The sequence below is a fragment of the Cherax quadricarinatus genome, unplaced genomic scaffold (genome assembly GCF_038502225.1).
Source record: "Cherax quadricarinatus isolate ZL_2023a unplaced genomic scaffold, ASM3850222v1 Contig643, whole genome shotgun sequence".
In the NCBI taxonomy this organism is placed as follows: Eukaryota; Metazoa; Arthropoda; class Malacostraca; order Decapoda; family Parastacidae; genus Cherax; species Cherax quadricarinatus.
In genome coordinates, this window is record NW_027195669.1 from 37,850 (window position 1) to 109,938 (window position 72,089).

The following is a 72,089-nucleotide window of genomic DNA, read 5'->3' on the forward strand; positions in this document are numbered from 1 at the left end:
ACCAATATTAGTAGACATTCTTCATTTGTTCGCCGCCCCTGTTTGCTCCGTCCCTTCTCTCTTCGCCTACATTTGCTCTTGTCTTCTCTTCCACCACCACCTTTCTATGTTCACTTTTCTCTACCCCCCTGGGAAGTTCCAGCTGTTCGAATCTGTTCTTTCTCCCTTACTTGAAAGCCCAACTGTCTATGGTAGCTTCCCACTCTCTTTTTCTTGACCACTTCCACTCTCATTCTCATCCCATTGCAGTGTACACAGATGGCTCTAAGTCTTCTGACGGCATAGGATTCGCAGCATTGTTTCCGGACAGTGTCGTAAAAGGGCATTTACTATCTTCGGCTAGTATTTTTACTGCTGAATTGTATGCCATTCTTGCAGCACCTATCCGTATTGCATCTATGCCTGTGTCATCATTTGTGGTTGTCTCAGACTCCTTTAGTGCTTTACAGGCTATACAGAAATTTGATACACCTCACCCCTTAGTCCTCCGTATCCAACTTTGGCTATGCTGCATCTTTACCAAGCATGTTGACGTACAGGGAAATGAACAGGCAGACACTGCTGCGCGGTCAGCAGTACATGACCTACCAGTTTCATATAGAGGTATTCCATTTACGGACTATTTTGCTGCAATAGCTACCCACCTTCACACCCGTTGGCAACAACGTTGGTCTACTCTGCTCGGTAAGAAACTTCAGTCTATTAAACCGAGTATAGGTTACTGGCCGTCTTCTTGTCACCAGTGTCGGGGTTGGGAGACTACTCTCTCCTGTCTTCGCATTGGCCATACTCTTCTTACTCATGGATATCTCATGGAGAGGCGCCCTGCTCCTCTCTGTGAGAATTGTCAGGTTCCGTTATCGGTCAGCCACACTCTGTTAGACTGCCCACTTTATCAATGAGCACGCAGAATTTACCTCCGTCATCATCTTCGCTCCGCTGCTCTCTCTTTACCTTCCCTTCTCGCTGATGGACCCACCTTCCATCCGGACTCTCTCATTGACTTTTTGACAGCAACTGACTTACTTCACAAACCTGATGATACCTTCAGCCCTTTCTACCTCAATCTCTTGCTACCCTCTACCCCCGCACTATCCCCTGCCCCGCTGTTTTCTGTAACCTACTGATCATCCCTCCCCCCTTCTGCTGCCCAATACTCTTGCTTCCTTCCCTACCCTGCAGTGCTGTATAGCCCTTGTGGCTTAGCGCTTCTTTTTTATTATAATAATAATAATAATTGAAACACTGCTTTTGTGTAGAGTTTTTTAAAGTTTGAAATAACCTGCTGATCCATGGGCTGGAAGAGAGGAGTTGTATTAGGAGGCAAAAATTTAACTTTTATGGAGCTAAACTCCCCCACAAAATGCTCTTGCAAATTGTGAGGATGAGCAGGAGCATTGTCCATTACCAGGAGGCACTTGAGTGACAATTTCTTTTCCAGGAGGTAATTTTTCACATTGCGGCCAAACACACTATGAAACCAGTCCAGAAAAATTTCCTTAGTGACCCATGTCTTACTGTTTGATCTCCTCATCACACGGAAATTACCCTTGATGATATTGTTTTTTCCTGAACACCATGGGAGTGTCAGAGTGATACATGAGTAAAGGTTTCACTTTACAATCACCACTAGTATTACTGCATAACATAAGTGTGAGCCTGACTTTCATAGGCTTGTGTCCTGGGAGTGCTTTTTCCTCCTGAGTAATGTAGGTCTTGTTTAGCATTTTCTTCCAAAGCAGGCCTGTTTCATCACAATTAAACACTTGTTCAGGTTTTAAGTTTTTGGTCTCTATGTACTCCTTAAAGTCCTGCACATATTTTTCATCCCCTTTTTTGTCTGAACTGGCAGCCTCACCATGCCTTATCACACTGTGTATGCCACTACAATTATTAAATCTCTCAAACTAACCTTTGCTTGCCTTAAATTCATTAATATCATCACTATTTGGAGGCATTTTCTTAATGAGATCATCATGCAACTGCCTTGCATTTTCACATATTATTGACTGAGAAACACTATCTCCTGATAATTGTTTTTCATTTATCCACACCAACAACAGTCTCTCCACCTCTTCAATTATTTGCGATATCCATTTTGAAAACATACTTGCAGCTTTCGCAACAAGAGCTTCCTTGACTGCGTTTCTGTTCACGAAGATAGTCGTGATGGTTGAACTCGGACATACGCATTCCACTTTCATATTTTTCAATGATCTCTTTCTTCGTTTCCATTGTAATTCTCACCCTTTTTACCACAGGCTTGGCACTAGAAGCTTTCTTGGGGCCCATGGTGGCTTATTTAGCAGTTACAAGCACTAAAAACACTGAATAATACAAAATAAATTGCAGGTACATGTGGGATTGACCGAAACGGCTTGTAAACACTGGCACACTGGCTGTACATGGAGTCTTGGAGTGGCTGGACCCGCTCAGGTCACGCTCTGGCCGCATGGACACATTCAGGATGAAAGCCGTTAGACAAGTTTTTTGGCATTGCTAGAGCCAATTTTTTTATGCCAAAGAGCGCCGTTGGTCAATTTTGGCTTTAGTCGATGCCACCGTTGGTTGAGGGTCCACTGTATTTTCATATGGATTTTATATTTATATTCTCGGCTTCTTGGCCTCATTTGATAGAATGGAAAATATTTTATAGAATTAGAGGTTTCTATAAGCTAGATTTCATTTCATTCGGGTTTGAGAGATTGAGATGGAGGATGATTGTCAGTCATTTGAGGATTAAAAGTAGCCTGAAATTGAGTTCGAAGTGGCGGAAATGTTAAATTTTTCCCAGTGCTCAAGAGTAAACAAATCACGTTGTGCGTAAAATACGCATGCAACTGGCTGGTTTAATATAAGGTCATGAATGGGTTGATATTAGTCAATAGTCAATTTTATTTCTTTGGAACTGAGTACATTGAGATTATGTACAATGGAACCTCAAATTTCGAACTTAATCCATTCCAGAGGCTAGTTCAAAATTTGAATAGTTTGAAAAGCGAAGCAATATTTCCCATAAGGAATAATGGAAATACAATTAATCCGTTCCAGAAACCCAAAAATATTCACACGAAAAAATCCATTTTAGAGAGATTAATTATAGTTTTACATATACACAACAAACATAGTGTACAATTATGTATGTATTAGTAAATTTAAATAAACATATAAAATAACATTTTTACTTACCTTTATTGAAGATTGGTGATGGCATCTGGAAGATAGGGAGGAGAGAGGGAGTTGGGGTTAGTGTTTGGAAGGACTTAAGGTATCAAAGCCCTCTCTGGGGTTACTTCCCTTCTGTCTTTTAATGCCACTAAGACCAGCTTGAGAGTCACTGGACCCCTGTCTCACAAAATAACTGTCCACAGTCCTCTGTTTGTGGCACCTCTTTAACTCTTTCAGGGTCCAAGGCCAAAATCTGAAGTGGTGCCCCAGTGTCCAAGAAATTTTGAAAAAAAAAAAAAAAAAAAATTTATCTTACAGAATTAAAGAGTATATTTTTGTGAAGGTGATAAGACAAAAAAAAAAATTCTGATCAGTACTTACCGAGATACAGTGCCGAGAAGTTTACCCAAAATGACCGAGTTGCGGCAATATCGACGATTTCCACATACGCGCATTACTTTATTTAACGATTTTTTTATAGTTTTTTTCTTTTCATACTAACATTTGGGGCCTGAGAGACCAATACTGTATATAATGTATATATGTTAACTCACTGTATTGAACACAATAACCACACTAATGTTATTATCATATTACTGTTTACCACTTTTGTTTATTACAATAAACATGCACAAATCTTGTATAATACTAATGTTCTATCATATATTTACATATTTACAATCACTGGACATGGTTTTAGAACTGCTGGAGCTTGTGGAACTCCTTGAAACAAGGTATCATGCACAGAGGTACCTTACATTTCTCGCACATAAACCGAGTGTCTTTGCGTCTTTGTTGCCGTCGTTTTGTTTGTGCACAGACAATGCATCTCTTCTGAGCAAATTTCTTCTTAGTTGCAGGAAGCTGTATTATGAAATGATCACCTTCCCTCCTCAAACGCTTGGGTATATTCTGAGGAATTCGTGGACCTTGTTGTATAGCAGGTTTGTTACCTGGTACTTCATTATGAGTTGTCTGACAACAGACAAACAAAATTCACTATACGGTGGTCTGTTGCCAGTCTTCATTTGGTACATATATGCATTGAACATTGAAATGTCCATGAGATGGAAGAAAAGTTTCATGTACCACTTGTAACTCTTACGAACACAATCAACAAAGCCAATCTGCATGTCACATTTGTGAACCAAGCGCATGTTTTGTGTATAATCAATCACTGTCACTGGTTTTCGAATATGTTCATTAGTCACTTGATCAACTTTGCCACTGTCTTGCATTTCATTACGGTGAATGGTTGTCAACAATGTGACATCTCATTTGTCATGCCACCGTAATGCCATTATGTCATTGGCAGTAAACACCTGCATGTCATCACCACAAGCACCTGCGTTGAACCTGGGCATATATTTGCGATTAGAATGCACTGTGCCACACATCTGTTTTGTTCACTCGCAGGAAATCACTGAGTAAAGGGCTTGTGTACCAGTTATTAGTATACACCTACCATCTGACTTACAACCTGCTCGACATATGTCCACTCGACTTATGACCGTGCATCTGGCAGCTGGGCTGGGCCGGCTGATGCACACCACTGTACAATATTTGACAATACTCACGGGGGCAAAGCGTCATGCAGGCAGCATCAGTTTGAGTAACCCTGCCCTATCAGCAGCATCATAGTGTATTAACTGTACTAACTGGACAGTAAATTTCACCATGGCCCCTGTACATTGCAGAGTCACTTGTTTGCACAGAACTGCTTAATGCCTCAAATGATGTAGTGGAAGTTTTAGCAGTAAAGGCCGAGAACCAAAACCTAGTCATTGTGGTAGTCTACAAGCCTCTGGATGCAACATCCCAGCAATTCCAGGAACAGCTGTTAAAAATTGACCACTGTCTGGAAAATCTTCCAGCTCCTGCACCCAACATCTTGCTCCTGGGGGATTTCAACTTAAGGCACCTAAAATGGAGGAATATAGCAAATAATATTGTTGCAGTAATAACACCAGGAGGCAGCTCTGATGAAAACTCACACTCACACGAGCTTTTAAATCTCTGCACAAAATTCAATTTAAACCAGCAAATAATAGAGCCTACTAGACTGGAGAATACACTAGACCTCATCTTCACTAACAATGATGATCTGATAAGAAATGTCACCATATCAAAAACAATATACTCAGATCACAACATAATTGAGGTTCAGACATGTATGCGCAGAGCCCCAGACCAACAAAATGAAATTAGTCACAAGGGAGCATCACCAAATTCAACTTCAATAACAAAAACATAAAGTGGGACCAAGTAAACCAAGTCCTAACCGATATAAGCTGGGAAGATATACTAAGCAACACAGACCCCAACTTATGCCTAGAACAGATTAACTTGGTGGCACTCGATGTATGCACAAGACTTATTCCTCTAAGAAAAAGGAGGAGTAGATGTAAAATAGAAAGAGACAGGTGCTCTCTTTACAGGCGACGGAAAAGAATAACAGAGCGGCTAAAAGAGGTCAATCTGTCTGAAATGCGTAGGGAGACACTGGTCAGAGAAATAGCAAACATCGAACTTAAGCTAAAGTAATCTTATAGGAGTCAGGAATCGCGGGAAGAACTAAAAGCCATAAATGAAATCGAAAGAAACCCAAAGTATTTCTTCAAATATGCCAAATCAAAGTCGAGAACAATGCCCAGTATTGTGCCCTTACTTAAACAAGATGGGTCCTACACAGATGACAGCAAGGAAATGAGTGAGCTACTCAAGTCCCAATATGACTCAGTTTTTAGCAAGCCACTAACCAGACTGAGAGTCGAAGATCAAAATGAATTTTTTATGAGAGAGCCACAGAATTTGGTTAACACAAGCCTATCTGATGTTATCCTGACGCCAAATGACTTCGAACAGGTGATAAATGACATGCCCATGCACTCTGCCCCAGGGCCAGACTCATGGAACTCCGTGTTCATCAAGAACTGCAAGAAGCCCCTATCACGAGCCTTTACCATCCTATGGAGAGGGAGCATGGACACGGGGGTCGTCCCACAGTTACTAAAAACAACAGACATAGCCCCACTCCACAAAGGGGGCAGTAAAGCAACAGCAAAGAACTACAGACCGATAGCACTAACATCCCATATCATAAAAATCTTTGAAAGGGTCCTAAGAAGCAAGATCACCACCCATCTAGAAACCCATCAGTTACACAACCCAGGGCAACATGGGTTTAGAACAGGTCGCTCCTGTCTGTCTCAACTATTGGATCACTACGACAAGGTCCTAGATGCAATAAAAGACAAAAAGAATGCAGATGTAATATATACAGACTTTGCAAAAGCCTTCGACAAGTGTGACCATGGCGTAATAGCGCACAAAATGCGTGCTAAAGGAATAACAGGAAAAGTCGGTCGATGGATCTATAATTTCCTCACTAACAGAACACAGAGAGTAGTAGTCAACAGAGTAAAGTCCAAGGCAGGCACGGTGAAAAGCTCTGTTCCACAAGGCACAGTACTCGCTCCCATCTTGTTCCTCATCCTCATATCTGACATAGACAAGGATGTCAGCCACAGCATCGTGTCTTCCTTTGCAGATGACACCCGAATCTGCATGATAGTGTCTTCCATTGCAGACACTGCAAGGCTCCAGGCGGACATCAACCAAATCTTTCAATGGGCTGCAGAAAACAATGTGAAGTTCAACGATGAGAAATTTCAATTACTCAGATATGGTAAACACAAGGAAATTAAATCTTCATCAGAGTACAAAACAAATTCTGGCCACAAAATAGAGCGAAACACCAACGTCAAAGACCTGGGAGTGATCATGTCGGAGGATCTCACCTTCAAGGACCATAACATTGTATCGATCGCATCTGCTAGAAAAATGACAGGATGGATAATGAGAACCTTCAAAACGAGGGATGCCAAGCCCATGATGACACTCTTCAGGTCACTTGTTCTATCTAGGCTGGAATATTGCTGCACACTAACAGCACCTTTCAAGGCAGGTGAAATTGCTGACCTAGAAAATGTACAGAGAACCTTCACGGCGCGCATAACGGAGATAAAACACCTCAATTACTGGGAGCGCTTGAGGTTCCTGAACCTGTATTCCCTGGAACGCAGGCGGGAGAGATACATGATTATATACACCTGGAAAATCCTAGAGGGACTAGTACCGAACTTGCACACGAAAATCACTCACTACGAAAGCAAAAGACTTGGCAGACGATGCAACATCCCCACAATGAAAAGCAGGGGTGTCACTAGCACGTTAAGAGACCATACAATAAGTGTCAGGCCCGAGACTGTTCAACTGCCTCCCTGCATACATAAGGGGGATTACCAACAGACCCCTGGCAGTCTTCAAGCTGGCACTGGACAAGCACCTAAAGTTGGTTCCTGATCAGCTGGGCTGTGGCTCGTACGTTGGTTTGCGTGCAGCCAGCAGTAACAGCCTGGTTGATCAGGCTCTGATCCACCAGGAGGCCTGGTCACAGACCGGGCCGCAGGGGCGTTGACCCCCGGAACTCTCTCCAGGTAAACTCCAGGTAAGATGAAGTCTGAATTTTGCACTGGAGATTGTGGCAAGAAAGGCTCTTACTCTCGAACTCTCTATTTTTCACTGTTGCACATAAACCTGTCTGTATCTGTCTGCCTGTATATCTGTCTGTATCTCTGTGTGTCTGTCTTTCTGTCTACATGTGTCTTTCTGTCTACCTGTGTCTGTCTTTATGTCTACCTGTGTCTACCTGTGTTTCTGTCTGTCTACCTGTGTGTCTGTCTTTCTGTCTACATGTGTGTCTGTCTTTGTCTGCTTGTCTGTCTCAGAGCCACTCATTTAGAGTGTACTTGGTCTTGAAGATGCCATATTAATAATGTTAATAACAATAATTATCACTGAAGCACATTAAATGTGTATAAAACGTTAATATAGACATTTTGCTTAATCCATCTATGATTTTTTTTCAAAATTATATAATAAACATGCTACATAACATGTAAATTAACAAATATGAGATATTTTTCTGGTCTGCTTGACAGTGAACAGGAATCGTTCGTGTCCGGGCTGGTAACAACAACAACAACAACGTTTGTTTACATAACTCGTGAACATTCTACATTCTCATTCTCTCTCTCATTTATTCACTCTACATTAAAACTACAGATATTTTAAGGTAAGTAATGAGTGGACACGATTATTATATTATAGCTTAATAATAATAATATTAATATTAGTACATATGTATTATTGTAATAATAATGATTATTAACCCCTTCAGAGTCCAAGGCCAAAATCTGAAGTGGTGCTCCAGTGTCCAAGAAATTTTGAAAAAAAAAAAATAAAAAATTTTCTTACAGAATTAAAGAGTATATTTTTGTGAAGATAATAAGACAAAAAAATTTTTTCTGATCAGTACTTACCGAGATACAGCGGCGGGAAGTTGACCCAAAATGACTGGGTGGCGGCAACATCAGTGACTTCCGCAAAATCCCATTTTTTTATTTTACGTTTTTTATACTTTTTTTCTTTTCTTTTCTATTTTTTTTCTTTTTCTAATAACATTTGTGGCCTGTGAGACCAGTATAATGTATATTGTATAAGTGTACACTTATTGTATTCAACACAATAACTGCACTAATTTGTTTATCATTATATTGCTTACAAAACTTGTTTACAAGTTTATTGTAAACAAAATGATGAAAATATTAGTGCGGTTATTGTGTTGAATACAACGGTACCATATAGTACCATATGTTACAATGGTGCTATAGGGTGCAATGGTACCATATGGTACAATGACACCATATTATACAATGGTACCATATGGTACAATGGCATATGATACAGTGGTACCATATGGTACAATGGCACCATTTGGTACAATGGTACCATTTGATACAATGGTACCATATGGTGCAATGGTACCTTATGGTACCATATGGTGTAATGGTACCATATGATGCAATGGTACCATATGGTACATTGTACCATACAGTACAATGATACCATATTGCAGTTGTACCATATGGTACAATTCAATATGATGTAATGGTACCATATGGTACATTGTACCATACAGTACAATGATACCATATTGCAATTGTACCATATGGTACAATGGCACCATATGATACAATGGTACCATATGGTACAATGGCACATGATACAATGGTACCATATGATACAATGGTACCATATGGTACAATGGCACCATTTGGTACAATGGTACCATATGATACAATTGTACCATGTGGTGCAATGGTACCTTATGGTACCATATGGTGTAATGGTACCATATGATGCAATGGTACCATATAAGAACCTAAGAAGAACATAAGAAAGGAGGAACACTGCAGCAGGCCTGTTGGCCCATACTAGGCAGGTCCTTCACAATTCATCCCACTAACAAAACATTTGCCCAACCCAATTTTCTATGCTACCCAAGAAATAAGCTCTGATGTGTAAGTCCCACTCAAATCCAACCCCTCACACTCATGTACTTATCCAACCTAAATTTGAAACTACCCAAAGTCCTAGCTTCAATCACCCAACTAGGTAGACTGTTCCACTCATCAACTACCCTATTTCCAAACCAATACTTTCCTATGTCCTTTCAAAATCTAAACTTATCTAATTTAAATCCATTACTGCGGGTTCTCTCTTGGAGAGATATCTTCAAGACCTTATTAATATCCCCTTTATTAATACCTATCTTCCACTTATACACTTCGATCAGGTCTCCCCTCATTCTTCGTCTAACACGCGAATGTAATTTAAGAGTCTTCAATCTTTCTTCATAAGGAAGATTTCTAATGCTATGTATTAATTTAGTCATCCTATGCTGAATGTTTTCTAACGAATTTGTGTCCATTCTGTAATATGGAGACCAGAATTGAGCTGCATAATCTAGGTGAGGCCTTACTAATGATGTATAAAGCTGCAGTATGACCTCTGGACTTCTGTTTCTTACACTTCTTGATATAAATCCCAGTAATCTATTTGCCTTATTATGTACGCTTAGGCATTGCTGTCTTGGTTTAAGGTTGCTGCTCACCATAACCCCCAAGTCCTTTTCGCAATCTGTGTGGCTAAGTTCTACATCATTTAACTTATAAGTGCTAGGGATATGGACACTCCCGAGCATCAGAACCTTGCATTTATCTACATTGAACTGCATCTGCCACTTTTCTGACCAAGAATACAGTTTGTTTAAATCCTCCTGAAGTTCCCTAACATCTACGTTTGAATCAATTATCCTACCTATCTTTGTGTCATCGGCGAATTTGCTCATATCACTAGTAACACCCTCATCAAGATCATTGATATATATTATAAACAACAACGGGCCCAAGACTGATCCCTGTGGAACGCCATTTGTTACAGATCCCCACTCGGATTTAACCCCATTTATGGACACTCTCTGCTTCCTGTCTGTGAGCCATGACTCGATCCATGAGAGCACTTTTCCCCCAATGCCATGAGCTGCCACTTTCTTTAACAGTCTTTGGTGCGGAACTCTATCAAAAGCCTTACTAAAATCAAAGTAAATAATATCAAATTCTTTATCGTGGTCAACAGCCTCAAAAGCTTTACTGAAGAAAGTTAATAAATTAGTTAGACAAGACCGGCCTCTTGTGAATCCATGCTGAGTATCATTAATCAAGCTATGCTTATCGAGATGGCTTCTTATAATCTCAGCTATAATTGACTCTAGTAATTTGCCTACAATTGAGGTCAGGCTTATTGGGCGGTAATTTGACGGTAATGACTTGTCCCCTGTTTTAAAAATAGGAATTACATTAACCATCTTCCACATATCAGACACTACACCTGTTTGAAGAGATAAATTAAAAATATTAGTTAAATGTTCACAGAGTTCCATTTTGCATTCCTTAAGAACCCTTGAAAAAACCTCATCAGGACCCGGTGACTTATTTTGCTTCAGTCAGTCTATCTGCTTCTCAACCATTTCACTAGTGACTGTGATGTTACATAATTTATCTTCTTCTGGCCCACTATAAAAATTAATTACTGGAATATTATTAGTGTCTTCCTGTGTAAAAACCGAGAGAAAATAATTGTTTAAAATCGAGCACATTTCATTCTCTTTGTCAGTAAGATGCCCATAGATATTTTTAAGGGGACCTATCTTATCTCTAACTTTTGTTCTATATACCTGGAAAAAACTTTTTGGGTTAGTTTTAGAATCCCTAGCAACTTTAATTTCATAGTCCCTTTTAGCTTTTCTTATCCCCTTTTTAATGTCCCTCTTAATGTCAATGTACTGATTCATAAGATGACCCTCACCTCTTTTGATACACCTATAAATTCCTTTCTTATGCCCTAGTAGATATTTCAGCCTATTATTCATCCATTTTGGGTCATTTCTATTTGATCTAATTTCTTTATACGGGATAAACGTTCTTTGAGCAGCAAGTATAGTGTTCAGAAAACTGTCATATTGATAGCTCTCTTCGTTACCCCAGTCAACAGATGATAAGTGTTCTCTAAGCCCATCGTAATCTGCTAAGCGAAAATCTGGGACTGTTACTGAGTTATCCCTACTATCATACTTCCATTCAATGCTAAATGTAATTGATTTGTGGTTGCTAGCACCCAGTTCCTCTGAAACTTCTAAATTATTAACAAGGGATTCATTGTTTGCCAAAACTAAGTCAAGCAGGTTATTACCCCTTGTAGGTTCTGTCACACTGCTTCAAAAAACAATCCTGAACTACTTCTAAGAAGTCATATGATTCTAAATTCCCAGTCAAGATATTCCAATCAATATGACTAAAGTTAAAGTCTCCTAGAATTACTACATTATCGTGCCTTGTGGCCCTAACAATTTCCTCCCATAGTAGTCTCCCCTGGTCCCTATCTAAGTTTGGGGGATGGTATATCACACCTAAAATTAATTTTTCATGCCCCTCTGAAAATTCTATCCAAACAGACTCTGTATGTGTTGCTTCAGACTTAATACCCTTTTTTATGCAACAGTTCAAGCGATCTCGGACATACAATGCCACCCCACCCCCCTTCCCGACACTTCTATCTACTTGAAACAATTTAAAACCCTGAATGTGACATTCCGCAGGCATGTCCCGACTTTTTGAATTAAACCACGTCTCATTTAAGGCAAATACATCAATGTTACCTGCACTAGCAACTAGTCTCAACTCGTCCATCTTATTCCTAGCACTGCGACTATTTGTGTAATATATATTTAAAGACCTTCCTCTGTCTTTACCCTTCCTGCTCCTTTCTGTTATTCCACTAAACCTATTACTGTCCTTGTCAATTAGTGCCACTGGGTTTCCAATATCCACTTCATTTTGCCTATTACTAGTTCTCCTAGTACTCATATTACTACACTGCGACTTCACTGTTTTCCTGCCAAAACCCATACCGCTAACTATTCCTAGTTTAAAGACCTAACAGCTACCTCCACTGCGTTGGCCAGTGCTCCCACCCCACACCTAGATAAGTGAACCCCATCCCTGGCATACATGTCATTTCTGCCATAGAAGAGGTCCCAGTTGTCAATGAATGTTGCCGCATTTTCCTTACAGTACAGTGGACCCCCGCATAACGATCACCTCCCAATGCGACCAATTATGTAAGTGTATTTATGTAAGTGCGTTTGTACGTGTATGTTTGGGGGTCTGAAATGGACTAATCTACTTCACAGTATTCCTTATGGGAACAAATTCGGTCAGTACTGGCACCTGAACATACTTCTGGAATGAAAAAATATCGTTAACCGGGGGTCCACTGTATTTGTCCAGCCAGCAATTGACACCAATTGCTCTGGACAACCATTCATTTCCAACTCCTCTCCTTGGCAAAATACCACATATGACAGGTTTCCCACCCTTCCTCCTAATTATCTCTATTGCTGACCCATACCTGCTAATCAGGTCCTCACTCCTACATCTGCCAACATCGTTGCCTCCAGCACTGAGACAGATAATAGGATTTCTCCCATTACCTCTCATGATGTCATCCAGACGACTAACAATATCCTTCATCCCAGCCCCAGGAAAACACACACTCTGCCTCCTACTCCTATCCTTCAAGCAGAATGCTCTATTCATGTACCTAATATGGCTATCTCCAACAACAACAATGTTTTTACCTTCCTTGGCGTCGTCCGTCGTGATGCTCCCAGTAGTCGACTCACATTCGCCAGGTAGCATTACACCACTTGTAGAATTCGTAAAGACGTTCTCGATGGTCTTCGTTGGGGTTTCTAGGGATGTCTCACTCACGTCTGCCAATGCTTCTTTGGTGCTCGGTGTGGCATTCCCAGTAGAACGCTCACATTCGTCAGGTAGCACCGAGAATGGGTTGGAAGTTTCCACGGTAGTCTTCTGGTTTCTCGTTGTTTCTGCCTCTCCAACCGTTTTCTTGATCCTCAGCTTGGTTCCATGTTGCCCGGCCACTGACCAAGCTCCCCTCTTAACCTGGGGACTTACAACAGGAGGATTACTACAAATCCTCTTGTTCTCCTCGGTTAATCGCCGTATCTCCAGCTTAGCAACTCTGAGCTCTTCTCTCAGCTGCTGGTAAAGTTGCTCAAGAGAGGGCATCCTGGTTCAGATTCACAGAGAGCACACAAACAGGTCTTCACTGTACTGTATGGTACATTGTACCATACAGTACAATGATACCATATGGTTCACTGTACCATATGGTACTGTTGTATTCAGCACAATAAACACACTAATATTTTCATTATTTTGTTTACAATAGTTGCTTACAACAAAAATATGCAAAAATGTTATATATTAGTAATGTTCTATTATACATTTACAAGTGTACAGGAACTTGACGCGTTCCTTGAGGTGGATGACAAAGCACTTTGTCTCGGAAACGGAAACTGCGGAGTCAGTAGCTAGCTTGCATTGCCACTCACTCAGTCTTGGCTGGTGTCTCATGCCACCAACACCTATTGACCATATGGTACACGGTATCATATGTTACAGGGTACCATATGGTACATTGTACTATATGGTATAGGGTACCATGCAGTACAGGATAACATATGATGCAGGGTACCATATGGTGCAGGGTACCATATAGTACAGGGTACCATATGGCACAGGGTACCATATGGCACAGGGTACCATATGGTACAGAGTACCATACAGTACAAGACACCATATGGTACAGATACAGGGATAACTATGAAAATAAGTCTTCCTGACTTTTTTGGGTTATCCTAGGATTTTATACGTATGCTGCTGTGTATGATAATCTATGTAATTGTATTTCTGTATACCTGAATAAACTTACTCAAGTGCATGTGGCATCATAAGTAAGTTTATTTAGTTATACACAAATAAAGTTAAATAGAATATCATACTTAGCAGTATATGTTTGGAGAACCTAGGATAACCCAAAAAAGTCAGACAGACTTATTTCCATTAGGGTCCCTGTACCCTGTACCATATGGTATAATGTACCATATGGTACAATGTACTATATTGTACATTGTAACATATGGTACCACTCTACCATACGATACTGTTGTACCATATGATACTATTGTATGACATGGCACCATTGTACCATATGGTACCATTGTACCATATGGCACAATGGTACCATATGGTTCAAAACCATAGAATTCGTCTTCATCTCCACTTCCATCAGTCTTAGAACTGTAAGTTGTGAAGAGGAGAGTCGGAATTCGCCCGGAGAGTGAGTGAGGAGTGAGAGCTTCCTTGCCGCCAGGCACTATGAACAAAGCTACTTTGCCGGCGTTCCCACAATGCCATGCGGGCGTCCAGATTTTTTCTATGGTGTGCACACTGACCACCCAGACCCATTCTCTCAGATGTAGGCCTATCAGCCTTCTCGCGCTAAATTTGACACCGCTAGAATTTTGGCGTAGATCTACGGTTTGGACCCTGAAAGGGTTAATATTATTATTAATTTAGGGCACTGGAGCACTGTCTGGATTTTTTGGGTTATCCTAGGTAATTTATACTATGTATGATAACTTTACTTACATGTACCAGTGAGTGAGAAAGAGAGAGAGAGAGAGAGAGAGAGAGATAGAGATAGAGATAGAGAGAGATATATAGATACAGAGATACAGATACAGAGAGAGAGATACAAAGAGACAGCCACATTCGGTCAGCCAGTCAGCCAACTACCCACCCACCCACCCACCCATCCAGCCACCCATCCAGCCACCCACCCACCCATCCAGCCACCCATCCAGCCACCCACTCACCCATCCAGCCACCCACCCACCCATCCACCCACCCATCCACCCACCCACCCACCCATCCATCCAGCCAGCCAGCCACCCAGCCAGCCAGCCGGATACATATTACACATGTTCCAGAGTTGTTTCTCTTTACTTAGGGTATAGGTTATACAACATTCTGGCAGGATGACACTACCAGTGGTATTCTCCCATTCCACTGTGTCGACAATACATAAAGATAATAGTAACATATGATACTGTATGCGATGTAAAATTTACAATGCATATCACTACCATGTGTACATTATATATAGTACATAAATAATTAAAATACAACAATATTAGTAAATTATGGTAAAAAAAGAATGAAATAATGATTGTACATTACATTACAGTATTATGTAGCTAGCTTATATAGGAAAGTTTTGACATTATGCCCTACCCAATATGTCGGCAATTTTCAAAGGTTCGACTTACGTCCATTTTGACTTACGACCGGTTGGTCGAAACCAAGCTTGGTCGTAAGTCGGATGGTAGGTGTATAATGTATGCCCCTTGGGGATTAGCGTGGACGGTTACAAAGCATGGCTTGCTTCTACAGTGTTTTAAAAGCTGAGGTTGGAGAGTTGAAGGAGGAGGTCTTGCTTCTCCAGGAGGAGATTAGGAGGCTGAAGGTCCACCTCAATGGGCCTGGGAGAGAGTGTGAGGTGGTTGGAGATGTGGGGAATGAGGCTTCTAGCAGTGAGGTGCAGTCTGTCTCTCACTGTGAGGAGGCTGTAGGTGGGGTGGTAGCAACGGCTACCAGCAGTGAGGTGCAGCCCAGCACCTGCTACAAGTGGCGAGTTGTTCACAGTAATGGGAGGCGCATCAGAGTAAGGAAAGTTAAGAGTGCAGATCTGAAGGTAGGAAATCGCTTCTCTGTTCTCCAGGATGAATGTACTTCAGTGGCCAGTGAAGGTAAGGGTACTACTGCCCCTGCTAATGAAGGTAAGCGCATTCTTGTGGTTGGTGACTCTCAGGTAAGATATGTTGATCGTGCTTTTTGTAATAGGAATAAGAAGATGAGAGATAGAGTGTGCTTCCCTGGAGCTGGTGTTGGGGACATTGTCAACAGACTGGATAATATCATGTCAGGTAATGGGAACAAGCCCATTATCTGTCTCAGTGCTGGTGGAAATGATATTGGGAAGGGTAGGAGAGAAGAGCTGCTAGATAAGTACAGGTCAGCTATAGATTTCATTAAGTCTAAGGGAGGGATCCCAATCATATGTAGCATCTTGCCTAGAAGGGGAGTAGGAAATGAATGGTTGTCTAGGGCAATTGGTGTAAATTGCTGGCTAGACAGATACTGCAAGGAACTTGCAATCCCATTCATTGACAACTGGAACAACTTTTATGGCAAACATGATATGTATGCAAGGGATGGGGTTCATCTCTCTGGGGCAGGGGTGGTAGCACTTGCAGACTCGATTGAGAAGGCCATTGGTGAAATGCCTATGATTTTAAACTGATGGAAGATAGAGGTATGGGTGTGTGTGGGAAACAAGCAGGTTGCAACACTAGGGTTGGAAACAGTAAATGTATAAAAGGCATTCAGCATGAAGTTATAAATAAAGACAATAGAACAGGTCAGCAAACAAAGGGGGACAGCAGAGGGCAGCAAGGGACTAGCTCCCTTAAGGTTTACTATACTAATAGCAGGAGTGTTAGAAATAAGATAGATGAGCTAAGATTAATTGCAAGTGCAGGAAACATAGATATTATTGCTATAACAGAGACCTGGCTCAATCTGAAAGATAGAGAGATGCCCTCTGAATGTCACATACAAGGCTATAAATTATTCCACACTGACAGGGTCAACAGGAAAGGTGGTGGAGTAGCGATGTATGTCAGAGACAATTTAAATTGTTGTGTTAGACAAGATATTAAATTAGAAGCGTCAGCCACTGAATCTGTTTGGTTACAGCTTCTCGAGGGCCGAGAAAAACTAATTTTGGGTGTGATTTACAGGGCCCCAAATCTTGATAGGGAGTGCAGTAAACTTCTATGGGACGAAATTCGTAAGGCATCTACATACGAAAATGTTGTGCTAATGGGAGATTTCAATTATAGACAGATTGACTGGAGCAATTTGACAGGAAATTTAGAGTCGGGTGACTTTCTTGATACGATCCAGGATTGTTTTTTAAAACAGTTTGTGACAGAGCCAACTAGGGGAAATAACCTCCTTGACTTGGTTCTTGCCAGTAGGGAAACACTAATTAATAATCTTGAGGTTAATGATGAGCTTGGGGAGAGTGATCACAAATCACTCAGTTTTAACATATCATGGAATTCCCCTAATAATGGCAATCAAGTCTCCGTCCCTGACTTTCGCTTGGCTGATTTCATAGGACTGAAAAATTACTTAGGTGGGCTGAACTGGAATGACCTGACTAGGGGTCAGGTAGGTGGTGATGGTTGCCGATATGATGCTTTCCAGGGCATAGTTCTAGCTGCTCAGTCAAATTATGTTCCAAATAGGGAAATCAGATCAAACAAAAATGATCCTAAATGGATGAACAATAGATTAAAATATCTGATTGGTCAAAAGAGAGGCATATATAGGCAAATCAAAAGAGGAGAGGGGCAATTAAGAAATCGATATATTCAGTTAAAGAGAGAAATAAAAAAGGGAATTAGAAAAGCAAATAGAGATTATGAGGTTAAAGTTGCAAGAGAATCGAAGACTAACCCAAAAGGATTCTTTCAGGTATACAGAAGTAAGATCAGGGACAAGATAGGCCCACTCAAAAGTTCCTCGGGTCAGCTCACTGACAGTGATAAGGAAATGTGTAGAATTTTTAACACATACTTCCTCTCAGTTTTTACACAGGAGGATACCAGCGATATTCCAGTAATGATAAATTATGTAGAACAGGACGATAATAAACTGTGCACTATTAGGGTCACAAGTGACATGGTCCTTAGGCAAATAGATAAATTAAAACCTAACAAATCCCCAGGCCCTGATGAACTGTATGCAAGGGTTCTAAAGGAATGTAAAGAGGAGCTTAGCACACCTTTGGCTAATCTTTTCAACATATCACTACAAACTGGCATGGTGCCAGATAAGTGGAAAATGGCAAATGTGATACCTATTTTCAAAACAGGTGACAGGTCCTTAGCTTCGAACTATAGACCAATAAGCCTAACCTCCATAGTGGGAAAATTTATGGAATCAATAATTGCCGAGGCAGTTCGTAGCCACCTTGAAAAGCATAAATTAATCAACGAATCTCAGCATGGTTTTACAAAGGGGCGTTCCTGCCTTACGAATTTATTAACTTTTTTCACTAAGGTATTTGAGGAGGTAGATCATGGTAATGAATATGATATTGTGTATATGGACTTCAGTAAGGCTTTTGACAGGGTCCCACATCAGAGACTATTGAGGAAAATTAAAGCACATGGAATAGGAGGAGAAATTTTTTCCTGGATAGAGGCATGGTTGACAAATAGGCAGCAGAGAGTTTGCATAAATGGGGAGAAATCAGAGTGGGGAAGCGTCACGAGCGGTGTTCCACAGGGGTCAGTGTTGGGCCCCCTGCTGTTCACAATCTACATAAACGACATAGATGAGGGCATAAAGAGCGACATCGGCAAGTTTGCCGATGACACCAAAATAGGCCGTCGAATTCATTCTGACGAGGACATTCGAGCACTCCAGGAAGATTTGAATAGACTGATGCAGTGGTCGGAGAAGTGGCAGATGCAGTTTAATATAGACAAATGCAAAGTTCTAAATGTTGGACAGGACAATAACCATGCCACATATAAACTAAATAATGTAGATCTTAATATTACGGATTGCGAAAAAGATTTAGGAGTTCTGGTTAGCAGTAATCTGAAACCAAGACAACAGTGCATAAGTGTTCGCAATAAAGCTAATAGAATCCTTGGCTTCATATCAAGAAGCATAAATAATAGGAGTCCTCAGGTTGTTCTTCAACTCTATACATCCTTGGTTAGGCCTCATTTAGATTATGCTGCACAGTTTTGGTCACCGTATTACAGAATGGATATAAATTCTCTGGAAAATGTACAAAGGAGGATGACAAAGATGATCCCATGTATCAGAAACCTTCCCTATGAGGATAGACTAAGGGCCCTGAAACTGCACTCTCTAGAAAGACGTAGAATTAGGGGGGATATGATTGAGGTTTATAAGTGGAAGACAGGAATAAATAAAGGGGATGTAAATAGTGTGCTGAAAATATCTAGCCTAGACAGGACTCGCAGCAATGGTTTTAAGTTGGAAAAATTCAGATTCAGGAGGGATATAGGAAAGTACTGGTTTGGTAATAGAGTTGTGGATGAGTGGAACAAACTCCCAAGTACCGTTATAGAGGCCAGAACGTTGTGTAGCTTCAAAAATAGGTTGGATAAATACATGAGTAGATGTGGGTGGGTGTGAGTTGGACCTGATAGCTTGTGCTAACAGGTCGGTTGCCGTGTTCCTCCCTTAAGTCAATGTGACCTGACCTGACTAGGTTGGGTGCATTGGCTTAAGCCGGTAGGGACTTGGACCTGCCTCGCATGGGCCAGTAGGCCTTCTGCAGTGTTCCTTCGTTCTTATGTTCTTCTTATGTTCTTATGTTCTTACCAAGATAAGGTGCCATTATGCTTCTCACTACGTCACCTGAGATACTCAATAACATCTTGGTATCTTTCAATGTTTTACATCCAGTGTATACAACAATATCCAATACCAGGCCACTGTCATAGTCACAGAGTACAAACAGTTTTATACCAAAGCGTTTCCTCTTGCTTGGTGTATACTGCTTGAATGACAGCCTACCTATGAACAAAATCAAAGACTCGTCAATTACAAGATTCTTGAATGGATAAAAGTACATGTTGAACTTTTGTTTGAGATACATAAAAACATTTCTAATCTTGTACAACCTGTCACTTCTGTCAGGCCTGGTTTTGTCAGAGAAGTGCAACATACATAACAGCAAGATAAAAAAACCATTCCACGGGCAGGATTTGAACCCGCGGTCAGAGAGTTTACTGTTCACTGGTTTGATTTCACTGAAGACCGGGGTAGAAATTAGCCGATCTGTTGACCAGTATGCTTTTATATTATGCTTATAGACATGAGGCATAAGCATTATTGTTACAAAAAGCAAATACATTTCTGCAACAGTCGTCTCTTTTCACCTGTGTAGGCTTGACTGTGGTGATATCATCGTATTTCCCATGGTGTACTCAAAATACTTGTTACTTTCCCTGACAATAGTTTCCATCAAGGGCTGGTCAAAGAATATTTCAAAAAATTCCAGTTCATTGGCCGTGGTTCCAAGGGGACAAGTAGGTAGAATTCCAATTTGAGAGTCATCAAAGTGGTGGGGCTTGGGAACAAAATTGGGATTTTGCTGCCAATTCCAGATATGGTTTGCTGGTGGATACTGGACATCATAGGCTGGTTGTGCAGGTAGTTGTGGTTGTGGTGGGCTGGTGGTTGATGCTCCGCTTTGTCCTTGAACTGAGGAGTCAGCAGCGTGGGTCCCAGCCTGGGCTGGTGAGTCACGCATGGCCGTGGCTCTACCATCACCACTACCACAATCTACTGATGCCTGTGGTCTATCCATGCCAAGTGTAGCCACATCTTCCTCACTTTCACTGTCTATTCCTGGTGTAGGGCCACAGGATGTACTCCGTCCCCTGGGCACTGCATAGGGTATACTACCCGAGTGCATTCGGCGGCGTACATACCGACGCTTCACTGGTGAATATGTTTCCTCACTATCACTACTCGAATGATCATCAAGAGCAATAAAATTACAATCCACGTCACTATCATCATCATTACTGAAGTTAGAGGCCTGGCCACGTGAAAATAATAGTTTTCTCTTGCACTGAGGTACATCTGACCGTGACTGAGGAGTGCCCACACCAGAGGTAGAAGGTTGAGGATCGTCAGGGTTTTCTGCACTATTATCGATATCCTGGTCATTCCTTTCAGTCACTAACTGATCAAAGCCAAAGAATTTGTCTTCATTTCCACTTCCATCAGAGTCAGAACTATCAGATAGGAAGAGGAGAGTCCCAATTTTCCTTGGAGTGAGAGCTGCCTTGCGATGAGGCATGGTGAACAAAGGTAACTGAGCCAGCGTTCCCACAATGCTATGTTTATGGCGCACACACACCACGCAGACCCGTTCTCTCACATGTAGGCCTATGAGCGTTTTCACGCTAAATTTGAGGCCGCTAGAATTTTGGCATAGATCTATGGTTTGGACCCTGAACGTGAAGCCATAGATCTACGGGACAGACCCTGAAAGGGTTAAGATTTCCCTAAAATGGGACATGGTTCTGCCACTGAACTTGTTGCAAAGATGGCTTGTTTCAGCTTGCTCAGGGTGGTACTTCTCCACAAACATTTGGACATCATTCCACTTGGCGCAGATCTCCTTAATCTTTGAATCGGCATGCAACTTCCTTGCCTTTTCACAAATAATCATCTCTGAAACACTATCACCTGCCATCTCGTTATCCTTGATCCACACTAGCAACAACTTCTCAGCCTGATCAATAGTCTGTGGTCTTTTTTTGGTTAGCATATTAACACCTTTCACAACATCAGCTTCCTTGATTTGTTTTATTTTTGCCAGGATAGAAGCGAGAGTCAACTTGTTTTTCTCATACATCCAGGCAAGCTCAACAAGTTTCACACCACTCTAATACTTTTGTATTATTTCCTTCTTCACATTTATGGTGTTTCTCACTTTCTTTACCACAGGGGTACCACTAGCAAGTTTCTTTGGGCCCATGGTAGCTTATTTCACAGTCCCACAAGCACTAAACACAATGAATTAATCGTAAAATATTTGAATGAGAGTGCAGGTTAGTGTTCACTCAAGCATCAACAAAGCCAAACTGGCTCACGGCGCATGCGCGGGGACACAGACAGAGTGGGCTGGCAGACAGGTCTGGTAGCTGGCAGTTCAAAAATAGGGGCGAGTTCAATAATAGGGACAAAGTTGGTTAAAAAAGCTATAAATTTTTGAAGTGTTCGATAAGTGATACATTCGAAATCTGAGGTTCCACTGTATTTACAGTAATGTGTTGCAGTACAAAAAGAGCCACTATCATGCCTAGGCATTATGGGCAGACTTAATTTAATGGCTTACAGACTACTTAACCCTTTCAGGGTCCGTCCCGTAGATCTACAGCTGGTCGGTGAGTGTCCAAACCGTAGATCTATGCCAAAATTCTAGCGCCATCAAATTTAGCGCAAAAGCGCTCATAGGCCTACATGTGAGAGAATGGGTCTGCGCCATGGGTGTGCGCCGTAAACAAAAAATCTAGACGCCTGCATAGCATTGTGGGAACGCCGGCTCAGTCACCCTTGCCTCATCGCAAGTCAGCTCTCACTCCCCGGAAAATTGGGACTCTCCTCTTCCTGTCTGATAGTTCTGACACTGATGGAAGTGGAAATGAAGACGAATTCTACGGCTTTGACAAGTTAGTGACCGAAAATAATGACCAGGATATCGATAATAGTACAGAAAACCCCGACGATCCTCGACCTTCTACCTCTGGTGTGGGCACTCGTGACTCACGGTCGGGTGTTCCTAAACGTAAGAGAAAACTAATATTTTCCCGTGGCCTGGCCTCTGACTTCAGTAATGACGATGATTCTGACGTGGATTGTGATTTTATTGTGCTCAACGATCATTCGAGTAGTGATAGTGAGGAAACATATTCACCAGTGAAGCGTCGGTATGTTCGCCACCGCATGCGCTCGGGTAGTGTACCCTATGCTGTGCCCAGGGGACGGAGTACATCCCGGAGTACATCCCGTGGCCCTACACCCATTTTAGGTAGTGATAGTGAGGATGATGTGGCTACACTTGGCATGGATGGGCCACAGGCATCAGTGGATGGTGTTAGTGGGGCTGGTGGTGGTAGTGGCACCGCCATGCGTGACTCACTGTGCCACGCGGGGACCCACGCTGCTGACTCGTCAGTTCAAGGACAAAGCGGAGCGTCACCCACCAGCCCACCACAACCACCCGTACAACCAGCCTATGATGTCCAGTATCCACCAGCAAACCGTATCTGGGATTGGCAGCAAAATCCCAATTTTGTTCCCAGCCCTCACCTCTTTGATGACTCTCAAAGTGGAATTCTACCTACCTGTCCCCTTGGAACCACGGCCAATGAACTGGAATTCTTTGAATTATTCTTTGACCAGCCATTGATGGAAATTATTGTCAGGGAAAGTAATAAGTATTTTCAGTACACCATGGCAAATACGATCTTATCACCACAGTCAAGACTACACAGGTGGAAAGAGACGACTGTTGCAGAAATGTATTTGCTTTTTGCAACAATAATGCTTATGCCTCACGTCTATAAGCATAATATAAAAGCATACTGGTCCACAGATCGGCTAATTTGTACCCCATCCTTCAGTGAAATAATACCAGTGAACAGGTTTATCTTACTGTTACGTATGTTGCACTTCTCTGACAAAACCAGGCCTGACAGAAGTGACAGGTTATACAAGATTAGAAATGTTTTCATGTATCTCAAACAAAAGTTCAGGATATACTTTTATCCATTCAAGAATCTTGTAATTGACGAGTCTTTGATTTTGTTCAAAGGTAGACTGTCATTCAAGCAGTATATACCGAGCAAGAGGAACCGCTTTGGTATAAAATTGTTTGTACTCTGTGATTGTGACAGTGGCCTGGTGTTGGATATTGTTGTATACACGGGTAGTAAAACATTGAAAGATACCAAGATGTTATTGGGTATATCAGGTGACGTAGTGAGAAACATGATGGCACCTTATCTTGGTAAGGGCCATACATTATATACCGATAACTGGTACACAAGCCCATTACTCAGTGATTTCATGCGAGTGAACAAGACAGATGTGTGTGGCACAGTGCGTTCTAATCGTAAACATATGCCCAGGCTCAAAGCAGGTGTTCGTGGTGATGACGTGCAGGTGTTTACTGCCAATGACATCATGGCATTACGGTGGCATGACAAACGAGATGTCACATTGTTGACAACCATTCACCGTAATGAAATGCAAGACAGTGGCAAAGTTGATCGAGTGACTAATGAACGTATTCGAAAACCAGTGACAGTGATTGATTATACACAAAACATGCGCTTGGTTGACAAGTGTGACATGCAGATTGGTTTTGTTGACTGTGTTCGTAAGAGTTACAAGTGGTACATGAAACTTTTCTTCCATCTCATGGACATTTCAATGCTGAATGCATATAATATGTACCAAATAAAGACTGGTAACAGACCACCGTATGGTGAATTTTGTTTGTCTGTTGTCAGACAACTCATAATGAAGTACCAGGTAACAACACCTGCAATACAACATGGTCCTCGAATTCATCACAATATACCCAAGCGTTTGAGGAGAGAAGGTGATCATTTCATAATACAGCTTCCTTCAACTCAAAAGAAATTTGCTCAGAAGAGATGCATTGTCTGTGCACAAACAAAACGATGGCAACAAAGACGCAAAGACACTCGGTTTATGTGTGAGGAATGTAAGGTGCCTCTGTGCATGGTGCCTTGTTTCAAGGAGTTCCACAAGCTCCAGCAGTTCTAAAACCATGTCCAGTGATTGTAAATATGTAAATACAGTGGACCCCCGCTTAACGATCACCTCCAAATGCGACCAATTATGTAAGTGTATTTATGTAAGTGCGTTTGTACGTGTATGTTTGGGGGTCTGAAATGGACTAATCTACTTCACAATATTCCTTATGGGAAAAAATTCGGTCAGTACTGGCACCTGAACATACTACTGGAATGAAAAAAGTTCGTTAACCGGGGGTCCACTGTATATGATAGAACATTAGTATTATACAATATTTGTGCATGTTTATTGTAATAAACAACAGTGGTAAACAATAATATGATAATAACTTTAGTGCGGTTATTGTGTTCAATACAGTGAGTATATATATATCAATTATATACAGTATTGGTCTCTCAGGCCCCAAATGTTAGTAGGAATAGAAAAAAATTGGAAAAGAAAAGAAAAAACAACTAAAACAACAAAATAATATAATACGCGTATGTGGAATTCGTCGATGTTGCCGCCACCACATCATTTTCTACAAACTTCTTGGCACTGTATCTCGGTAAGTACTGATCAGATTCTAATTTTTTTTGTTTTATTACCTTCACAAAAATATGCTCTTTAATTCTGTAAGAAAAAATAATATTTTTTTTTTCAAAATTTCTTGGACACTGGTGTGTGACTTCAGATTTTGGCCTTGGACCCTGAAAGGGTTAATATTCAAGAAATTTATCATAGTTAAGTTGAACAATAGTTTCAATAGTACAATTATTATAATTATACAATTGTATGAATAAGAGCAAATCTTCTGTTTTTTGTGTGAATAAAAATTTGAAATGAAAAGCAAGCATAATATAAGAAGTTCCTGGAGAGGTGACTAATGAACAGAGAAATTGTTATTTTAGTGTCAGGAATGTCTTCATTATTTATTCTGGACCCTATTTTGAAAATGGTCTTTCTTGAATTTCGTGTGAAACTGGAAAAATTAGTATTTTCTGATCACTTTACTGAGTAGTTGAAATAGGTAAATGGGCAAGTTCTTGCACTCAATTGATAGAATGAAAGCAGTTCTAATGTCATAGCTTTGAGTTTGGTCGACTGGAACACTGGAATTGGCCCAAATTAGGGCTGAAAAGAGGCGAAATCACTGATAAGTAAATATAGCATTACTAAATTTGTGAGAGCGTAATTCCAAAAGTTTTCCTTCAAATTTTGTGCTTTTGGTTTCATTACTTTTGGAAAAAGATTCTCTATCATTTCGTAAGAAAAAAAAAAATTGGGGGGGAAAAAATCTTCGACCCTGAGAGCAGGTTTGAGAGCAGGGGTCACAACCTTTCCTAACCCTACCTCTTGCACACTCCTACAACACACTAGTCTCTGACCTTTGTATATTCCTTCTTTAGCACAATTCACCCTGCAGTGTTCTATGACCTTTTCAGGTTTAGCACCTTGATTATATTACTGCTTCTCCTCACTCAACAACAGAGTTCCATTCCTAAGATCACATCGGTATACAAATTTATCGCTAAGTGAGGAGCATAATATAATGATAGTGGGTTTGTGTCAACCATGTTTGATATTGTTTTAATGTCACCTTTGCATCATTTATTACATTTTTGGTATATTTTTAAATGCTTATATAGTAGTGTACTGTATATTGTAATAAACAGAATAGAGAAAATCAGCTCTAATATACATTATTTAGGTATGCATACTGGTCAGAGAGCCCATCATAAGTCCAAGGTGTTTGTAAACGAGTACATCACAAAGAGAGGAGAGGCTGTATTAATATTATTATACTCCAAGAATATAATAAAAGTTAAAGATGTTTGTGTTGAAGTCAAATTGTTTACTCAATTATTAGTAAACATAATTATTATGCACAACTTGTGATTTATCTTGAAGATCTTTACAGATAAACATTTAAGTGACAATTTTATTTAGTGAAGCATGTGACAATAGAGAAAACAGTCTTTTTTAGTTGAGTATGTTGTGTTGGTAATTGTGGAATACAGTGGACCCCCGGTTAACGATATTTTTTCACTCCAGAAGTATGTTCAGGTGCCAGTACTGACCGAATTTGTTCCCATAAAAAATATTGTGAAGTAGATTAGTCCATTTCAGACCCCCAAACATACACGTACAAACGCACTTACATAAATACACTTACATAATTGGTCACATTCGGAGGTAATCGTTATGCGGGGGTCCACTGTATTGTACTGTACTGACTCGTGTTTCTATTGCAGAAGTATTTTGTGGAGGACTACCACGCTGTGTCTTGCCAGACACTATATCTTCAGTACTTCAAGAAGCACCAGTGTAAGTGTCTTGAACAGCAACTGATACTGCAGACGTATTTTGTGAAAGACTACCAGGTTATGTCTTGCCAGACACTATATCTTCAGTACTTCAAGAAAGACTACAGATGTTCTTCTTGTGAATTTTTAACTAGTTATTACTAATTAAACAATTTTGCTTTTGATATTGGGAATTCTAAAAATGCATGGCAGTTAATTCTTTGAGGGTTCATTTTGTAGTTCTATGACTTTTAAGCCGGGGTCCAAGCTGTAGTACTGCAACACGAGCTCAGCTTACTCAGATAAGCTGTGAGCAGTAAATTTGGGCCTAAATATGAGAGAATGAATCTCTGTGGTAAGTGTGCACCATATAAAACAAAGCCTGCAGCAGGCAGTGCATAATAAGAAAAAAAAAGTGCAACTGTGTTTTTGGATTAAAAGAGCAAATTTATGGTGTATTTTTATGTGTTTTGTATAGTAGCATTCACTGTTTCTTGGTCTCATTGGACAGAATAGAAGATGTATTACAGAAATGACTTTGATGGATTTTAGTACAGAAAATAACTTGAAATTGAGTTCAGAGTAGTAGAAATGTTCTATTTTTGCTGATATTAGAGGATAAACAATCACATTATGTGTCCAGTACACATCAGCTGGTGGGTTTAATGTGTGCTGCTGAATGCACTGATATTATTTATACAATTATTACAATATTGAATAACAGTAACTTTTCTATTTTTTAGTGTGCATAAAAATAATTTGTGAATAAAAAATCAAAATGAAATTCATCTGTAAAACCTACAAATGTAACTAATATGTACTAGAAATGTTAGTTTAATACCAGGCTGCATGTACTGATTATTCTGGACCCTATTTTGAAATTGGAATATTTTGAATTTTGTGTGAAATTGGCCATATTACCAATACCAGGTTGACTGCATTGATTATTCTGGACCCTATTTTGAAATTGGAATATTTTGAATTTTCTGTGAAATTGGCCATATTTCCAATTTCCAATCACTTTATTGGGAAGTTGAAATAGTTGAATTGGCCAATTTTATGTGCTTAATAGATAATATGGAACACATACTAGTGAAATAGCTAAGAATTTGGTATAATGGAACTATGTAATTGGCCAAAATCAGGACTCAAGGTGGGCAAAATTGCTAATGCATAAATATTTCTGACTCAGCGAAATTTGCAGGAGTATAACTTCATCAATTCTTTATAAAATTATGTACTTTTTATTTTATTACATTATTATTACGTTCTCTATGATTTCCTAAGACCCTGTGGGGAATTTTCAGATTGGAGGTCAATAAAAGAATACAGAAAAAATTGTTTAAACACAAGAGCAAATAATAATAATAATAATAATAACAATAATATTGTTGAGTGTATCTGCAGTGTTCTAGTACATACATTAATGTTTTAACACAAAACAAATTATGATAGTGTTTTAACAAACAATATGAACTTTATTAATGCTCATAAGTAGGAAAAGTTTTGCCTAAATAAATCTTAACATGGGAATATGTTCATAAGGAAAACCATGTGTTCAGTGTCCAAAATTGTTAAAAAAATCATGAAATAGACATGTGTGTACATAAGGAAGATTAACTATACCACTGTTGTATGACTAAAATATTTTAAATGAAATACCTTCATTTAAAAAATATGGAAAAACATAAAGAACATAAACCATATGAATGTTCTGAGTGTCTGAAATGTTTTAGTCAAAAAAGCAATCTTGTGTCACATGCGAGAGTACATACAGGAGATAAACCATATGAATGTTCTGAGTGTCTGAAATGTTTTAGTCAAAAAAGCCATCTTGTGTCACATGCGAGAGTACATACAGGAGATAAACCATATGAATGTTCTGAGTGTTTGAAATGTTTTAGTCAAAAAAGCCATCTTGTGAAACATATGAGAATGCATACAGGAGATAAATCATATCAATGTTCTGAGTGTCTGAAATGTTTTAGTGAAAAAAGCAGTCTTGTGAAACATATGAGAGTACATACAGGAGATAAACCATATCAATGTGCAGAGTGTTTGAAATGTTTTAGTAAAAAATGTAATCTTGAGGCACATGTGAGAGTACATACAGGAGATAAACCATATCAGTGTTCTGAGTGTCTAAAATGTTTTAGTGAAAAAAGCAGTCTTGTGAAACATGTGAGAGTGCATACAGGAGATAAACCATATCAATGTTCTGAGTGTCTGAAATGTTTTAGTCGAAAAAGCCATCTTGTGACACACATGAGAGTACATACAGGAGATAAACCATATCAATGCAATGAGTGTCTGAAATGTTTTAATGTAAAAGGCAGACTTCTGTCACATATGAGAGTACAAACAGGAGATAAACCATATCAGTGCACAGAGTGTTTGAAATGTTTTACTCAAAAAGGCATTCTTGTGACACACATGAGAGTACATACAGGTGATAAACCATATCACTGTTCTGACTGTCTGAAATATTTTAGTCAAAATAGCAGTCTTGTTACACACATGAGAGTACATACAGGAGATAAACCATACCAATGTTCTGAGTGTCCGAAGTGTTTTAGTGTAAAAAGCAGTCTTGTGACACATATGAGAGTACATACAGGAGATAAACCATACCAATGTTCTGAGTGTCTGAAGTGTTTTAGTGTAAAAAGCAATCTTGTGACACATATAAGAGTACATACAGGAGATAAACCATATCAATGTTCTGAGTGTCTGAAGTGTTTTAGTGTAAAAAACAATCTTCTGACACATATGAGAGTACATACAGGAGATAAACCATATCAGTGTTCTGAGTGTCTGAAATGTTTCAGTGTAAAAAGGAGTCTTGTGACACATATGAGAGTACATACAGGAGATAAACCATATCAATGTTCTGTCTAAAATGTTTTAATGTGAAAAGCCATCTTGTGACACAAATGAGAGCTTACCTATAGTTTACCTGGAGAGACTTCCGGGGTTCAACGCCCCCGCGGCCCAGTCTGTGACCAGGCCACCTGGTGGATCAGAGCCTGATCAACCAGGCTGTTACTGCTGGCTGCACGCAATCCAACATATGAGCCACAGCCCGGCTGGTCAGGTACTGACTTTAGGTGCTTGTCCAGTGCCTGCTTGAAGACAGCCAGGGGTCTATTAGTAATCCCCCTTATGTATGCTGGGAGACAGTTGAACAGTTTTGGGCCCCTGACACTTATTGTATTGTCTCTTTACATGCTAATGACACCCCTACTTTTCATTGGGGGGATGTTGCATCATCTGCTGAGTCTTTTGCTTTCGTTGTGAGTGATTTTCATGTGCAAGTTCGGTACTAGTCCCTCTAGGATTTTTCAGGTGTATATAATCATGTATCTCTCCCGCCTGCATTCCAGGGAGTACAGGTTCAGGAACTTCAAGCGCTCCCAGTAATTGAGGTGTTTTATCTCCATTATGTGTGCCGTGAAGGTTCTCTGTACATTTTCTAGGTCAGCAATTTCACCTGCCTTAAAAGGTGCTGTTAGTGTGCAGCAATATTCCAGCCTAGATAGAACAAGCAACCTGATAAGTGTCATCATGGGCTTGGCCTCCCTAGTTTTGAAGGTTCTCATTATCCATCCTGTCATTTTTCTAGCAGATGCGATTGATACAATGTTATGATCCTTGAAGGTGAGATCCTCCGACATGATCACTCCTAGGTCTTTGACGTTGATTTTTTGCTCTATTTTGTGGTCGGAATTTGTTTTGTACTCTGTTGAAGTTTTAATTTCCTCATGTTTACCATATCAGGGTAATTGAAATTTCTCATCGTTGAACTTCATATTGTTTTTTGCAGCCCATTGAAAGATTTGGTTGATGTCCGCCTGGAGCCTTGCAGTGTCTGCAATGGAAGACACTGTCATGCAGATTCGGGTGTCATCTGCAAAGGAATACATGGTGCTGTGGCTGACATCCTTGTCTATGTCAGATATGAGGATGAGAAACAAGATGGGAGTGAGTACTGTGCCTTGTGGAACAGAGCATTTCACCATAGCCACCTTAGACTTTACTCTGTTGACTACTACTCTTTGTGTTCTGTTTGTGAGGAAATTATAGATCCATCTACCAACTTTTCCTGTTATTCCTTTAGCACGCATTTTGTGCCCTATTACGCCATGGTCACACTTCTCGAAGGCTTTTGCAAAGCCTATATATATTATATCTGCATTCTTTTTGTCTTCTAGTGAATCTAGTACCTTGTCGTAGTGATCCAGTAGTTGGGACAGACAGGAGTGACCTGCTCCAAACCCATGTTGCCCTGGGTTGTGTAACTGATGGGTATCTAGATGGGAAGTGATCTTGCTTCTTAGGACCCTTTCAAAGATTTTTATGATATGGGATGTTAGTGCTATCGGTCTGTAGTTCTTTGCTATTGCTTTACTACCCCCTTTGTGGAGTGGGGCTATGTCTGTTGTTTTTAGTAACTGTGGGATGACCCCAGTGTCCATGCTCCCTCTCCGATGGTAAAAGCTCGTGATAGGGGCTTCTTGCAGTTCTTGATGAACATGGAGTTCCACAAGTCTGGCCCTGGGGCAGAGTGCATGGGCATGTCATTTATCACCTGTTCGAAGCCATTTGGCATCAGGATAACATCAGATAGGCTTGTGTTTACCAAATTCTGTGGCTCTCTCATAAAAAATTTATTTTGATCTTCGACTCTCAGTCTGGTTAGAGGCTTGCTAAAAACTGAGTCATATTGGGACTTAAGTAGTTCATTCATTTCCTTGCTGTCATCTGTGTAGGACCCATCTTGTTTAAGTAGGGGCCTAATACTGGATGTTCTCGACTTTGATATGGCATAAGAAAAGAAATACTTTGGGTTTCTTTCGATTTCATTTATGGCTTTTAGTTCTTCCCACGATTCCTGACTCCTATAAGATTCCTTTAGCGACTCCCTACGTATTTCAGACATATTGGCCTCGTTTAGCTGCTCTGTTATTCTTTTCCATCGCCTGTAAAGGGAGCACCTGTCTCTTTCTATTTTCCATCTACCCCTCCTTTTTCTTAAAGGAATAAGCCTTGAGCATACATCGAGTGCCACCTAGTTAATCTGCTCTAGGCATAAGTTGGGGTCTGTGTTGCTAAGTCTATCTTCCCAGCTTATATCATTTAGGACTTGGTTTACTTGGTCCCACTTTATGTTCTTGTTATTGAAGTAGAATTTTTTGAAGGCTCCATGTCAATGTTTTGAGTGTCTGAAATGTTTTAATCAAAAAAGCAATCTCGTGAAACATACACAAGTTCATTCAAGAGATAAAACACGTTAGTGTTTAATGTTTCAGAAATATTTGTTATAAACTCATCAGAATATATGAAAGGGATATACCATAACAGTGTTGTGAGTGAAATATGTTAATGAAATGTAAGTCATATAAATCATGAGTTCATATAGGAGATAAGTTGAATTAATGTTCAGAATATCTTATATATTTTATAAAAAGATAAATCTTGTGTTCTCATGAGAGTTAATATACAGTATAATCAATAAATACATATGAAAAATACTGTATGGTCAAGTCTGTAATCTGTGTACTTCAGTAACCAAGAATTCTGCACTGAAATATTCAGTGAATAACAGTAGTGAAATATTCAGTGAACAACAGTAGTGAAATATTCAGTGAACAACAGTGAAATATTCAGTGAACAACAGTAGTGAAATAAGTGAAGTAAGAGAACACTGGTGTCAATACTATAAATCTAAGATTGTTCATTCTTTTAACAGTATTTATTATAAATATTCCCACAACAATGGTAGAACTTAACAAACTTTAATTATATCTATATAGTCTTTTTGTTTCTGTTTCTATTGTTCAAATGTGAGGAATTGAGTTCTTTGAAGCCTGTGTTGTCTTGTTAAGGTTATCAATACCAGAGGTGCTATGGTTGACAAGAATGCACTGCTTCTCTCATCTTTGTATGAAATGTATGTGGTTAGCCAGACTTGAGTCCTGGAGGTTTATGGTACATTGACTGCACCCTGATGGAGGGGCTGAGATATTTTCAGTTTTGAACTATATTATTGGTGAGCCTCTGACAAAACAGCAATGAAGTGAGTGATGGTGAACATGTTTCTTCTTTTTGGGTTAGCTTGCCCTGGTAGGAGAAGCTAGTGTTAAAAAAATATGCAGTTGTAACACACAGCAATGCAGAGCAAAACTTTTATTGAGATAGAGTGTCACCTTTTACAAATAGCAACATTTTTCAGGTCACTCTTCATAATGCCATTTCCTTTGTTTATGTGTTGGGAAAATTATGGTGTTTTACAGTGTTGATGTAATTTTTTCCCCAAAATAAGTGTAGAAAATTAAGCTAGTGTCTTGGTGGCCAAAGATTAAGTTGTTCATAATTGTGAAGCTGCATGTAGAGAAGTGCTTCAATACTTGACAGTAAACTAATTTCATGTTATCATAATTATTATCATAATCTTTATTTAAGCATGATACAGTGTTTGTACAGAGATGGGTGACATTTAGGTGTTCATGCAGAAAGATCATTGTTCAGCAGAACATTTCTGACAAACTTAAGACTTTCTTAAGACTAATATGACAATAACTTATTTATATTTATATACATGATCTCTGGGTGATCATAAACAATAAATTTTGTTATTACAAGACACACAAGACTTTGCATATTAACACATTTTATTTATAAAACATTAAATTTAATTTTCATAATGAATTGTGTAAACTATTTTTCACTAATATGTATTAGAAATTATCAAAAATAAAAAAAAATTGTTGACTCTTAGCGCCAGTACACTAAGGTAAACCAGGCAACACATTGAGTCTGATGAATTATAGTTAGTATCAGTAGGTAAACTTGCCTGTTTACCATCATACAACATGGAAATAATACTTTTACCTCAAATGATCCTGATATTAAGAGAACATTATTAGTTATAAAAAGACAAAAATAAAATTGTTGTGTGTTTAAGGGGTTTCAAACAGTGATACATACTAGTACAGTAGACCCTCGGGTAATGACATTAATCCATTCCAGAGAGCTTTTCTTTAACCGATTTTTTTGTTAGCCGAATAAATCTTCCCATAAGAAATAGTGGATATCCAATTACTCTAATCTATTCCAGACACCCAAAAGTATTAAACAAAATAATTTTTTTACATGAAATATACATTTCCCTACACAGAAAACAATGAGACATGCAGAATAAACAATACTGAAATGACACTTACCTTTATTGAGGACTTATTGATGAATGATGAGATGGGAGGAAGGCAGAGGATGGAGAAGTTTATGATTGTTTTGAAGGGGAATCCCCTTCTTTGAAGACTTCAGGTACCAAGTCCTTTTCTGGTGTTACCTTCTTTGTTTTTTAATGGCACTAGGACCAGCTTGAGAGTCACTGGACCCCTGTCGCACCAAAAAAATCTGTCCAGAGAGCTCTGTTTCTAGTGTCTTTTTAAGATTTCCCTAAAATGTTGCCAATACAGCCTGCTACAGTTGTGTCAGGGTAATGTTCATCCATAAAGGTTCGCACTTCAACCCACTTTGCACAAATGTCCTTAATCTTTGACGAAGGCAACTTCCTCCATCTCTGAAGGAAATTCCTGAGCTGTGATCTGTTGCTGTTGCACCTCAAGCTCTTGCAGCTCTGTAGTGGTTAGCTCTTCATCGTCATCCTCCACCAACTCTTCTACATCCTTTCCACTAATCTCCAACCCCATGGACTTCCCCAATGCCACAATAGATTCTACAACTGGCATAGGCTCCTCAGGGTTAGCCCCAAACCCTTCAAAATTCCTCTCTTGTACACATTCTAGCCACAGTTTTCTCCAAGCAGAGTTCAAAGTCTGGGAAGTCACTCCCTCCCAAGCTTTCTTTGGGTCCATGGTCACTTATTTAGCAGTTACAAGCACTAAAAACAATGGAATAATACAAAATATATTGCATGTATGCGTGGAATTGTCCTCACTTGTAAACAATGGTACATTGGCTGTACATGGAGTCATGGAGTGGCCAGGCCACTCAGGCCATGCAGACACGTTCATGATGAATGTTCTTAGCCGAGCTAATATTTTGACACAAAAACGTGTTGTTACCCGATTTTTTCGTTAGCAGATGACGTCATTACCCGAGGGTCCACTGTATATGGTAATACAGTAGGGCCCCCACTTTACAGAATTTTGCCTTATGGCATTCCACTAATACAGTGGACTCCCGACTTACAATATTAATCCGTTCCTGAGAGCACATTGTAAGATGAAATTATCGTAAGGCAAATTAATTTTCCCCTTGAGAAATAATGGAAGTCAAATTAATCCATTCAAGACACCCAAAAGTATGAAAAAAAAAAAATTACCACATAAAATATACATTTTCCTACACACAAAAAGGATACATGCACAATATATACTGTGCATGTACTAGTGTACTAAACGAAGAATGACACTTACCTTTATTGAAGATGTAGTGATGAGTGATGAGACACTGTATCCTGGGAGTGCCTTTTCCTCCTGAGTAATGTAGGTCCTGTTTGCCATTTTCTTCCAGAACAGGCCTTATCACACTGTGTATGCCACTACTATTCTTAAGTCTCTCAAACTAACCTTTGCTGGCCTTAAATTCACCAATATGAGCACTAGTTCCTGGCATTTTTTCCTGTTCACCTGGGTGTTAGTCGATTGGTGTGGGTTGCATCCTGGAAGACAAAATTAAGGACCCCAATGGTAATAAGTTAGACAGTCCTCGATGACACACTGACTTTCTTGGGTTATCCTGGGTGGCTAACCCTCTGGGGTTAATTGTTTCTCAGTATCCTCGAAAAGCCACACCAATAGCAGTCTCTCCACATCTTCGAGTAGTACAGCTGACCGTGGTGCAGCAGCAGCTGACCATGGGGCAGTAGCAGCTGACCGTGGTGCAGCAGTAGCTGACCATGTTGCAGCAGCAGCTGATGGTGCTACAGCAGCAGCAAGAGCTGACCATTGTACAGCAGGAGCAGCACCTGACCGTGGTGCAGCAGCAGCTGACCGTGGTACGAATGACGTAAGTCGAGTTTTTCAACGTATGTCGGGGTCAAATTTTTATGATGACAAGCATCGTAAGTCAGTTTTAATGTAGTTTGAGGACATCATAAGTCGGGGGTCCACTGTACATTCATTTCAAATTATGATCAAAACTTGCAATACGGCTTCCCCCAATTAACTCTAATACAGTCATCCTGCACCACCTGGTTTGTTTACATTCTCTGTAAGCTCCATGTGACTCAAAGTGGGTAAAATCACCAATGCATAAATATCAACGACACGGCAAAGTTTGCAAGAGTGTAATTTCATAAATTTTTTAGCAAATTTCGTACTTTTTGTTTTATTACATTCAGAAAAAGATTCTCTACCATTTCATACCCCTCAGGGAAGGTTCCTTGATGTTGGTGAGGGGCTCTTGATTTAGGGAATTGGATCTGTGCTCCAGTTCCCCGAATTAAGCCTGAATGCCTTCCACATCCCCCCAGGCACTGTATAATCCTACGGGTTTAGCGCTTCCCCTTGATTATAATAATAATAATACCATTTCATAAGAAAAAAATAATTTTTTTTTTTTAAATTCTTAGACTCTATGAAGAAATTTTAGATTATGGGTCTGGAGCCTCAAAGGGTTAAAATGGTCAGAGAGTAGGCTGACTATATGATAATTATCATTCATAAGCTATGTTACTGAACATGGAATAAAAGATACAGAATGAGTTACAAATTATAAGATGTACTTCTGGAGAGAGTTTCAGGGGTCAATGCCCAGTCTGAGACCAGGGTCTGATCAACCAAGCTGTTACTACTGGCCACACAACCGATGTACAAACCACAGTTCGGCTGATCAGGAACTGACTTAAGGTGTTTGTCCAGCACCTTCTTAACCCTTTCACTGTCAGTCCCATAGTTTATACATTCACAATTGTTAAAATAATCAAGGTGCTATTCTCAGGTGCTAAAGTAGAATAAGTTCACAATTTTGCCATTATATTCCAAAGCTCATTTATTTGATTACCACTTTATTGTTCACCACAACTTACATTAGTCCCTTTTATATTATTATTTTATACTATAATTCTAACTTTAAAGAATTACCTTTATAGTACTACCTACTATCATATTCCCAAGCTCATTATTTTACATTTGTTAAATAATTCAGGTGCTATTTTTTTAGCTTAAGACTATTTACTTTGTTTTATACTTAATTCTAACTATAGATTCACTACAAATCTTATGATTACAAGCATTGATCCTGATACCAACCTCTTATTTAATGACTTAAATGAATCAAACAGTTACTGTAATTACTACACTGCAGAACAATCAAAGGCACTTCTCAGTGCCAACAACAACATAACTATCTTTAACTACAATATCAGATCTTTAAGCAAGCATTACGATGACCTCATAGCATTACTAAACTCCTTACATGCCAATATGTCCATCATTACACTAACTGAAACCTGGCTAAAGCCTGATAGTACAGATGTCTATGCCATTCCTGGTTACACAGCCATACACAACTGTAGGCCAGACCAACAAGGGGGTGGCACAGCCATATACTACTCAGACCAACTAGAATGTATCACTAATACTTGCACAAGAGATGAACATGGGGAATATATAATAGCCAAATTCAAATCCAAATACCTACAAAAACCTCTCACATTGATAAACATTTACAGAGTTCCACAGTCAAACATTAGCCAATTTAGTCAAAACCTAGGAAGTATGATAACTGATGCACGCATGAACAAAGATCACTTACTACTCTCAGGTGACTTCAATATAAATCTCCTGCAAGACCAGGACCCACACGTTACTGAATTCACAAACACAATGAGTAACTGTATGTTGCTACCAACAGTAACAAAACCTACAAGAGTTACAGAGACTAGTGTTTCCCTACTTGACCACATCTGGACCAACACCATATCCCCTTTAAAATCAGGCATAATTACAGATAATACCACAGACCACTACCCTACTTTTCTCATAACAACTCTTGGTAAATTACCCCAAGACACTACTAAAGTCACCTTCAGACTTCACAATGAGGCAGCCATTAATAACTTCACAACAGCAGTAGCAAACATTGACTGGCACACTGAGCTAGAAATCTATACAGATATTGACGAATGTATTAATAATTTTCTAAAAAAGACCCAATACCTCTATAACAAGCACTGCCCTAAAAAAACTAAACAGATGACAGCTAAGAGACTGAACAGTCCCTGGTTAACACCCAGCATTCTCAAATCCATAAATACAAAACACCAATATGAAAAACAGTACAGAATGGGTCACATAACCAGAGACCAAACAAAACGTTACTCATCAATCCTAACCAGCCTGATAAGAAGGGCAAAAAAATTGTATTATGAGAACAGATTATCCAACTTACGAGGTGATATAAAAAAGACCTGGAAAACCCTATCAGAAATTCTAGGAACAAAAAAGATATCACGAAATAGCGAAATAAAATTAGCAAAATCAGATGAACCCCAACTCCCACCAACAGAAACAGCAAACAGACTCAATGACTTCTTCTCCACTATAGGACAAAACCTTGCCAATAAAATCCCAAGCTCAGATACCCCACCAAATGACTACCTCACTGGCAACTACCCGAACACACTGTTCCTAGCTCCGACTAACCCATACGAAGTCTCCCTTATTATCAACACGCTAAAAAACAAGGCAGGAGATTTAAATACCTTACCACCCTTTATATACAAAAAAGTGTCACAAGTGCTATCACCAATCATTGCAACACTCTTTAACAAATCCATTGAATCCTCCACCTTCCCTACAGTACTCAAAATAGCAAGGGTCACCCCAATCCACAAAGGAGGAGACCAAACAGAGTTGAATAACTATAGGCCAATATCCAACTTACACCCTCTCTCAAAAATCTTCGAAAAATTAATTCATAAACGAATCTACTCCTACCTTATCTCCCAAAACATACTCAACCCCTGCCAATTTGGATTCAGGCCAAATAAAAATACTAATGATGCTATTATACACATGCTAGAACATATATACACTGCAATAGACAAAAAAGAAGTCCCACTGGGGATCTTCATTGACTTACGTAAAGCTTTTGATACAGTTAACCATGACTTGCTCCACGTAAAATTGTCACACTATGGTATAAGAGGGCACTCCCTCAACTACCTCAAGTCATACCTCAGCAACAGAAGCCAATATGTGTATGCAAATGGGGCAAACTCTTCTGCACAACCAATTACAGTTGGTGTCCCACAGGGAAGTGTCCTTGGCCCTCTTCTCTTTCTCCTATACATAAATGACCTACCAAATGCTTCGCAATTACTCAAACCCACACTATTTGCAGATGACACTACATACTGTACGTCTTCTCCCACCCGAGCCCAGTCACGCTAGCCAATACTGTAAATACCGAATTACAGAAAATATCTACCTGGATGAGGACTAACAAACTTACACTAAACATTGACAAAACCTACTTCATGCAGTTTGGTAACAGAGCTACAGATGTCCCTCTTAACATAATGATAAACGGATCACCTATCACAAAGCTAACAGAGGGAAAATTCTTAGGAATCCACCTTGATAATAGACTCAAATTTCATACACATATACAACAAATTTCTAAGAAAATTTCCAAGACTGTAGGCATACTATCGAAGATACGGTACTATGCTCCACAGTCAGCCCTCCTGGCCCTATATCACTCTCTTATTTACCCCTATCTCACCTATGGAATTTGTGCATGGGGCTCAACAACAAGTAACCATCTCAGACCACTAATTACCCAACAAAAGGCTGCAGTTGGAATGATAACAAATTCTCACTATAGGCAGCACACTCCACCAATATTCAATACACTAAACCTATTCACCATACAAAACATTCATACTTATTACTGCACCTATTACATACATAGAACACTTAACTCTGATATTAACCCTCCCCTCAAACATCTCCTTGCCAACCTCAACAGAACACATGACCATAACACAAGGCACAGATCACTCTTTGATGTTCCTCGTGTCCATCTCACACTATGCAAAAACTCAATGCACATAAAAGGCCCTAAAATCTGGAACTCATTACCTGTAAATATAAAAGAAACACTACCTGTTTATAAATTCAAGTCTCTTCTCAAAGATCACTTACTCACCCAAAACCAAATAAATACTGAATAACTGAACCTTATAAATTGTATATCTTAAATGTTTCTCACAATTATATCACATAAATGTTAAACCTAAAACCCAATCTAACTTTATTATTTTTTAAATACACTACCTAACAGAATACTCCATTCCACTGAATGTACAACAATGCATACAACCATATGACCTGTCTTTGTAATACTCACTTGTGCTTTATAGTAATCTGTTTACATTAAAGTTTTATCACTGATGTCATCATTGCTTAGTTCATCTTAAGTTAATTTTAAGCCAGCCCGTAATGCTATGCATAGTATAAGTGGCTTTGGCATGCTGCTCTTATCTGTATTTTTTGTACCTCTGTATGTGTGCACAAATTTTTAAATAAATAAATAAATAAATAATATTACAACTTGCAAGCCAGTGTCAGTCCCATAATATTATGACTTGCAAGCCAGTGTCAGTCCCATAATATTACAACTTGCAAGACAGTGTCAGTCCCATAATATTATGACTTGCAAGCCAGTGTCAGTCCCATAATATTACAACTTGCAAGCCAGTGTCAGTCCCATAATATTACAACTTGCAAGCCAGTGTCAGTCCCATAATATTATGACTTGCAAGCCAGTGTCAGTCCCATAATATTACGACTTGCAAGATAGTGTCAGTTACATAATATTACGACTTGCAAGCCAGTGTCAGTTCCATAATATTATGACTTGCAAGCCAGTGTCAGTCCTATAATATTACGACTTGCAAGACAGTGTCAGTCCCATAATATTACAACTTGCAAGCCAGTGTCAGTCCCATAATATTACAACTTGCAAGACACTGTCAGTCCCATAATATTATGACTTGCAAGCCAGTGTCAGTCCCATAATATTACAACTTGCAAGACAGTGTCAGTCACATAATATTACAACTTGCAAGACAGTGTCAGTCCCATAATATTATGACTTGCAAGACAGTGTTAGTCACATAATATTATGACTTGCAAGCCAGTGTCAGTCCCATAATATTACAACTTGCAAGCCAGTGTCAGTACCATAATATTGCAACTTGCAAGCCAGTGTCAGTCCGATAATATTACGACTTGCAAGCCAGTGTCAGTACCATAATATTATGACTTGCAAGCCAGTGTCAGTACCATAATATTACGACTTGCAAGCCAGTGTCAGTCCCATAATATTACGACTTGCAAGACAGTGTCAGTCACATAATATTACGACTTGCAAGCCAGTGTCAGTCCTATAATATTACGACTTGCAAGACAGTGTCAGTCACATAATATTATGACTTGCAAGCCAGTGTCAGTCCCATAATATTAGGACTTGCAAGCCAGTGTCAGTCCCATAATATTAGGACTTGCAAGCCAGTGTCAGTCCCATAATATTAGGACTTGCAAGCCAGTGTCAGTCCCATAATATTACTCCAAATTTCTAGAGGCTTCCAATCTTGTGTGAGAAAGCTGGTAGGCCTACATGTGAAAGAATGGGTCTGAGTGGTCAGTATGTGCAGAATAAAATAAAGTTCTGCAGCACGCAGTGCATAATAAGAAAAACAAACTCCGACCAGGTTTTTTTTATTTAAAACACTGAGTTTGCAGTGTTTTTTCATAAGGTATTTATGGCTATATTGTCGTTTTCTTGGTCTCATTTGATAGAATGGAAGATATACTACAGAATGGAATAAAAGTACCTTGAAATTGAGCTCAAAGTTGAGGAAATGTTTGATTTTTGCTAATGTTCAGGGGTAAACAAATCACATCACCCATCCAATACACATCAACTGGTGGGTCTAATATGCTTTCACAATTGTGGTGATATTATTTATACCACTTCTACAAAAATGCAGTAGTCTGCCTAACAGTAAATCTAGATTTTTGTGTTTACCTGGAGAGGATTTTGGGGGTCAATGCTCCCATTGCTCGGTCTGAGACCAGGCCTCATGGTGGATCAGAGTTTGATAAACCAGGCTGATACTGCTAGCTGCATGCAAACTGACATACGAACCACAGCCTGGTTGGTCAGGTACTGACTTTAGGTGCCTGTCCAGTGCCTTCTTGAGGACAGCCAGGGGCCTATTGGTAATCCCCCTTGTGCTTGCCGGGAGGCAGTTGAACAGTCTTGGACCCCAGACACTTACTGCCTTGTCTCCTAGTGAACTCGTGGCACCCCTACTTTTCACTGGAAAAATGTTGCATATCCTGCTGAGTGTTTTGCATTCATAGGGAATAATTTTCTTGTCTAGGTTTGGTACTAATCCCTCTAGGATTTTCCAGGAGAATATTATCATGTATCTTTCTTGCCTGCATTCCAGTGAATATTGATCAGGGGACTTAACCATTCCTAGTAATTTAAGTGCTTTATCATACTTATGTGTGCAGTGAAAGTTCTCTGTCCATTCTCCAGGTCAGCAATTTCATCTGCCCTGAAGGGGGCAGTTAGTGTAAAACAGTATTCAGTCCTAGAGAGAACAAGCAATTTGAAAAGAATCATTATGGGCTTCGTGTCCCTAGTGTTGAAGGTTCCCATTTCCCATCCTATCATTTTCCTAGCAGATGCAGTAGATACATTGTTGTGGTGCTTGAATGCGAGATCCTCTGACATTATCACTCCCGGGTCTTCACATTATTTTTTCACTCTGTTGCGATAAACCACCTCAATTACTGGGAATGCTTGAAGTTCCTAAACCTGTACTCCCTAGAATGCAGGAGGGAGAGATACATGATTATATACACCTGGAAAATCTTAGAGGGACTAGTACCAAACTTCCTTACAAAAATCACTCCCTACAAAAGCAAAAGACTCGGCAGATGGTGCAACATTCCCCAATGAAATGCAGGGGGCCCAAGACTTTTCAACTGCATCCCAGCATGCATCAGGGGGATTACCAATAGACCCCTGGCTGTCTTCAAGCAGGCACTTGACAGGCACCTAAAGTCAGTGCCTGACCAGCCGGGCTGTGGTTCGTACATTGGATTACGTGCGGCCAGCAGTAACAATCTCGTTGATCAGGCCCTGATCCACCATGAGGCCTGGTCAAAGACCAGGCTGTGGGGGCATTGACCCCTGGAATTGTCTCCAGGTATACACCAGGTATTGAATGGTTAGAATTTGTTGTATACACAGGTACATTTTTATTTTCCTCAAGTTTTCCATATCTGAGTAGTTGAAATTTCTCCTCTTTGAACTTCATGTTGCTATGAGTAGTCCACTTGAAGATTTGGATTATGTCCGCCTGGAGTCTTGAGGTGTCTTCGATGGAGGTCACTGCCATGGAAATCCAGGTGTCATCCAAAAAGGAAGGCACTTTCGTCTCTGTCTATGTCACATATGAGGATGAGGAAAAGAATGGGAGTGAGTACTGTGCCTTGTGGAACAGAGCTTTTCACCATAGCTGCCTGTTTACTATTACTCTTTGTGTTCTGTTTGTCAGGAAGTTATAGATCCATCTACCATCTTTTCCTGTTATTCCTTTATCATGCATTTTGTGTGCTATTACACCATGGTCACACTTGTCAAAGGCCTTTGCAAAGTGTGTGTATACATCTGCATTTTGTTTGTCATCTAGAGCATCCAGGACCTATTCATAGTGGTCCAGTTGTTGGGACAGACACGAACAACCTGCTCTAAACCCATGTTGCCCTGGGTTGTGTAACTGTTGGGTTTCTAGATGGGTGGTGATCTTGCTTCTTAGAAGCCTTTCTAAGATTTTATGATGTGGGACAATAGCACTATCTGTCTATAGCTCTTTGATATTGCCTTAGATTAGATTAAATTAGATTTTTTATTTTGACAAATTACATGGTAGTACAGAGGAATATAATAGTTGGGTGTACATGCCAAAAGTCACTCTGTATGCTGAGCATTTCAGGCAAATTTAATGATTAACATAAGAATAGTAATGCTACTTGGTTTAGATAAGTCTAGTATAGACTTATTACACTATTGATTTAGTTAATAAAGATTACAGTAATACAGTGTAACAATTTCAAACAATTTATATGATGTATTGCAGTTTAGTACTATTTATAGCATTGGAATTTGGTATTACAATGGAACAATTTACATTGTGATGTACTGTATTAAAATCTAATACTATTTAACCCTTTCAGGGTTTCGGCCATACTAGTACGGCTTACGATCCAGGGTTTTTGATGTACTAGTATGCCTAAACTCTAGCGCCCTCAAATCTAGTGAGAGAAAGCTGCAGCACTCAGTGCGTAATGAGAAAAAAAACTTTGACCGTGTTTTTGATTAAAACAGCGACTTTGCACTGTATTTTCTTATTTTTGTATGGTATTTATTGTTGTATTCTAGTTTTCCTGGTCTTATTTTATAGAATGGAAGACATATTACAGAAATTGAGATGATTTTTGACTGGTTTTACAATGAAAAGTACCTTGAAATTGAGTTCAAAGTAGCAGAAATGTTCGATTTTTACCAAAGTTCAAAAGTAAACAAATCATGCTAAGCGTCCAGTACACATCAACTGGTGAGTCTAATATTCTTTTACAAGTGCGCTGATGTTATTTATACCATTTCTACACTAATGCAGTAGTCTGCATAACAGTAAATCTTCTATTTTTTGTAAGAATAAAAATTCAAAGTGGAAAGCCAAAGAAATACAAGAGGGGCCTGGGGATGTGACTAACGAACAGAGAACTTGTTATTTTAGTGCCAGGAATGTCTTGCTTATTCTGGACCCTATTTGGAAATTGGCATCTTTTGAAATTTTTGTGAAATTGGCAAAATTACTAAATTCTGACCACTGTATTGGATAGTTGAAATTGGTAAATGGGTGGTTTCTTGTACTCATTCGATAGAAAAAATGGAGTTCTAGCAAAATAGTAATGATTTTTGTCGACTAGTACACTGGAATTGGCCAAAAATAGGGTTCAAAGTGGGCAAAATCGCCGATGCGTAAACATCGTCGAGACCGATAACTTCGTGAGAGCATAATTCCGTAAGTTTTCCATCAAATTTCATACTTTTGGTGTCATTATGATCGGGAAAGGATTCTCTTTCTTTTCATAAGAAAAAATAATTTTTTTTTTGAAATTTGGGGGACCTTGAGAACAAGTCTCTGAGAGGGCCTGTGGACCCTGAAAGGGTTAAAATGGAAAGAACAGACATTGTGATTTTGAAGTAGCAAGTTGTTGAGCATTCATCAGCACAGTATGAGCAGCTTTTGAGAAACTGGTAGTGGTTAGGTACAGTTTGGTTAATTTTGGGTGATGAGGTGATTTCTTATTAGAGTCTTAAACTGATTTGCAGACAGGGGTCCTTTAGTTTGTTCTGGCAATGAATTCCAGATCTTTGGGCCTTTTACGTGCATAGCATGTTTGCATAGGGAGAGATGAACATGGGGAATATAAGAGTGATATGTGTCTTGTATTATGGTTGTGTGTTCTGTTATAGTTGTCAAGGAGGAGTTTGAGTGGAGGGTTTACATTAGAGAATAGTTTTCTGCGTATGTAGTAGGCACAATGGTAAGAACATAAGAAAGAAGGACCACTGCAACAGGCCTACTGACCAATGCAAAGTAGGTCCATGTTCCCCCAGTTAGCCCAATGACCCACCAAGTCAGGTCACTTCCACTTATGGAAGGAGCAAGGCATCAGGCCTAGTAGCACAGGCGAGTCAGGTCCAACTCACACTCACTCATGTATTTATCTAACCTATTTTTAAAACTACAAAACATTTTAGGCATTGGGGAATTATAGACTAGCTAGCTTAGAGAGTTGTCCAGCATTATAAGAGGACCACTACCATGAAGATCTGTGTAATCTGCAGAAAGGCCATCTGTGTGGTCAGTGGTCCCATAGTATATGCAGGGATTTTAAACTAGTGACCACACTTGACATAAACTCAGGAAGATGTTTTTGGGTTTGCCCAAACGAGATACACTTGTATGAGGAAATGACTGCGTAGTTTGCCATGGAATCTGGATCGCCTGGGGATGTCCTGATCCCTCTCCGGTGTCCCGGAGGGTGGCTTTGGGTGTCTTTCGGGCGATGGGTGTATCTCTGGAAGCCACCTTTCGGATTCTGAGGGTGGTGGCCAAAGGAGATATGCTTTGTGGCAGATATCCGGCCACCCTCTCTTTTGTCCACTGAGGTAGCTCGGCAGATGTGAGGTTGCTATCCCGGATTGCTGGTTTACTGGCATGAAGGGTAGGGTATTGCATGGGTTCCATGCTGCATCTGCACTACTTGTGGTGCTGAGGTCCTCTTGGGCACGGAGGGAGATTTCTGGCCCTTCCATTCCTCCTAGGAACTATCCCTCCCTGGTCCCCCCATTTTTTTATTCTTTTTTTTTTTTTTTTTATTTTCTTTTTCTTTTTTTCTTAAAAACAAAAAGAAAGAAGTAACCTAACCATGGAGTACCCGATCCATGACCCCGCTATCCCCGGGCCCCTTATTGTTACCGCACCCTGTTCTGACCTCGCCTCGTCTTTTGGCCACTCTTCAGACACTCCTAAGGCCTCTGTACCTCTTACTGGTGCTGTTTCATCACCCGCTTCAGGTGCCGGGGTTTCGACTGACTCCTTCAATTTGTCTGACCTCCGCTTTCCTTTGACTATGCTTCCGGCCTCTCCCTCTACGGTGCAGCGATTTTTGAATTGCCAGCCCATCCCATTTTGGACCGACTCTGATCCCACTTCTAAACGCCAAGGACAATCTCTTGATGATGTTACTTCATTACCTTCCCATTCTACTCGGAAAAGACCGACACGTCATGCACTCCCTCTCCACACTCAGTTTCGGACCACAAAATGGACTAAATTCTTTACTTTAAGACCAACTTCTTCCACTACCTATCTTTCCGACCATAGTATTGGCAAAGCGCTCCTACGCCACACTGGTAGAGATATTTCCTTTCATGCTCTTAAGAGTGGTACGTGCATCATCACAGTTCAGAATTCTACCCAAGCTCATGATCTTTCTCTTCTTTCACATATCGATGCTATTCCTATCACTATCGAAAAACATCATTCCCTCAATTCTTGTAGTGGTACTATTATTCTGCCCCATACCATAGTCCAACAGAATTTCCAGACATGTGGCAATGACATTCTCGAACAGCTGGAACTCCAAGATCTCCCAATTCTCAAGGTAGACACTTATGTTCTTCCTGCCTGCTGGCAAAGATGGTTTGTTTAACTTTTGACAGCCGTGAGTGAACTCCCATCCTCTGTTTATGTAGCAGGACATCGGTTACAAGTTCGGAAGGTGATCCCTACACCACAACAGTGTAGGAATTTCTGGCGATTTGGCCACCCAGCAAAATATTGCAGATCTATAGCTGAATGGCCAGTCTGTGGTGCCAATGACCATTTTAATACGTTTTGCAGTCGACCTCCCTCTTGCCTTAATTGTCATTAGGCTCACTCTTCGTACTCCGTTGCCAGGTCTACTTAAATGAGTGGGAAATTAGTTACCTCAAAGAGGCAGAAGGTCTCCCTTATGCTATGGCACCTCTTCAAGGGGGGCTCCTTGGCGTGGTGAAGAGGCTCTTGGTCTGAGGAATTAGACCTATCGGTCTTCTTCCTCAGACCGAACCTAATTACCCCCCAATCTCCCCTCCCCTATCCCATCCTCCCCATCCTCCCCTTTTTCCATTCCTCCTCCTCCTCCTCACCCCTCCCTTTTGCCCTTCCTCTTTTTGTCCTTTGGGATTTCTCCCACAGGCGCGCTAGTTCCTAGGTAGGGGAAAGGATACCGGGGTCCATCCCATTCCGTTGAGGTTCTTAGCGGTGGCGTAGTTTGCCGTGGAATCTGGATCGCCTGGGGATGTCCCGATCCCTCTCCGGTATCCCGGAGTAGCTTTGGGTGTCTTTCGGGCGACGAGTGTATCTCTGGAAGCCACCTTTCGGATTCCGGGGGTGGTGGCCGAAGGAGATATGCTTTGTGGCGGATATCCGGCCGCCCTCTCTTTTGTCCACCGAGGTAGCTCGGCAGATGTGAGGTTGCTATCCTGGATTGTTAGTTTACTAGCATGATGGGTAGGGTATGGCACGGGTTCCATGCTGCATCTGCGCTACTTGCGGTGCTGAGGTCCTCTTGGGCGCGGAGGGAGATTTCTGGCCCTTTCATTCCTCCTAGGAACTATCCCTCCCCGGTCCCCCCTTTTTTTATTCTTTTTTTTATTTTTATTTTCTTTTCTTCTTTCTTTTTTTTCTTAAAAACAAAAAGAAAGAAGTAACCTAACCATGGCAGCCCTAGTCCATGAACCTGGTACCCCCGGGCCCCTTCTTGATACCGCACCCCGTTCTGACCCCGCCTCGTCTTTGGACCACTCTTCAGACATTCCTCATGCCTCTGTACCTATTGCCGGTGCTGTTTCCTCACCCGCTTCAGGTACTGAGGCCTCGACTGACTCCTTCGATTTATCAGACCTTCGCTCTCCTCTGACTATGCTTCCGGCCTCTCCCTCTACGGTGCGGCAATTTTCAAATTGCCGACCCGTTCCACGTCGGACCAACTCTTGTCCCACGCCTAAACGCCAACGACAATTACCTGCTGATGATACTTCTCCACCTTCTCGTTCTTCTCAGAAACGATCGACACGTCCTTCACTACCTTTCCACGCTCAGTTTCAGACTGAACAATGGACTAAATTCTTCACTTTACGACCAACTTCCTCTACTGCCTATCTTTCTGACCATAGTATTGGCAAGGCACTCCTACGCCATGTTGGTAAAGATATTTCTTTTCATGCTCTTAAGAGCGGTATGCGCATCATTACCGTACAGAATGCTACCCAGGCTCATGAGCTCTCTCGTCTTTCCCATATCGATACTGTTCCTGTCACTCTTGAAAAACATCATTCCCTTAATTCTTGTAGTGGTACCGTCATTCTGCCCCATACCATAGTTCAACAAAATTTCCAGACATGTGGCACTGACATTCTTGAACAGCTGGAACTCCAAGATCTCCCAATCCTCAAGGTAGACACTTACGTTCTTCCTGCCCGTGGGCGGAGACGATACCCTAGCAATGTGGCTCGTTTAACTTTTGACAGCCGAGAACTCCCATCCTCAGTTTATATAGCAGGACATCGGTTACAAGTTCGAAAGGTGATCCCTACACCACAACAGTGTAGAAATTGCTGGCGATTTGGCCATCCAGTGAAATATTGCAGATCTATCGCCGAATGCCCAGTCTGTGGTGCCGATGACCATTCTAATACGTCTTGCAATCGATCTCCCTCTTGCCTTAACTGTCATGAGGCTCACCCTTCGTACTCTCGCCGTTGTCAGGTCTATTTAAACGAGCGGGAAATCCGTTACCTCAAAGAGACAGAAGGTCTCCCTTATGCCATGGCAGTTTCTCATCTCCGCCTCCAAGGGAGACTCCCACGTGTTTCTTATTCCCGTGTTTCAAAACGTCCCCCCACTTCTGGTATCCCATCTTCTACACCCACCTCTGTGGTTACCTCTCCCATAATCACTCCTGTATCTAATCCTTTTGCAGTCCTCGGCTCAGACGTCCCTACTTCAATGCCTCAGTCTAATCTCGCTTCTTCGAGTTCTCTCTCACAAGCCTCAGTATCGACGAGACCTCGTACGACACCTCCTCCCAATCGTCCCTCTACTTCTCAAAAGTCAAAAAAAGGTCCGTTAACACCTCCTACCCATCTTCCACCTCCTCATTTTACCCTCCCTGTCTCTGTCCCTGGTTCTTCCCCTCTCACTGGCTCAGTTACAAGTGTAGAGGTTCACCCTCCTCCTCGTACTGTACCTTCCTCCCCTGTTCCCTCCCAAGTTTCTTCCTCTTCTGCCACCTCCCAGGTTCCTGCCTCTTCTGTCCCCTGCCATGCTTCTCCAGTTCCCTCCACCCTTTCGCCCCCCCCCTACCTTGGTACAGTCCAATACAGTTCCAATATTTACTCATCCTCCCCCTACCATTCCCAATATTGTCTCCCATACGACATCTCTGAATTCCGAAACACTTGAAGCAATCTCTGAATATATTGCAGAGACCAAACCATCAATGGACACTGATCCACCTTCCGCTCTTTCTCTCTCCTCTGCTCCATCTGCGCAACTCCTTTCTTCACAGCGCACCGTTCCTTCGCTGCTTGAACGTTTTCCACTACCTCCGCATGTGGACTTTTCTAACCCTTCTAGTCCATAGGAACCCTTACCTGTGGATTTCAAGTATCTTTATCATTGCCAATCATGGCCTATTTACAGTGGAATATACGCGGCCTCAGGGGTAATCGGGGTGAGCTTCAGATGTTACTCTCCCAGTTTGCCCCTGTTGGTGTTTGCTTACAGGAACCAAAATTACACTCTGCTGTTATTTCTCACATCTCAGGCTATAATTTATTGTATTCTTCAGATCCTTTTCCTGATGGGACCTTTAATGAAAGTGCCCTTCTTCTCCGCACTGATATTCCGTACCATCAGCTATTTGTTCATACTTCGCTGCATTATACAGCAGCCCGTATCCACTTACATAAGTGGTATACGCTCTGTTCTTTATATCTCTCTCCTTCTCGGGCATTATCTATTCCGGATTTTGCCTTCCTTGTTTCGTCATTACCACCACCGATTCTGTTACTTGGTGATTTTAATGCCCACCATTTCCTCTGGGGGGGTCTCACTGTGATTCCCATGGAATTCAGTTAGAGGCTTTTCTTGCCACCCACCCCCTCCATGTTTTAAATACAGGTACTCACACCCATTTTGATCCTCGGACTCATACTCTCTCTTGCATCGATCTCTCAGTCTGCTCTTCCTCTGCCGCATTAGACTTCACTTGGTCTGTTCTCCCAGACTTACATGACAGTGATCATTTCCCAATCATTCTTACTTCCCCTTCATATTCGCCACCTCTTTGCACCCCACGCTGGCAATTTAATCGGGCAAATTGGAACCTTTACTCACACCTGACTGTTTTTAAAGAGGTTCCTTCTTCGTCCTCCATCGATGAGCTTTTACACCTCTTCTCGTCCTCCGTTTTCACCGCAGCTTCTCATTCTATACCCCAAACTTCGGGCAGGCATTCTCAGAAATGCATGCCTTGGTGGTCTCCTGCTTGTGCTCGTGCAGTACGTTTGAAACGCGCTGCATGGGGCAGGCACCAGTACAATAGAACCACAGAGCGACTCCTTGATTTTAAACAGAAGCGTGCGATCGCTCGCCGTGTCATCCGTGATGCTAAACGCACTTGCTGGCGAGATTATGTCTCCACCATCACCTCTGCTTCCTCTATGAGTGCAGTCTGGAAAAAAGTACGAAAACTGAGTGGTAAATATTCTCCTGACCCGGCTCCTGTTCTGCGGGTTGCCGGTGTTGATATAGCAAACCCACTAGATGTTGCCAATGAAATTGGCAATCATCTGGTCCGTATTTCTCAGGGACTCCATCTATGCCCCTCATTTCTTTCCTCAAAGTCTGCCAGAGAGTTAGCACCCTTGGACTTTTCTTCTCTCAGAGAAGAACAGTATAATGTGCCTTTTACACTTCAAGAACTGGAGGCAACACTCTCAGCTTGTCGATCATCGGCAGCTGGGCCCGACGACATTCATATTCGTATGCTACAACATTTACATCAGTCAGCCCTTTCAGTCCTATTACGCCTTTACAATCTTATTTGGTCACAAGGAGTTCTTCCACAGCTGTGGAAATCCGCCATTGTTCTCCCTTTCCGCAAACCAGGCACTACGGGACATGAAACCTCCCACTATCGTCCCATTGCTCTTACCAGTGCAGTTTGCAAAGTAATGGAATGCCTAGTAAACAGACGCTTAGTGTGGTATTTAGAGACACACAACAGTCTCTCCACTCGTCAATATGGCTTTCGTAAGGGACGTTCTACTATAGACCCCTTACTACGCTTGGATACGTATGTTCGTAATGCCTTTGTGAATAACCACTCAGTTATTGCCATATTTTTTGACCTTGAGAAGGCATATGACACAACTTGGAGGTATAATATTTTAGCCCAAGCCCACTCCTTAGGCCTTCGAGGCAATCTACCATCCTTCCTTAAGAACTTTTTAACTGACAGGCATTTCCGTGTTCGGGTTAATAATGTGCTCTCCCCGGACTTTATCCAAGCTGAAGGTGTCCCCCAGGGATGTGTTCTGAGCACAACACTTTTTCTCCTTGCTATTAATGATTTGGCCTCTAGTCTTCCATCAAATATTTGGTCATCACTCTATGTTGATGACTTCGCTATTGCCTGTGCAGGCACTGACTGTCACCTCATTACAGTTTCTCTCCAACATGCAGTCGACCGTGTTTCCAATTGGGCCACCACACGTGGGTTTAAATTTTCCAGCACTAAAACCCACCAAATCACTTTCACTAGACGCTCTGTCATCTCCGATCATCCTTTGTACCTCTATGGCTCCCGTATCCCTGAACGTGATACAGTCAAGTTTCTGGGCCTCCTCTTTGATCGTAGGTTATCCTGGAAACCTCACATTACCTCTCTGAAGGCAACTTGTCACAGCCGGCTGAACCTTCTTAAAACCCTTGCTCATCTTTCATGGGGAGCTGATCGTCGAACCCTCCTTCGCCTACATTCCACCCTTATTTTATCGAAACTTGATTATGGTGACCAGATCTATTCAGCGGCATCTCCTGCTACTCTCTCTAGCCTTAACCCCATTCATCACCAAGGATTACGTTTATGCCTTGGTGCTTTTCGCTCTTCCCCTGTCGAGAGCCTCTATGCAGAAGCGAACGTTCCATCCTTATCCGATCGCCGTGATGCCCATTGCCTGCGCTACTATGTACGCTCTCATGATCTCCGCAATCCTTCCATTTATAGAATGGTCACTGATATTAGTAGACATTATTTGTTCGCCGCCCCTGTTTACTCCGTCCCTTCTCTCTTCGCCTTCATTCGCTCTTGTCTTCTCTTCAACTACCACCTTTCTATGTACATGTAGCGTCTCACTTTTCCCTACCCCCCTGGGAAGTTCCAGCTGTTCGAGTCTGTTCTTTCTCCCTCCCTTGCTCGAAAGCCCAACTGTCTATGGTCGCTTCCCGCTCTCTTTTTCTTGACCACTTTCACTCTCATTCTCATGCCATTGCTGTGTACACAGATGGCTCTAAGTCTTCTGATGGCGTAGGATTCGCAGCAGTGTTTCCAGACAGCGTCGTACAAGGGCATTTACTATCTTCGGCTAGTATTTGTACTGCTGAATTATATGCCATCCTTACAGCACTTATCCGTATTGCATCTATGCCTGTGTCATCATTTGTGGTTGTCTCAGACTCCCTTAGTGCTTTACAGGCTATACAAAAATTTGATACACCTCACCCCTTAGTCCTCCGTATCCAACTTTGGCTACGCCGCATCTTTACCAAGCATAAAGATATTGTTTTTTGTTGGGTCCCTGGTCATGTTGACGTACAGGGCAATGAACAGGCAGACACTGCTGCGCGGTCAGCAGTACATGACCTACCAGTTTCTTATAGAGGTATTCCATTTACGGACTATTTTACTGCAATATCTTCCCACCTTCACACCCGTTGGCAACAACGTTGGTCTACTATGCTCGGCAACAAACTTCAATCTATTAAACCGAGTATAGGTTACTGGCCGTCTTCTTATCACCAGTGTCGAGGTTGGGAGACTACTCTCTCCCGTCTTCGCATTGGCCATACTCGTCTTACTCATGGATATCTCATGGAGAGGCGTCTTGCTCCTCTCTGTGAGAATTGCCAAGCTCCATTATTAGTCAGCCACATTCTGTTGGACTGCCCACTTTATCAACGAGCACGCAGAATTTACCTCTGTCGTCGTCTTCGCTCCGCTGCTCTCTCTTTACCTTCCCTTCTCGCTGATGGACCCACCTTTCATCCGGACTCTCTCATTGACTTTTTGACAACAACTGACTTACTTCACAAATTCTGATACCTTCAGCCCTTTCTACTTCAATCTCTTGCTACCCTCTACCCCCGTACTATCCCCTGCCCCGCTGTTTTCTGTAACCTGCTGATCATCCCCCCTCCCTTCTGCCATTCAATTCCCTTGCTTCCTTCCCTACCCTGCAGCGCTGTATAGCCCTTGTGGCTTAGCGCTTCTTTTTGATTATAATAATAATAATAATATGCTATGGCAGTTTCTCATCTCCACCTCCAAGGGAGACTACCCCGTGTTTCTTATTCTAGTGTTTCAAAACGTCCCCCCACTTCTGGGGTCCCATCTTCTGCACCCTCCTCTGCAGTTGCCAGTGCCATAGTCACTCCTGTATCTAATTCTTTTGCTGTCCTGAGCTCAGACGTCCCTATTTCAACACGTCAGTCTGTTCTCGCTGCTTCGTGTTCTCCCTCACAAACCCCGGTATCGACTAGACCTCGTACGACACTTCCTCCCAATCGTCCCTCTACTTCCCAGAAGTCCAAAAAATCTTTTTTAACCCTTCCTTCCCTTCATCCACCTCCACATTTTACCTTCCCGGTCTCTGTACCTGGGTCTTCCCCTTTCACTGGCTCTGTTACAAGTGTGGAGGGTCATCCTCCTCCTCATACTGTGCCTTCCTCCCCTGTCCCCTCTCAAGTTTCTTCCTCTTCTGCCACCTCCCAGGTTTCTGCCTCTTCTGTCCCCTCCCACACTTCTCCAGTTCCCTCCACCCTTTCACCCCCTCCCTTACCTTGGTACAGTCCATTACAGTTCCGATCTTTACTCAAACTCTTCCTCCTTCCATCTCCGATATTGTCTCCCATATGACGTCTCTGAACTCCAAAACACTTGAAGCAATCTCTGAATATGTTGCAGAGACCAAACCATCAATGGACACTGATCCACCCTCTGTTCCTTCTCTTTCCTCTTCTCCATCTGCGCAACTCCTTTCTTCGCAGCGCACCGTTCCTTCGTTGCTTGAACGTTTTCTGCTGCCACCGCATGTGGACTTTTCTAACCCCTCTAGTCTGTAGGAACCCTTACTTGCGGATTTCAGGTATCTTTATCATTGCCAATCATGGCCTATTTACAGTAGAATATACTCGGCCTTGGGTAATCGGGGTGAGCTTCAGATGTTGCTCTCCCAGTTTTCCCCTGTTGGTGTTTGCTTACAGGAACAAAAATTACACTCTGCTGTTATCTATCCAATCTCAGGCTATAATTTATTGTATTCTTCAGATCCTTTTCCTGATGGGACCTTTAATGAAAGTGCCCTTCTTCTACACACTGATATTCCATACCATCAGCTATTTGTTGGTACTTTGCTGCATTACACAGCAGCCCATATCCACTTGCATAGGTGGTATACACTCTGTTCTTTGTATCTCTCCTTCTCCGGCATTATCTATCCCGGATATTGCCTTTCTTGTTTCGTCATTACTGCCACCACTTATGTTACTTGGTGATTTTAATGCCCATCATTTCCTCTGGGGGGGTCTCACTGTGATTCCCGTGGCATTCAGGTAGAGGTTTTTCTTGCCACCTACCCCCTCCATGTTTTAAATACATGGATCCTCGGACTCCTACTCTCTCTTGCATTGATCTCTCAGTCTGCTCTTCCTCTGCCGCATTAGACTTCACCTGGTCTGTTCTCCCGGATTTACATGACAGCTCTCATTTCCCAATCATTCTTACTTCCCCTTCATATTCACCACCTCGTCGTAACCCATGCTGGCAATTTGATCAGGCAAATTGGAACCTTTACTCACAACTAACTGTTTTTAGTGAGGTTCCTTCTTCGTCCTCCTTTGATGAGCTTTTACACTTCTAGCCTTCCATTTTAACTGCAGCTTCTCATTCTATACCTGAAACTTTGGGCAGGCATTCTCAGAAATGCGTGCCTTGGTGGTCTCCTGCTTGTGCTCGTGCAGTACGTTTGAAACGGTACAATAGAACCACGGAGAGACTTCTTGATTTTAAGCAAAAGCGTGCGATTGCTCACTGTGTCATCCGTGATGCTAAACGCACTTGCTGGCGAGATTGTCTCCATCACTGTGAAGGCTTACTCAGCTCTGTAACAACTTCATACAGTATTACCAAAGCTGGCTCCTCCTCAGGAAAATTAATTAATAGAAAAAGAAAAACTGACAAACATAAACACTTCATTATTTAGAAAATATAAAATATAAAACACTTAAATATGAAATATTAATCCTACCTTAAAGAAAATGAAAAATGAAAAATATAAATGATACCTGAATTCAACGCTAATATATATACATAAAACTTGGGTGTCTGGTGTTGGTGACACTGCGTGTTGTTGAAATCGTAGCCGTTGCCGATGAGGGGGAGGGGTCGCAGGTGTTGATGACAACCCACCAGCTCGTTCTTCACAGATTTTCTAGCCGTCAATAATCTGTCCAGATGACTGGAAAGTAGGTTTTTTCCACTGCAATGATGAGGGGTTATATCCTGCTACTTGCATACACACAGGTAAGTGGATCAGAAATTGGGATGCCTCAGAATGTTAGTCCGTCTCCTTCAATTCCTACTCGTTGATTAGCAGGTGACCCTCTCTGTCCTTTCAAGCTGAAAAGAGAGACAGATTACCAACTTCTTAAGAAATCACTCTCCATGATAAGTACAATACCTAAAAGATGTGGTGATTATTAAAACATTTTAACCTATCAAGACTGAAAGGACTAAGTTAATTATTGGTCAAAAGTGAAGCTTTCAACCAATAAGTCCACTAAAATATGACCAGGCGTGTACTTACAGTAGTGTTGGGAGCTGTGAGTCGAGTGATTTACTGTTTAACTGGAGCCCCACACGTCACCTTTCGGGAGGGGAGAAGGGAGGGGAAGAGATAGCGGGAGCTAGACTGACCCTACCTTAACAAGCAGCCGGCAATCAAACTATCATTTTTGGGGAGGGGGAAAAAGGGGGGGGAATAGCGGGAGCTGGACTTACCCTACCTTAACAAGTAGCCGGCAATGAAACTATTGTTACTATATACTCCCTCGCTACTCCTATCTATTGAACTTTTCCCTCACACTCCCCCATACCAAGACTTATAGTCAAGGAGTATAAGAATAGGCGAGGAAAAAGTTCTAACATGTGGAAGTCATGTAAGGGAACAAATCTTCTACTGACTGTCACGACTTAACCAGTCAGAGAAGTAATTGGATGAACCATTGATATACACAATATGGAACTTAAAAGCCTGGAGTGCCAATGTCCACCTGTTGGTTCCCTTAAAAGTTTCTAGGTATATCAAAGGTTTGTGGTCTGTTTCTAAAATGAATTCTTTTCCCAACAATTAAAATTTAAGTTTGGAGATACCCCACACAAGGGCCAAACATTCCTTTTCTATGGTGGAGTATCTCGTTTCTGCAGGAAGGAGTTTCCGGCTTAGGAAGCATACAGGGAAGGGAGTACCATCATGGTATTGTAGTAACACCGCACCTAAGCCAGTATTGGAGGCATCAGTTCTTAAACAAAATGTTTTATTAATATCTGGAATCTTAAGTATAGGGTCTTTCGAAAAGATACTTTTAATCTCATTAAACTTTTCCCGAGCTATGTCGGAAAGTTCAAGAGGTTCCTTCACAGACTTTTTAAGGAAGTCGGATAAGATGCCTGTAAGATCAGTAAGGTTCGGGATAAACCGTGCATAAAAATTTACAGAACCAAGAAAGCTACGCATGAGCTTCTTGGTTTTGGGGAATTTAAATTATAATAAAGCTTTGATCTTACTGGGGAGAGGCTGCAGAGAGTTATTAGAAAGTATCAGTCCAAGATATCTAATCTTGTTATACCCAAGGAAGCATTTCTTCGGCTTGGCAGTGAGGCCATGTGAGCGTAACCTATGCAAAACTGATGTTAATGTTTGGATATGCTCGCCCCACGTGGATGTCATTATGTAAATGTTATCAAAATAAACTGAAACATTTGGCATATTACCCAAGACCTTTCTCATCAGTCTCACGTAGGTAGCACAGGCAGTTACCAAACCGAAGGGCATAGTTCTATATTGCATCAGTCCTTGGTGTGTAGGAAAAGCTGTGTACTGCTTAGAAGAAGGATCTAACATTACTTGATGATATGCCTGCACAATATCAATCTCTGAAAAAAAGGAAGAGTCATAAAATTTGTGTAGATCGCTATCTATTAAGGGCATAGGCTCAGCATCCCACCGAGTTATAGCATTAAGGCCTCTGAAGACAATAGCAAGTCTATATGAATTATCCTCCTTAACCATGACTACTGGTGAGCAATATGCAGATACTGAAGGTTCAATGATCTTTAGTTTTAATAATTTGTCTACCTCTCGGTCAAATGCATCCCTAAGGTGAACTGGAACTGGGTATAATTTTCGTTTGATAGGATTGTCTGTCACTAAGTCAATCTTATGGACTACCGTGGAGGTAACACCTGGAATATCAGTAAAGACGTCTGAAAAGTTACACATTGAAGTAGTTCATGTCTCTTATGGTCATCCAAAGATTCATTAATATTAATGTTGGTTGTGCCCGAGTGGTCAAGAGTCACCAAGTCATGTAGTTCTTCATCATAGTCTAAGTTAGAGGTGTCAATTACACACACCTTACATTCTTCAGTTGTTTTATCAAGTTCGTGTGGAAAAACTAAGTCAAAGTTATTAAGGCAGTTAACCGAATTTCTTCGGTAATATTTCTTAAGGATGTTGATATGATAAAGCTTAGGTTTCCCCTTGACTTCTATGAGGTAGTCAACTTAACCACAAATTTTTAATACTTTATATGGACCTTTCCATGCTACTAATAATTTACTTGACTTGATCGGCAAAAGTACCAGAACTTCATCCCCTATTTTAAAACTTCTCCTCTGACTTTTGGAATCAAAATAGGTTTTGTACTGGTCCATTGACAAGCTTAAGTTTTTCGAAACTATGTCAGAGGTCTCCTCAAGTTTGGATCTAAGGTCAAGGAGAAACTGATAAGACTGAACTTCAGCCTTTACGTCCTCATTAGTCCATAAGTCATGAAGGATGGACAATGGGCCTCTGGCTTGTCTACCATAGAGAAGTTCAAAAGGTGAAAACCCCAAAGAGTCACTGGGAACTTCCCGCATGGCAAACAAAGCACAGGGTAGGTAACGATGCCACTCCTTAGGTTTAAGGGAGCAAAGTTTCCTTAAAATGGACTTGAGAATCGAATGCTGGCACCCAATCCTCCCATTACAGCTGGGATGATAGGGTGTGGTGAAGAGAGGCTTCACTCCCAGAAGTTGATATAGATGTTGCATTAAGTCAGATGTGAATTGTGTCCCACGGTCAGACAAAATTTCTCTAGGGATACCCACTCTGGAGAAGATGGACAAAAGGGCTTCAGCCACCTCTGTAGTAGTTATGGTCTTTAAGGGAACGGCTTCAGGGAAACTCGAAGCATAATCAACTAATGTTAATATATATATATGTCCCCCAGATGAAAGTGGAGATAAAGGACCAATGATGTCATAGCTACTCTTTCAAACGGTACTGTAAAGACTGGCATTTTGACCATAGGTACTCGCCTGGCACCTCGGGAGGATGACAGTTGGCAAACTTTACACGATCTACAATAGGTAGTGACATCTGAGGACATTTTAGGCCAAAAATAGGTTTCCCTAATTTTATTTAAGGTTTTACGATGCGAGAAATATCCGGCCACTGGCAGGTCATGAGCCATTTTAAGAAGTCTCTCTGCATTGACTTGGAAAAACTAAGATGGAATAGTCTATCTCATCTGAATTTAATTTGAATACTGATTTATACAAGATATCCTTTATATATTCAAATTTATATGAAAAGTTTTTCCTTTGAATAACTTGATTTTGTTTAGCTGCATTATGGCAATTCTGAAGAGAAGGGCAATTACGTTGTAAATTGACAAAGGAGTCCTTCGATATATCTAAAGGCTTAAAGTCAGGGAAAAATCAAAGAATGGATAGTAGGAGAAGCCTGGGCTTGGGTCTGAGCCCTAGTCAAGACATTTATGGTATCGGAGGTGATATCTTCACTTTCATCTAACAAGTGAACCGGTGATCCTACTACCTCGCTTTCGAGAGTAATCACTGGTTTTTAATCCCACATGAATCTCGCGAGACATTGTCTCATCTGAACTTTCGAGGGGCTTCTCTGACTCTACAGGAAGTGGATCTGAAAAGCTTATGTCCACCTTTGGTGATGAAAGGTCAACCTCAGAAGGAAGAATGGCACCTTTTACATTACCTATTAGTACGGAGCAAGAAGTGATGGGAGCTAGTACAGCTTCAGACCAACCTGTGAACCATTTAGACCTAATGTAACAACGGATGGTAGGAAAAGTGTCCGTACGGCCCAAGTAGTCTGAAAGTATAGCAGAGGAATGAGTTTCTTTAAGATTAGGTGCTGTATAGTCCTTGTGGCTTAGCGCTTCTTTTTGATTATAATAATAATTTAAGATTAGGGAACAGCTTATCAGAAATGACTATACATGTGCATCCAGTGTCTCGTAAAATGGTAGATACATTAAGTCCATTAACTGTTCCTGAACAGAAGGGTGCTTGGTCATTACAGTCTTTAAAACATCTTTCAACTTTTTGGACCTTCTTAGAAGGACAATCTGGACGTTTATGTCCCTTAACACCACACAAATGACAAACAGGAATAAAAGAAGTCATTTTACTTTCCACTAGAGGTTTTGATTTCTTAAGGTCTGATGAACCCTTGCCCTTAGGGTTCGATACCTTTAGGTCTTTATAGGAATTGTGAGCCTCAGCATACAGGTCAGCAGCCTCAGCAACTTCCTCAGCTTTAATCAGGTTACGTTCTCTGATGAATGTTCGTATCTGGTGAGGAAGAGCTGTCAGGAACTGGTCAGCAACCATGAAGTCTCTAAGAGATTCATAACTGTGATCAATTCCTGAACTCTCTATCCAAAAGTCGAACAAACAAAAGAGTGTTACTTGTAACTGCTGAAAGTTTTGGCTAGGCTGTAAGGTGGCATACCTGAAATCTTTCCTGTAAGAATTTGTGGTTTTTTGATATGCTTTAAGGATTGCCTTCTTCAGTAGGTTATAATTACATATGATATCCTGCGACAAAGTTGCATGGATATTCAAAGCTGTACCAGAAAATAACATTCCTAACCTGGTAGCCCAGGTGTCAGCAGGCCATTCACAGAGGGTAGTGGTATTTTCAAACCTGATAATGTATGAAGTAATGTCTTCCCCCTCTGTGAAGGGAGGTAAATTAGGTGTTGGAATATGTGCACTAGCTGCATGATGTTCAATTACTCCTTCCTCTAATTGTTGTTGTGTAAGAGTTAACTTTTTATTCTCTAATTCAAGGCGAGCTTTTCCGAGCTCGTGATCCTTTTCTCTCTCTATTAACTCAAGTTCTCTAACTTTTTCCTCACGTTCTCTAGCTTTTTCCTCACGTTCTCTAGCTTTTTCCTCAACTTCTCTATCCTTTGCTCTTTCCTCAAGTTCTCTTAATTTAACTTGTTCTTCACGAACTCTAGCTCTCTCCTCACGATCAAATCTATCACACTCCTTTTTGTCTTCTCTCTCTTTCTAACTATCTTTCTTGGATTTCTCTCTCAATTCTCTCTCTCTCCTTTTTCTCTTTTGATTCTCTCTCTCTCCTTTTCTTCTTCTCTTTCCCTTTCTGTCTTTCTTCTCTCTCAATTCTCTCTCTTTCAAGTCTTTCCTGGATCTTAGCCCTAATGAAAGATTCTAAATTTTTCCCTGTTATTCCTAACTTACTTCCAGCATTCATCCAAAACTGGTATTCCTTCATACTTGCAAGAATAACTTAAACTATCAGGGGAAATGAAACGGGTATTAAAGAAAATGGAGGGTTCAATTCCTGCTCCGCTCAAACTGTAAATAAACCAGAGGACTCGATCCCTGCTTCAATTAAACAATATTTATTTATTTATTTATTTATTTATTTATAATTTGAGCACACATACAGAGGTACAAAAAAATACAGATAAGAGCAGCATGCCAAAGCCACTTATACTATGCATAGCATTACGGGCTGGCTTAAAATTAACTTAAGATTAACTAAGCAATGATGAAATCAGTGAAAAACATTAATGTAAACAGATTACTATAAAGCACAAGTGAGTATTACAAAGACAGGTCATATGGTTGCATGCATTGTTGTAAATTCAGTAGAATGGAGTATTCTGTTAGGTAGTGTATTTAAAAAATAATAAAGTTAGATTGGGTTTTAGGTTTAACATTTATGTGATATAATTGTGAGAAACATTTAAGATATACAATTTATAAGGTTCAGTTATTCAGTATTTATTTGGTTTTGGGTAAGTGATCTTTGAGAAGAGACTTGAATTTATAAACAGGTAGTGTTTCTTTTATATTTACAGGTAATGAATTCCAGATTTTAGGGCCTTTTATGTGCATTGAGTTTTTGCATAGAGTGAGATGGACACGAGGAATATCAAAGAGTGATCTGTGCCTTGTGTTATGGTCATGTGTTCTGTTGAGGTTGGCAAGGAGATGTTTGAGGGGAGGGTTAATATCAGAGTTGAGTGTTCTATGTATGTAATAGGTGCAGTAATAAGTATGGATGTTTTGTATGGTGAGTAGGTTGAGTGTATTGAATATTGGTGGAGTGTGCTGCCTGTAGTGAGAATTTGTTATCATTCTAACTGCAGCCTTTTGTTGGGTAATTAGTGGTCTGAGATGGTTACTTGTTGTTGAGCCCCATGCACAAATTCCATAGGTGAGATAGGGGTAAATAAGAGAGTGATATAGGGCCAGGAGGGCTGACTGTGGAGCATAGTACTGTATCTTCGATAGTATGCCTACAGTCTTGGAAATTTTCTTAGAAATTTGTTGTATATGTGTATGAAATTTGAGTCTATTATCAAGGTGGATTCCTAAGAATTTTCCCTCTGTTAGCTTTGTGATAGGTGATCCGTTTATCATTATGTTAAGAGGGACATCTGTAGCTCTGTTACCAAACTGAATGAAGTAGGTTTTGTCAATGTTTAGTGTAAGTTTGTTAGTACTCATCCAGGTAGATATTTTCTGTAATTCGGTATTTACAGTATTGGCTAGCGTGACTGGGCTCGGGTGGGAGAAGACGTATGTTGTGTCATCAGCAAATAGTGTGGGTTTGAGTAATTGCGAAGCATTTGGTAGGTCATTTATGTATAGGAGAAAGAGAAGAGGGCCAAGGACACTTCCCTGTGGGACACCAACTGTAATTGGTTGTGCAGAAGAGTTTGCCCCATTTGCGTACACATATTGGCTTCTGTTGCTGAGGTATGACTTGAGGTAGTTGAGGGAGTGCCCTCTTATACCATAGTGTGACAATTTTACGTGGAGCAAGTCATGGTCAACTGTATCAAAAGCTTTACGTAAGTCAATGAAGATCCCCAGTGGGACTTCTTTTTTCTCTATTGCAGTGTATATATGTTCTAGCATGTGTATAATAGCATCATTAGTATTTTTATTAGGCCTGAATCCAAATTGGCAGGGGTTGAGTATGTTTTGGGAGATAAGGTAGGAGTAGATTCGTTTATGAATTAATTTTTCGAAGATTTTTGAGAGAGGGTGTAAGTTGGATATTGGCCTATAGTTATTCAACTCTGTTTGGTCTCCTCCTTTGTGGATCGGGGTGACCCTTGCTATTTTGAGTACTGTAGGGAAGGTGGAGGATTCAATGGATTTGTTAAAGAGTGTTGTAATGATTGGTGATAGCACCTGTGACACTTTTTTGTATATAAAGGGTGGTAAGGTATTTAAATCTCCTGCCTTGTTTTTTAGTGCGTTGATAATAAGGGAGACTTCGTATGGGTTAGTCGGAGCTAGGAACAGTGTGTTCGGGTAGTTGCCGGTGAGGTAGTCATTTGGTGGGGTATCTGAGCTTGGGATTTTATTGGCAAGGTTTTGTCCTATAGTGGAGAAGAAATCATTGAGTCTGTTTGCTGTTTCTGTTGGTGGGAGTTGGGGTTCATCTGATTTTGCTAATTTTATTTCGCTATTTCGTGATATCTTTTTTGTTCCCAGAATTTCTGATAGGGTTTTCCAGGTCTTTTTTATATCACCTCGTAAGTTGGATAATCTGTTCTCATAATACAATTTTTTTGCCCTTCTTATCAGGCTGGTTAGGATTGACGAGTAACGTTTTGTTTGGTCTCTGGTTATGTGACCCATTCTGTACTGTTTTTCATATTGGTGTTTTGTATTTATGGATTTGAGAATGCTGGGTGTTAGCCAGGGACTGTTCAGTCTCTTAGCTGTCATCTGCTTAGTTTTTTTAGGGCACTGCTTGTTATAGAGGTATTGGGTCTTTTTTAGAAAATTATTAATACATTCGTCAATATCTGTATTGATTTCTAGCTCAGTGTGCCAGTCAATGTTTGCTACTGCTGTTGTGAAGTTATTAATGGCTGCCTCATTGTGAAGTCTGAAGGTGACTTTAGTAGTGTCTTGGGGTAATTTACCAAGAGTTGTTATGAGGAAAGTAGGGTAGTGGTCTGTGGTATTATCTGTAATTATGCCTGATTTTAAAGGGGATATGGTGTTGGTCCAGATGTGGTCAAGTAGGGAAACACTAGTCTCTGTAACTCTTGTAGGTTTTGTTACTGTTGGTAGCAACATACAGTTACTCATTGTGTTTGTGAATTCAGTAACGTGTGGGTCCTGGTCTTGCAGGAGATTTATATTGAAGTCACCTGAGAGTAGTAAGTGATCTTTGTTCATGCGTGCATCAGTTATCATACTTCCTAGGTTTTGACTAAATTGGCTAATGTTTGACTGTGGAACTCTGTAGATGTTTATCAATGTGAGAGGTTTTTGTAGGTATTTGGATTTGAATTTGGCTATTATATATTCCCCATGTTCATCTCTTGTGCAAGTATTAGTGATACATTCTAGTTGGTCTGAGTAGTATATGGCTGTGCCACCCCCTTGTTGGTCTGGCCTACAGTTGTGTATGGCTGTGTAACCAGGAATGGCATAGACATCTGTACTATCAGGCTTTAGCCAGGTTTCAGTTAGTGTAATGATGGACATATTGGCATGTAAGGAATTTAGTAATGCTATGAGGTCATCGTAATGCTTGCTTAAAGATCTGATATTGTAGTTAAAGATAGTTATGTTGTTGTTGGCACTGAGAAGTGCCTTTGATTGTTCTGCAGTGTAGTAATTACAGTAACTGTTTGATTCATTTAAGTCATTAAATAAGAGGTTGGTATCAGGATCAATGCTTGTAATCATAAGATTTGTAGTGAATCTATAGGTAGAATTAAGTATAAAACAGAGTAAATAGTCTTAAGCTAAAAAAAATAGCACCTGAATTATTTAACAAATGTAAAATAATGAGCTAAGGTAGTTTTTTTTTTTTTTTTAAGCTAAAATAAAGGAGACAATATAAAAGGGACTAGTACAAATAAAGTGATGATCAAATAATGGAGCTTGGGAATATGATAGTAGGTAGTACTATAAAATAAATGAGTTTTGGAATATAATGGCAAAATTGTGAACTTGTTCTATGCCAGCTCCGAGCAAACAGTAAGTAGAATGGGGTCACTTGACTATCCAATCTTCTCACCAACAAATCAAGAGTGTCCTATGACAGTTCCCTTGATAAAATAAAGAGCTCAATGAAACAAATTGTCACTGGTAAATCTCGGGTCCATAGAGTCTAATCCTCCAAAGTGTTTCAAGCTCGAACAAAAAGGTGGCAGAATTAAATTTTATATCCTGCCTGACTTGACTTACAATAAATTAAGACTATAACAATCACCAAATCTTTTAAATACCTGTACTGTAGTCCTACCATAGAGAATGATTACTCATGGCTGGTGGTAACCATCTGTGGTATGCGGCGTTGAAGTTCCAATGGTAGATTCGAGATGGAGTTGAATCTTGATTCAGTTGAGTTGATCCTGGCAAGGTCGCCACTTGTGAAGGCTTACTCAGCTCTGTAACAACTTCAGACAGTATTACCAAAGCTGGCTCCTCCTCAGGAAAATTAATGAATAGAAAAAGAACAAAAACTGAAAAACATAAACACTTTATTATTTAGAAAATATAAAATATAAAACACTTAAATATGAAATATTAATCCTACCTTAAAGAAAATGAAAAATGAAAAATATAAATGATATCTGAATTCAACGCTAATATATATATATAAAACTTGGGTGTCTGGTGTTGGTGACACTGCGTGTTGTTGAAATTGTAGCCATTGCCAATGATGGGGGGGGGTCGCAGGTGTTGAGAACCCACCGGCTCGTTCTTCACAGATTTTCTAGCTGTCAATAATCCGTCCAGATGACAGGAAAGCAGTTTTTTTTTCCACTGCAATTATGAGGGGTTATATCCTGCTACTTGCACACACAAACAGGTAAGTGGATCAGAAATTGGGACGCCTCAGAACGTTAGTCCGTCTCCTTCAATTCCTACTCGTTGATTAGCAGGTGACCCTCTCTGTCCTTTCAAGCTGTAAAGAGAGACAGATTACCCACTGCTTAAGAAATTACTCTCCATGATAAGTACAATACCTAAAAGATGTGGTGATTATTAAAACATTTTAACCTATCAAGACTGAAAGGACTAAGTTAATTATTGGTCAAAAGTGAAACTTTCAACCAATAAGTCCACTAAAATATGATCAGGCATGTACTTACAGTAGTGTTGGGAGCTGTGAGTCTAGTGATTTACTGTTTGACCGGAGCCCCACACGTCACCTTTCGAGGGGGGGGAGAAGGGAGGGGAAGGGATAGTGGGAGCTAGACTGACCCTACCTTAACAAACAGCCGGCAATCAAACTATCACTTTCGGGGAGGGGGAAAAAGGGGGGGGGGAATAGCGGGAGCTGGACTTACCCTACCTTAACAAGTAGCCAGCAATGAAACTATTGTTACTATATACTCCCTCACTACTCCTATCTATTGAACTTTTCCCTCACAATCACCTCTCCTTCCTCTATGAGTGCAGTCTGGAAAAAAGTACGAAAACTGAGTGGTAAATATTCTCCTGACCCGGCTCCTGTTCTGTGGGTTGCCGGTGTTGATATAGCAAGTCCACTAGATGTTGCCAATGAAATTGGCAATCATCTGGTCTGTATTTCTCAGGGGCTTCATCTATGCCCCTCGTTTCTTTCCTCAAAGTCTGCCAGAGAGTTAGCACCCTAGGACTTTTCTTCTCTCAGAGAAGAACACTCTCAGCTTGCCAATCGTCGGCAGCTGGGCCCGACAACATTCATATTCGTATGCTACAACATTTACATCAGTCGGCCCTTGCAGTCCTATTATGCCTTTTCAGTCTTATTTGGTCACAAGGAGTTCTTCCACAGCTGTGGAAACTGGGTACTACGGGACATGAAGCCTCCCACTATCGTCCCATTGCTCCTACCAGTGCAATTTGCAAAGTGATGGAATGCCTGGTAAATAGACGTTTAGTGTGGTATTTAGAGACACACAACAGTCTCTCCACTGGTCAATATGGCTTTCGTAAGGGCTGTTCTACCATAAACCCCTTACTATGCTTAGATACGTATGTTCGTAATGCCTTTGCGAATAACCTCTCACTTATTGCCATATTTTTTGACCTTGAGAAGGCATATGACACAACTTGGAGGTATAATATTTTGGCCCAAGCCCACTCCTTATGCCTCCGAGGCAATCTACCATCCTTCCTTAAGAACTTTTTAACTGACAGACATTTCCGTGTTCGGGTTAATAATGTGCTCTCCCCAGACTTTATCCAAGCTGAAGGTGTCCCCCAGGGATGTGTTCTGAGCACAACACTTTTTCTCCTTGCTATAAATGATTTGGCCTCTAGTCTTCCATCCAATATTTGATCATCACTTTATGTTGATGTCTTCGCTATTGCCTGTGCAGGTGCTGACTGTCACCTCATTACAGTTTCTCTCCAGCATGCGGTCGACCGTGTTTCCAATTGGGCCACCGCACATGGGTTTAAATTTTCCAGTACCAAAACTCACCAAATTACTTTCACTAGACGCTCTGTCATCTCCAATCATCCTTTGTACCTCTATGGCTCCCGTATCCCTGAGCATGATACAGTCAGGTTTCTAAGCCTCCTCTTTGACCGTAGGTTATCCTGGAAACCTCACATTACCTCTCTGAAGGCAACTTGTCACAGCCGGCTGAACCTTCTTAAAACCCATGCTCATCTTTCATGGGGAGCTGATCATTGAACTCTCCTTCGCCTACATTCCACCCTCATTTTATCGAAACTTGATTATGGTGACCAGATCTATTCAGCGGCCTCTCCTGCTACTCTCTCCATCATTAACCCCATTCATCACCAAGGATTACGTTCATGCCTTGGTGCTTTTCACTCTTCTCCTGTTGAGAGCCTCTATGCAGAAGTGAATGTTCCATCCTTATCCAATCGCCGTGATGCCCATTGCCTTTGCTACTATATACACTCTCGTGATCTCCACAATCCTTCCATTTATAGAATGGTCACCGATATTAGTAGACATTCTTTATTTGTTCGCCGCCCCTGTTTGCTCTGTCCCTTCTCTCTTCGCCTACATTCGCTCTTGTCTTCTCTTCAGTTACCACCTTTCTATGTTCATGTAGCATCTCACTTTCCCTACCCCCCTGGGAAGTTCCAGCTGTTCGAGTCTGTTCTTTCTCACTCCCTTGCTCAAAAGCCCAACTGTCTACTGTAGCTTCCCACTCTCTTTTTCTTTACCACTTCCACTCTCATTCTCATGCCATTGCAGTGTACACAGATGGCTCTAAGTTTTCTGATGGCGTAGGATTCGCAGCTGTGTTTCCGGACAGCATCGTACGAGGGCATTTACTATCTTTGGCTAGTATTTTTACTGTTGAATTATATGTCATTCTTGCAGCACTTGCATCTATGCCTGTGTCATCATTTATGGTTGTCTCAGACTCCCATAGTGCTTTACAGGCTACACAGAAATTTGATACACCTTACCCCTTAGTCCTCCGTATCCAACTTTGGCTATGCCGCATCTCTACCAAGCATAAAGATATTGTTTTTTGTTGGGTCCCTGGTCATGTTGATGTACAGGGCAATGAACAGGCAGACATTGCTGTGCGGTCAGCAGTACATGACCTACCAGTTTCATATAGAGGTGTTCCATTTACAGACTATTTTGCTGCAATAGCTACTCACCTTCACACCCGTTGGCAACACCGTTGGTCTACTCTGCTCAGTAACAAACTTCCATCTATTAAACCGAGTATAGGTTACTGGCCGTCTTCTTGTCACCAGTGTCGTGGTTGGGAGACTACTCTCTCCCATCTTTACATTGGCCATACTCGTCTTACTCATGGATATCTCATGGAGAGGCGCCCTGCTCCTCTCTGTGAGAATTGTCAGGTTCCATTATCGGTCAGCCACATTCTGTTAGACTGCCCACTTTATCAATGAGCACGCAGACTTTACCTCCAACGTCGTCTTCGCTCCGCTGCTCTCTCTTTACCTTCCCTTCTCGCTGATGGTCCCTCTTTTCATCTGGACTCTCTCATTGACTTTTTGACAACAACTGACTTCACAAACTCTGGTGATACCTTCAGCCCTTTCTACCTCAATCTCTTGCTACCCTCTACCCCTGCACTATTCCCTGCTGTGCTGTTTTCTGTAACCTACTGATCATCCCTCCCCCCTTCTGTTACTGCAAAACCCTTGCTTCCTTCCCTACCCTGCAGCTCTGTATAGCCCTTGTGGCTTAGCGCTTCTTTTTTATTATAATAATAATAATAGTGCTGTCCTGGAGGACAGTGCTGAGGGTGCTAGTTTTGTCCTGGAGGAAAGTGATCCATAGGTTCCTAGTAAAGTATTAGAAGATAAAGCTCGTGAGAGTACTAGTGTTGTCCTGAAGGACACTGAAGACAACCTTATTCAGTCCACAGAGGTTCAAAATAGATACTTCTGGAGATGGATCAAAATGGGATGAGGCCTCAGGGAATAGTGTCAACACTCTACCAGCAAAACCTGGTGTAAACACTGATGTCCATACAGGGGTAAAATATATTGAGGAAGCAGGAAAAATAAATGCACCAGCAGTGAATGCAGCTACAATAAATCCTAGCAAACAGAAGTACAATCTATGTAAATACTATGCCTTGGGTATCTGCAGGCATCGTACATCTGGTAAAACAGGTGGGACATGCACCTTTGACCATCCCAAAAAATGACGCACCCACATGACGAACAGGATTGTGCAATTTCCTTTCTTGCAACTTATTTCACCCAGAAATGTGTCACTCATCAATCCATTTATTTATTTATTTATTTATTTATTTATTTATTATTAATTTGAACATGATACAGAGAAGTACAAGGAATACAATTTTTAAAGTGCAGCATGCCAAAGCCCCTTGTATGCACAACATTATGGGCAGGCTTAAAATTAACTTAAGATTAACTAAGCAATGATATATTCAGTGGTACAAAAAATATTGTAAACAGATAACAATTTAGTACAAATGAGTATTACAAAGACAGGTTATATCCATGAAAGAAAATGCTACAATGCATACTGCCAGGCATATCTCAAGGGGACTAGAAGACACAGACCAGCCAGACTATGGGAAACAAAAGAGAGGAACCTCAACCTCTCCAGGGCAGAGGTTTTTTAGGGCCAGAAGGGAAAAAAGACTGGCAAGAAATGACACTAGTCCTACACCACCTGAAAACACTTCTGGAGCAAAGGCACGGACATTGGTCTCTACCCTAGAACAACAGATATTAGAGCCAGCAAATAGAATCCCCCGTAAATTCCACCAATACGACTTTTGTCTTTGCAAACATACAGGGTCTAAAGCCATCAAAAAACAACAAAATTCCTTACATCAGGGGACTGCTTATGGAGTCAAATGCAATGTTCGCAGCATTCACAGAGACCCACATAAAGGATCATTATGACAACGAAATATGGATCCCAGGTTACAACCTATTCTGATGTGATAGACTAAACAGGCAGCAAGGGGGGGTTGGCCTATATGTCACAGAGCCGCTCATTTGCACAGAACCACTAAACACCTCAAAGATTGAGAACCTAAATCTTGTCGTTGTGGAAGTATACAAGCCTCCAGATGCAACTTCCCAGCAACTCCAGGAGCAGCTTTAGAAAATTGACCACTGTCTGGAAAATCTCCCAACTCCTGCCCCAAACATCTTACTATTAGGAGATTTCAACCTGAGACATCTAAAATGGAGGAGTATAGCAGTGTTTTAGCAGAGATCACCCTGGGAAACAGCTCAGATGAAAATTCACACACACATGAATTATTAAATCTCTGCACCAAATTCACCTTAAACCAGCAAATAGTAGAGCCTACAAGGCTAGAAAATATGCTGGACCTCATCTTCACTAACAACGATGATCTGATACATGATATAACTGTGGAAAATAAATTCCCATAATTATACTGTATTTTTTTTATAATGTAAATATACATGATTAATGCATAACTGTTCTAAATTGTATTTTGAATAGAACCAACAAGGTTCCCTCTGCGTCTGCAGGAATGTGCGGGAGAAGAGGTCGAGACTGGGCATCAGGGAGCGGGAGTGTTTGGAATGGAGTTAAGAGGCTGGGAAAGCATGGGGCCAGGAAATTGGCATTCATGGCAGCCTAAGGATTAATATAGGCCTCACTTCATAATAGGAAGTGTCGTAACTGTTCCTGGTGAAGAGTGAGGGAACATGATTTACAGGACCACCGTAAAAAAGTGGCAAAATTAGTGAATAATGGTAGGACCGGTGGTGACTGGCGCGTC

The 72,089-nt window shown here is 40.8% G+C and overlaps 1 protein-coding gene across 1 annotated transcript; it reads left to right on the forward strand.

Moving 5' to 3' along the window:
• Positions 1-8,163: 8,163 nt before the first annotated feature.
• LOC128686477 (zinc finger protein 84-like) lies at positions 8,164-35,576 on the forward strand. The gene is made up of 2 exons (XM_070080579.1): positions 8,164-8,305; positions 27,215-35,576. The coding sequence occupies exon 2, from the start codon at positions 28,919-28,921 to the stop codon at positions 30,161-30,163; it is 1,245 nt and encodes a 414-aa protein (XP_069936680.1). The 5' UTR covers positions 8,164-8,305; positions 27,215-28,918; the 3' UTR covers positions 30,164-35,576.
• Positions 35,577-72,089: the final 36,513 nt, after the last annotated feature.

What these genes read in the sequence shown, in the direction of transcription:
- LOC128686477 (XM_070080579.1), top strand. Translation starts at nt 28,919, where the DNA reads ATGAAATACCTTCATTTAAAAAATATGGAAAAACATAAAGAACATAAA.